The following is a 72,089-nucleotide window of genomic DNA, read 5'->3' on the forward strand; positions in this document are numbered from 1 at the left end:
GTGTACATTTGTAGTTTGATGCCTGGTTCGTTTCTAGTTTAGTTTCCATCGTTTTTTTTTTTTTAACAGGAAGGAAAAGAAAGGTAAAGAATATTATTTTTATATATCTGTAGAGTCAAGTAAATAAATCAAACAACAAATTTGAATAACAAATCGTGGATATTTATTGAAATAAAAATAATAAAAAATGAAAAATAATAAAAACAGTTCATCTTTCACATAGAGATAAGTTACACGATAAAATTTGTCTTAGTATTTTTTTTGATTCGCTATTTTGTCTCCGCTTCCCCGTCGGCTCTTGTACTAAACATTTTGATTTAATTTTACAACTATAAATATTTAGAACATACAATATCATCTCCACAAAACATAAAATCAAAAAACGAGGTAAAATTAATTAAAATAGCATTGCGAGATAAATATAATTCTATGTTTTGGGAAGAAGTTACTTTAAAATTATTAATCAATTAATGAGCAGTGACATATTTTTAATCATTATTTTGTAATATAATTTACAGAATTTTGTTGCAGTATTTTCAAATTTAAATCAACGAGTCATTTTATTTCTCTAAAGTGACTCATTAATCGGTTTTGAAATATTTATTGTTTGCCTTTAAAATTATTAGGGCCCGTCTACATCATGCTTATTACGTGCTTTTCAAACACAATGTGAAGAGGCCCTAATAGCGTGTGGTCGACATCGGAGACAAAATGTATTCTATTTATAATTTACTTATAATTATCTATTATATAAATTTTATTATAATTTACATTAAGTACGTATACTGAAAGATTTCAAACTTGGACTAATTTAGTTACTAATGAAAATACTTTCGCGAATTTAAAATCACAAGGTAATATAAAAAAAACAAACTGGAATATTGTTCAGTCTTAACAAAAACACTATTACCCATTTACGAGAAAGAAAGCGAAGAGATTTGCGAGATATTGAATACTTTTTGGAATTTTTTTTTAATTTAAATTGATTTAAACACTTATCAGATAGAGAAATACCTTGTTATAACACCTACCCTTATAATCGATATCAATTTCGCTCTCTACATCACTAATATTATCGATTAAAGGAAACTCACCGTATTTTTTGCCGAATATTTTGTGATTATTTTTTATATTTTCCAAAATTTAATGTTGCAGTTAATATGAACATCAATAAGTAGCTTCACAATTTACACAAACACTTACATTTATGTCAAATATATACAAGAGTTTTATCTAGGATAGGAAACATTTTGCTTGTAGGTACATAATATTCTAAAAATTACTAAACAACTTACAACGAAAAACACATATCACTACCGATACTATGAAGATCTTAATAAATACTGGAAAAATTGTATTAATTGACACTATACAGCTTAAATAACTAAAATATATCGTAAATTAACATAGCTAACTTTGGCATTGGTTTCCTCGTTTTTTTTTTACAATCAATAAAACGATAGAATGTAACATAAAGATTCCTAATACAGCCTCGAACGTAAATAACCAAAAAAAACTCGAGCTAACATCAACAATACAACTGGAACTGTTTAACACTCAATACATGAGATATGTCACTACATATAGCAGATAAAATAATGCCCTTCGGAGTTTGCATTTTTGGGCTAAAATTGCTTAAACATTTGTTTTATTAACTCCTTAAGACTAGAAATTGAACATCTGTCCACTCGAACTCAATGTTAAGTCATCGTTCGAGACACAGCACATTGCATCTGCTCGAGGTTCGAGCTTTAGAAGATTTGGCTGGGCGGCGCGGGCGGCGGCAGGCGCAGCCCGCCCCACGGGTAGAGTCACGAGGCTTCGTCTCGGCAAGCATTTGAATCGTCAGACAAAGCGAGAGCCCCACCGTTACTTTGATTCACAACACATTTACGCATATGCTTTTCTAACGTCGATGGTACCGAGAACGGCATCTCGCAGAATCTGCAACGGTATACGTCTTTCCCAAGTCTGCCGTGCGTCTTCATATGCCTCGTCAGCTTTGAACTCTGAGCGCATGCGTACGAACATAACTCGCATTTATATGGCTTTTCACCCGTATGCGATCGTCTGTGTACCGTCAGGTTTGAGCAGTTTTTGAAAACTTTGCCACAAAACTCACAGGTGTCGTTTCGCCTTCCATCTTTTGATTTTAGCAATGAATTCTGTAATAATCCATTCCCACTGTTTTTGAGACCATCAAAAATATTATCAGGTGGACGCTGTGCGTGCAGTGTTGGTAACCACCAACCTTCCCCCCTCTCCATATCTAGTTTCATTCGTTTAGATGCTTCAAATGGATTCTCAAAAGGGTTAAACAGAGGGTGAGGTTGAGGTGGCATTTTTGCAAATTCTTCTTTCAAACGTAATGCGGCAGTCGGTGGCATTCCGTTGGGTTTGTCAGAGGGAGGACCATTATTGTTATCGCGATCCTTTGCTAGTTGCCATTTTAGTGAATTTCCCGACTCCTGTAGAGCCTGCTTGAAGGCTTCGCTATATTGTGCAATATTTGAAAGACCAAATTTATCCATCAGTTCTCCGACTACGGATGCCGAAGGTGGATGTGCAGGTATTGCAGAAGTTTGTTTACGGGGTGGCGCAGAAGGTGCGCTACCGTTTGATACCGTCAAATCTTCTGCTTCTTCTATATCATCTCCCTCCTCATTTTCTTCCTCCTCGTCTCCATCTAACTCCTCGTCTTCTAGTTCATCTTCCGAGTCGTCCTCGCCAGTATCGCCACCGGACTCGCCATCCTCGGCGGTCGCGTCTGGCGCTCGGTGGACTTTCATGTGTCTTTTTAATTTTGATGCTTTTTCGAATGCTTCATCACATTCTGTACATTTAAAAGGTTTTTCACCTGTATGTGTACGTCGATGAACCATAAGGCTATTTTCGAATCGGAATTTTTTACCACAAAATTCACAAGAATGTACAGTTTCCTCGTTAATTCGTTTCACTGTCGGCGTTGTGGTGCGTTCAGTGGGAGGGGCGTCAGCAGCTTGTGGTTCGACTCTCCTATCGGGTGAAATGGAGCTATGCGGCCTCGTGGCTTCTCGAGGCGCGTCCATCGTTCCGGCTCCGGCGCCCGCCGGTGGAGTCTGACCGACTCGGGAGGGCGACGGGGAAGCGAACGTTGGCGAATGCTTCCTGGGGCTAGGAGAGCTCGAATTGCCTGTGGCCGCCCCTGGACTGGTCGTACCTGCCAGTTGCCGCAAGCGCTGCGAGTAAAAATCCAGCTGGGGTTCGAGAGAGAGTGGTTGAGACACTGGTGGTGGTCTATCTCGAGCCGAGAGCGATGTCGGTATCGCCGGGGAGCGATCAGCTGGCGACGGGAAAGGTTGGTGAGGAGGTAAAGAATTCGCAGCTACAGCTGCTGCAGCTGCTGCCAGATTAAGGCCATGGTGGCGAAATTGCTCTGATACCAACTGTTCCATCCGAAAGCGATGGTCATGATGATTCGGGCGCGTAAACAGCGGCGCAGGAGGGACCGATGGATGAGCCAGTGGCGGTAGACTACCCGGTAGCGGCATTCTAAGAAGACCTCCAACACCAAACGGAGAATGCATGTCTGGTGGGGGTAACAACGGGTGGTGGCGCAACGATGGAGGTGGAAGTGGCGCGCCTGTAGACGAACACCCTGAGCTAGAGGATGAGGTACTTGACGTGGAGTGGTTCTGCTTGTTCTGCGGTTGCGGCATTGATTCCACGTAAATTTTAACTCCATGAACGTGTTGAACGTGCTGTAGTAGTCTCCACGCAGAGTGCACGCGCGCTTTGCACGTCGAGCAAACATAGTTGCTTGGTTCTGTTGGCAAAGAGAAAAAATAGATTAGATTTTTAATAAAACGAAAAAAGTGAAGATGGGATTGCTCCCCGATCGGAAATTTACAGCAATATTAACACGGGCAAAGTGTCTAGTAATAGCTCTCACATATCGTAGTGTTGGGCCTAGGGAAGGCGCGTGATGCGCATGCTAATAAGGCGAAGGTCCGAGGGCTCCGAACGTCGGCGGCCGTGAGTGATCGCCCTTTCGTGTCCCGCGTGATTCATGCACCTCTAAAATCTTATGAAATATACGCGGGCCGGATCACGTACGGACGCGGGTTAAGACTGTTGATATTGAAATCTATATGTAACACTATCCCAGTAACAGAAAAATGAAGGTACTCGTACAGTTCGTATTCCCGTGATCGACCAAATCTTCAAATTCAAATTATTTATGTTCTGATGAAATTGGCAACATTACAAACCTCTCGAGTTTTTAACGTATGGTTAAGTTTTTCTTTAAATAAGGGCGTTATTGTTATACAATTTTTATAAAGAATATTTACTAAGCAAAGGTGGTTTTAATTTATTGTGTAGATGAAGTAGCATCAAATAAAATAACATAGGTGTAGGATCACATCAATCACTATTTTGACATATAAGTAAATCTTTTTATGCTAATATAGAAGCGTCATAGATAACATAAGTGAACCGTACGACGATCTCCCATATAGATAAGCGAGAAGAATTGAGATCACGTGGTCAAGACGCGTTTATGCCCGCGCCCCGATACTCGTCGGTAATTCTATTGCTCATTGTGAGGCCGAGACAAATTTTATTGTGGACACCATTGTATTGTATCACGACTCAACGAGCTTATAGTGAAGAGCTTAGGGATATAAGTTATTATTTTTTTCATTTAATCTTCAATTAAATTTAATATACCAAACACATAAATGTTACCGTAATATGCTAGTCACTAAAGAATCTTACTTCTCACTACATCGTTTTTTATTGTAATACCATTTTTTTTTAATTTTCTATTATTTTGGTATTATGTATTACAGTTTGTTAGGTCAGTTTAGATCGTATAGAACTCAAATCTCGCATATTTATTTACAAAGCATGTTTGTATATATTTTAGTATTCTTTAAGAGTTTACTAAAACTCGCTAAGTATTTTTAAGTTGTCTAATAAATACAAATTAGTATTTTAAATCTATTAGTTCCGTCTATTTCATGAGACAGTTTGCATCACTAGAGGTGGTAGGCGCGGTCGATAAACGATCTTGACTTTTAAGACGATTATTGAATTGTAACGGTCAGATTGTGACCGACCGGAAAGAATTGTATACAGCGTGTTCTAATTTTCGTCTCAAATAAATGTAAATAAACCAAGTGTGTTTCTATACAACTTAAATTATAATCTTAAAAAACCAATGAAAAACAAAAGATTTTCAAAATATGTTAAACAAAATTTAAATACCTAATTATTACTTAATAAAAAAAAATTTAACGCTCTAGTAACAAATCTTATCTACAGAAATTTTTTAGAAGTAGGAATCAAAAATATTCATGTATTTTTAATTGAAATACAAAAAAATACAGTCTATAGATCATCCTGTATTCTAAGTATTGCATGATGTATTTGTATCGTAAGATAACACTACATTTTGACCTTTTTGTCAAGACCATTGTTCTTTGTAACACTATGGTCAATGAATGGGACCTACTGGCCACAAAATATCACTCAATGAATATCATTAAAAAAAATTAGATGTTTAAAGTCAATGTCGCAAAAAATAATTTCTTTCAGTTATGAAGAATTTTTAACGCCATTAACCCAATAGATAAAAGAATTTTTATCTTACTAATATAAATGCGAAAGTTTGGATGGATAGATGGATGTTTGTTTGAAGGTATCTCCGGAACAACTCAACGGATCTTGATGAAATTTGTCACAGATTTAGTTCATAGTCTGGAAGCATAAGCTACTTTGTACGTTTTTTTTAATTGCACGCTGAAACAGCTAATTTAACTAAGGCTAATAAAAATTCTTTTAGATTCGTAGTAAATAAAAATACATATTATGTTGTAATTATGTGTAGACGTAGAAAAATATGTAATGTATTTATTTATTTTGTATCTTTCTATGATATGTGATCGTACTTAATAAGATCATTGTAAAATATATGTAAACCGTATAAGATCCATCACTGTCACACATTTAAAGAAGCGAACAGAAGCCATTGATTAATACAGTCCATTGAAAGATCAGACGAGAAAAATATCGATTATCAATCGTATTCGATTACAATAAGAATCAATTATTTAATGGTATCTAAAAATCGATTCGTTTTTAAACCGATTACTGTCGAATATTCGATTATTCGTCCGATTAGATCGATGGTCAGATGTGTGATGATAGTGATAATTAAACAATAAACCGCGTGGGCCCCGTGTAGCACGGATCGAGGACACAGTTTAATCCTAACGCGTACAATGCTGTAATCTGTGGGAGGATTGTATTGTTTGCAAGTATATCTACATATGTTGTAGACTATGGAAATCAAATATGACATTCAAAATTAATGCCAATTTTAATTGTATAAAGATTCTTAATGCTTTAAACATAAGTTGAATCATTTTTTTGCATGAAATCACTTTTAATGGACCTAAGCAGTAAGGTCTACTGTCTGCTATATTCTTTTAAAACATAGGATTTTTAAAGTCCAAGTTCAAAAGGTGCCGTGATTCCGTTAGTCGCGTATAGCGTGCGGGTACCAGAGACAAATGTTTAACAACCGTTTCGATTTCAAAAGGCAATCACTGATTATGGGCATTGTGTGGGCTGCGAACCAGTGGCGAGTGAAATTTTTAAACACCACCACCCGTCTGACCCCCACCCTTTATCCGAAAGGGGGTTTAAAATGGGCCAGCAAAAGCGTTATCCGATGGTCGTATTTACTAAGTATACGGACAATAGAAAAGGGATTGTGTCTGGATGTTGTTTGGATCGGTTGTTACAGATTTGTAAAACGTTGTTTATTATGGAAAGGAGAGGTTTGTTCTTATTTTTATGTTCATATTCGAGTTATGTAAAACAGAATTATTGTAATATCCCTAAGGAATAAAAACAACGCGTTATCTCTGCTTTCCCTTCTAGAGAACTAATACATGTTATAAAATTTTAAGTAACAAGTCTAAAGAAATTATTCTGTTACCCCTGAGTCATTTGATTAAATTATTAAAAAATCATTAACACATTTGTCTTTGTCTGCCCACTGCTGTTCATAGTCCTTCCCCAATAGGTACCTTCGACATAAGCAGTGCTACGCCTTCTGCATCCAAGAATTTATGGAAATGGGACCAATAAAAAAATGGGATATTAATGTGAGGAAATATTTTTGTTTTAATTTTCAAACAATTAATTTAATGTTAGTAAATGCTAAATGGGATGGGGCTCAGAAAGTAATACCAAGTATAACTCGGGCAGGTGGTACGGCACGGCCAATTCAATTACTCCGTTTTGACATCGTTTTTATTGCGCACGATTTATATCTAAAGGTAGAAGTCGTGAGGTCTCAGTTTATCTGTACAATGTTCCGTTCTCATGCACTTGAGTATAATGTTATTAAGACAACTTACTTAGCCCGGTTATGTGAGGTCGCTGATAAAGTATATAATAATATGAACTGATTAAATAATATAAATTGTTATAACTTGAGATGACAAGTGTGAAAATTATTGTTTTTATTATAACTTAGTTACGAAATATTTTTGTACCTTTCAAATATTAGACTAGCTTTTCCCGTATGTCTTCTTCAAGTCTATATCCAACCATGCCAAATTTAAGCGAGATATTTCGCCGTTTTAGACATACATTCTAACAAACATACATACATTGTAAGATAAAAAAAAAACTTGAGAGGTGTCAAGGGACACCCGGATGGAACGAGGTTCCTTTCGATTAATTAGTGAAGGAACCAATGTTTATTCTATGAATAAAAAACTTAAGTCTTCACAAGAAGTACATTTTATTTCTATGAATTTTCGCTATATATTGTCACGTCGTTGCCATGGTGAAGTAGCGCTCATTCGTCGTTAACATATTATAACAAAAAGTGTCGTGACAACTTTTCGTAAGAATTTTTTCCGTCTAGCCCCCTTTCACAACGCGCGATAAGGAACTTCGTTCCAAAAATGAATTAGGAAGTAATAAAAGTATGTTTGGATAAATGTTTGTCACCACCTCGTAGCCTCGTAGCTTCAGAAAGTCGTGACGGATTTGGATTTAACATTGGAGTGCGTATACGCGTATCTCAAACAATTTACGGTCTCTGTAGGATCGATATATTCATCTATTTTGATGTCATTATTTTAATATTACGTGACAGGTACTTGTTTGAACGTGGCCTTCAAAACACGGAAGCGTTCTTTTAAAATGTCACAAGCAATCGATCAATGCAATAGATGTCAATTAATATTCACATTTGATTGGAATGTTGAGTTTAGTTTATGTTACGCTTTCAGCAACATTGTTTTTATATTTTTTATTCGATAAAACATAAAAGAGACATTAATTAAAAATAGTGTAATATTGTTTATATCATGGCGTAAGAATATTTCATCAAATTGTAAAGTAGAAAATAAGTAAAGTGTAAGAAAATACGAAGACATGTTATATAGGCGCTTTGCGACCGGAAACCGCCGGAGCGACTTCCGGCGACGCGACGCGCGCACACCAGCGCCTCTGGCGGACATTTCCAGACGTTCCAAGCTTTAAGTTTGAACGAGGTTTAACTTTGAAAAAGTGTTGCAGTCTATTTTGTACTATCGCACAATAAATTGTACCATTTCGTGGTAAAAAAAAAAAATACATATGTCAATACATAAAATAAATAGAACAATCATTAAAATCCTATAAATATTGTTTAATTTTAGTTTGTTTTCATATGTAAATACCTACTCGCTACTAAAAACACTTATGTATCATGATGATCATCTATTTCTTACATGCGGGAAGACATACTTTCTAAAAAATAAATATATATTTAAAACATAGTATGACTATATTTCAAATCGTAACGAGCTAAGTCGGTATCTACTAGTCGGTACTACTGAACGCCTAGCCGGGGTACCTCGCCATCGACTTGTTATGCGGCGGATGTCCGTCGCGCCGCTGCTCTGAATGACCGTCTTCCGCCCCCTACCCCGCCTCATCTCCACTCACCCCTTCACCAACACCCCTAAGGCCCACGTGGGGCAAACCGAGCGCTGCAAATTGCCGTAAGGTGCTACACATGCTCGAAAAATCATTTATAATTTAGTTTTTAGCTACGAGTCAGTACTGCCAATGCTTATATTTTTTTTAGGGAAAAGTTGTCAACAACTCATGATTATCGTATTTTTAATTGTAAGGCTTTAGAGTGAATTTTAAGTGACGAATGGTAAACTTCAGAAAACTGACAGTATGAGTAAATATAAATCATTTTTTAAATAATCGTTTCAAATATACGTTTGTCTAACTATGTGTATATAATAGCTGTCGCCCGCGACTCAGTTCGCGCGGATTGAAAAAAAAAAAAACTTAATTAGTAGATTATGTGTTTTTCCAAGCTATGCTCTATACATTTATGTCATATTCGATCGAGAGCTACTTTTTAACAAACATCGATCCGTCTAAAATAATATTAGTAAGATTTTATAGTAGCATGGCACGCACATGACACATTTTACACATGCCTCAGACATGAGCAAATAACAGTTAAGTGACCGCTTCGACCGAACCATATTTTACACAAGTGTTTTTTGTTTAACCAAACGTGTGAAACAGAAAACTGACCTCGACCTCTTTCAAATATTTTCTATAAGTTTTATGTAAAATGTATTTCACCAGAATAGAAATAAAACATAATTTACTTTAAAACTGCTTTTTAAAATTATGATTAAATTACAGTATTAACTGTCAATTTATTTTAACTAACCTTTTTTTAAGCTTATCTATTCTTCATAGTGCAATTTTCCCTAGCAAATAGTGGTAAATTAAAAATGTTGCTTGTGTCGTACGTTACTTGATTAGCCCACCAACTTTTGTGAATGCAATAAAATCAAGATGGCGTCATGTCCACACCCATTTCCATCGGCACTTCGCTAAAATTCAGATTTGTGTAAACTATCGCGTTACTTCACAAATTGTTTCCTCAGTCACACCCTAGTACACGAATTCGTTACGCCCTTGTCTGGGGCGTACGTCATTAATGGAATAAATTTAATAATTTTAATAGTTACTTTTATTAAGCAATATTAAGAATCAGCTTCGGTTTTAGGCGTTTTTAAGTTTATCGCTATATCGACGCTGGAAAGGGTAAACGCTGTAACTCCGAAAGTATGAACTTTACAGGAGAGCCAAAAAATCATAACTCGTGAGCTGATACGTCTACAAGCATGCGGTATTTAGCAATGTTGTGTAGTTTGTGCTAACCTATAATAAAATCATTATCGTTTGATAATGGTTGAAATTATTAACGTGTGAAAAACATATTCGCGATTTCAAGGGTTACAGCGTTTATGCTTTCCAGCGTCAATATATTTGTTGTTTATACTACTTCAAAATTTAAATAAGTTGTAACTATTAAAAAAAATTAACAAATAGGAATTAAATTAATATTCAATAACCGTCAAAAAAGTTTTTTAGTTGAAAAAAATATCAACAAATGACATAGAAAGATGCCGACACTTTGTCCTCCGAAAAATTCTTATGAGACAACAAAATGCGATCTCCGAAATTGGTCTGTCCTTGTTGGCCAGATGTGAGGGGCTATTTTAAACTCGTAATAACCGTTGTCGACACGTGTGTGACGACCATTACCACATATTACAAAAAATTAAAGAAAAAACAATAAAATGTTCGAAGGGAGAATGTTTGGGGACATCAAAATGGACGCGGTTAAAATTTTATTTCACTTTCCTAGAGTTTATCAATATTTTAACGTTGCTTTGTGTCATCCAAATTAACTTTTTATAGTTATGACAGTAATTATTTTATTAAAATTAACTTATAAAGTTAACCAGTCGGAGTTAGTATATAAACCAAACCAAAGTTTTTAAATTTCTTCGTAACTTTCAAATAAGAACCGACTTATCTTCAAAATATTTGTGGAAAACTCTATCTGAAAATATCTTACGTCTCCAATCATTTTAAGTTGTCTGAATAGTCATCTATCATAGAATAAATCTATGATATATTTACTGCGGCGGGAGCATTATCCATTCCTAAATCAGCTATCAACGGACTCTTTTCACTAAAAGGGTGAGCCACACTATAGAAAAGGTTGACCCTTCATAAAGACTTATCACTTCATATACAAAATAAGGTTCTACTAATCCTATGAAAACCATACGAAATGCAATCCTAAATAGAGATGTCATAAAGCTCAATTTAAAATACTCAACATGCAACGATGGGATCTCGTCAAACTTAACGGTAGTTTTTTCACAACAATCTCCTCTCGGACTTAACTTACGTTATCTCTCCTACGAACGTCACGAGGAATAGAAAACCCGCACATACATAATAAGGACGATATTTCTAAAGAAATTTAAATTCGCCCGCAAAGGTCTTGGAGATAGGATTAAAGATTGGGCGTCGAGATGGCCCTTTGTGGTCGACCCTTAAGAAAACATGTCTTGATATGGAAATATCTCGGACGGAACTTTGTTGTGGAATCATTTACGACGGTGATAAGACGAACAGACAACTAATGTAACTTGAATTTACGTATTTGATTTTATTTTTCGTCTAGTTAAATACATTGCCCTATCATGTCGATGGTTATTTCACATGGCTGAACGTGAAGTGCGTCATTGTTCGGTGGCGGCCTGACCGATCGTTTATCGACGCAGCGTACCGTGCACTCTCAAGTATAAATGATAATTTTTATCTGTGGTCAACGCAAAGGGTTGATTAAATCAATATTTAATGCATCAGTAACCTCAAACAGAGTTCTAATGAAATTGCACCTTTATTATTAAATTATTTCATTAAAAAATGTAATGTCAACTATGATTTTATAGCGCTGCCATGAGAATATCGAATTATAAAACGCATGGCTTGAAATGTATCAACGATTTAACTTATGTAGTCAAAACACAAAACAGTTCCGTCCAAAACTACAGAGTCCGACAGTAAATTCGATATTTTTTTTAAAACAACCAAACCGAACAAAAGATGGACTCGGCCAGCACTTGAATCAATATTTATTTTGATATAAATAAGTGACGACCATCGGTACTGCCTCGTTTTGTCATGTTAATGACTGTAACAAAGACAACTTGTGGACACAATATAAAATATTATACGCAGCAAGTCTTTGTCACGACCATGGTACAGAAATTCACCATAGCATGGAAACACCGCAATCACATAAAAATCATTTAACAGCTGTTAATAGTTAAAATTTTAATCATGGCGTGAGTGCATAGCTTTCTTCTTTCTTCTATTTATAGTCGATTACCGCACAGTCAAAGGCCACGCATCGGGCACGAGACAATCTTCCCCTCACCTTTCCCATAGAAAAGACGTCATGTCTAAAATTAAAACCCACTTATTTAAAACCCGCCACTTAGCCACCTTCCCGGCTGTACAAAAACTAAAAATATCATCAAGCATTGTGTCACGCTCAAAGAAGTTCCATAGGTCACGGCGACGCACGACGCACCACGTGTCAGGAACACGCCAAACATTTTTTATCTTCGAAAAAATTATAAAAGACCTCTCTAACAATGGGACTCCGGTAGCATCTTTGACAATCATAATATCTGAGTCGTTCGCTTCCGCAACGGCGTTAACGTCAACAGATCGTGCTTCGATATTAAACTTTAAATAAATATAATAACTGCTGAATATTCAATGACCATCGCACAAAACACGAACTCTTTTGTTAATAGCATCGTGATGGTTAACATAAGGGTCATCACAAAGGCGAGAGATAACAATGCGCACACGTCAATCGTGTGCTCATGCAAATAATTTTTTTCTTCAAAAACATCCCCTTTATCTGTTACGAAAGCGATGGGGTTAATTAATATGTAAAAAATATTACAATTAAAATTAAGGTCCCCTATAAGTCGGCATGAGGTCAAACTTAACTGTCACCATTACAATATTCTTATTTGACATTGAAGAGGATTGTTTGTAGATTTATAGTGGATACTGTTTTGTTTCTGTTCATTCGTTTAATATATTATGATATTTTATAGTGACTGAACCCTTTTATTGAATAAGCCAGCTTGACAGCTTACTCGAAGGGGTTAATATGAACGTTTAGGATAAACTCAATAAGCCGAGACAACTGGTGCTGAAGCAAAACCTGCAATTGACATTTCGATGATAGCGCAATCGTATACCCGGACGCCGCGCCGGTGCGATCCCAACTTGTATTTCCAACTACCCAAACTTGACAATTGTTATTGAAAACAAAACGAAAAGGACAATAGTAAGAAATATGAAATAATTAATATTTCTGGTTATTTCGCCATTAAGTGCAACTTCAAGCAGGCGAGCTGTTGCACAAAGCGGCTGACAGAATGCGGGTCGAAAATTTTGAACGCTGCACGATTTTCGGGTTTAAGGAGGCTTTTGTTGTGCAACGGTTTAATACAAAAGTGTCAAATGACGGCACATCTGCTCCCACAAAGGGTTACGCTCGGGGATAGATTATTTTTCGAACCACCCCCGCAAGATCGCTCGCTTATACAGATGTCCCAACTTCATTAGGATTTATATTTAGTCTATATTTTGAGTACACACAACATTAGGCTTGTTATTTATTGGTTTTGTTTATCTGATAAAGTATTTTCATACCTACATTTTCTTTCAACAGGTAATTTTTTAATTTTTATTTTAGTTCTGAATTCTTTCAGAAGACAGTCTCTTATAGCAGTTCAGTTTAAAGTAAATGATCTAAAATTTCGTATGAAAAAACTATTGCTAATTAATTTTGTGCTGATGCATAAAAATAGGCGTGACTTTAGTTCCATATTCAATTTCTTTGTATGAAACACGCTGTATAAGGTGTGCCTATTTTTGAAGCGATGCGATTAAGCTCCTATCCTGAATGTATGTTCGAAGCATGACGTAAGCATCCCGTGCGCGTCCAGTATTGTTGTTGTGCAACATCTTGCGCGATGTGGGACAAAGGAAACGGAGCGTGACGATAAAATTGTCTCCACAGCCCAAAATCTTTCTTGTTGTCAAGTCTGATCGTAACAATCATTAATATTGCGCTAAATACCACACCTACATGTTAACGATGACGCGCAGTTTCAAACTGAGTCTCGCCTTTGTCCTATTCTATTTTTGTTAGCTCCTAATGTCCTCATTTTTTAATTCCAATGGATAGACATAATAGTAAATTACGTGTTTTCTATAAATTAACGCTTCTTTGTATTTTGCTCCATACCATTTTGGCCATGCTGACTGTTTAATGAATTGATTTTTTGAGATTGAAACTTACCACTATGCATTGTATTTGACTCCGCATCGGCTACTTCAGTTCTTGATTTCTTTTGGTCCTCTGGTGAGCCAGATGTGTCCATATGTTCCTGCTTGATCTTAGGTTTGATGTCCTCGTCTGGAGAACTTGATGGCATTGGTGAGGTGGACGCTCTTCTTTTGGGAGTTGAAGCTTCCGCGTCTGCTTCTGTATGTAAAAGTATTCTTTGATCAGTATTTTAATTTGAAATGTAACTAATATAATTTAGATGTATAAGCATAAATGAATGGATGTATAAGGCGAAAAGGAGTAATTACGCATTGTAATTTATGTTTAATTATTTCAGCACCTGTAAACAGTTTTGAAACTGCTGTGATATTCTCAGTCTTTTCAAATTGTTGATTACCATGAGTGCAACTGATTATTTTGTGATTGAATATAAACACATACATTCATGAAATTAGATTTTGTTAAACATGATTGTGTTACATACCGTCCAAAAGTCGTTTGGGAGTACTCGACGCTCCACCATCTTCGATGAGGTCAGGTGGTGCTATCGAGGGGCTAACAAGAGGCGGGGTGTGCACCCTGCTGTTTGGAGGTCTCCTGGCTGTCAGTAGCGATGGCCGCCGTCCACTCGAGTTCCCCGTCGCCACCTGCCCTGTTCTCGACCCATCTTCTTGGTCAGAGTTAGGCCCTAGTTAAACAATTTAATTTTAAATGGTGAACCGTTAATAAATTTTTTGCAAATACACGTTAATAATATTACAAATTAATGGATATTTATCCATTTTTACTTTTTTAACACTCGGTATAAGGTAAGATAGAAACTATTTCTGACGTTTAAGACTAGACTAGAAGAGCTAACGCTTTCATCGAGAGATGGTTGAGTGGATATTCTAACTTTAGAGTGGTCTTGTGATATCTTACCTGCACTGTAGCAGTGATAGGTGAGATCCTTGTCACAGGAAGACACTTTGTGCTGTATGAAGCGCACAATGTCAGCGAGGGCAAAGGCGCGACGGCAGGCACCGCAGGTGAGCGTGTCGGCCGGCACGCCCGGGCTTGGGGAGCCGCCGCCCTCCGCCGCGCTGTCCGCATCCGCTGTAGAAGGGAAAAAGATTAAATCATACAACAGTATCTGCTGCTTAAAATAAGAAAAACCTAAACGAAGAATATACAATTCATTGTTGTCCCTCAATGTTTGTCTTAGTACCTCTTTTTAACGGTCTCACTTTGATTTATTGTAGTACCATGAATCGAATCACAAATGGTATGTTACTCAAGTCTCTCGAATAGATGTGTAGGAATAAATACTTAATTGAAATCAGTTGGCTTATGCTATTTTTCATTCTCAATTTTTGTAAGTAATCAGTAAAATATTTTACTTTATTTTCATCTTAGCTTTGACTTTCAGTTGCAATATAAACAAAATTTTGTTCATACAAGAATCGTTTTTAAAATAATTGACCAACTAAGGCGTATGTTTCATACAAAAATTTCGGATAATACAGATAACGTTTAGACATCTGAGCAACAAAAGTTAATGCAACATATGGTCAGTGTCACTTCCTTACAATCCTTTAAAGTGTGAAATTATATTTAATAGTTGGTTGTTACAGTCACGGTGTTATGGTATAAGGTGTCAGTTGTAAGATTTGACCACTTATCTTTCAATGGACAAAAGGGTATAATGAGTATGTTTCGTCTGCGGTTCGTGTTTTTGAATGGGCCAGTGTAATTTTGTTGTGACAGGAAAGTACGGCAGATGCTGCGTTTGCTTTGACTTAAAGTTAATTGTGGGCTGCCATAAAAACCAGTTATTATCTTTGACCGAATTTTAAACGTCTATATCAATGTTGGAGAAAACCGTTGTTATGAAATCGACTACGATTTCATAACAATTTATCTCAAATTTCTTATTAAGTTTTATTTTTCATTATTTGTGTTTTTTCATTATTGTGTTTTTCATGTAAAAATAAAGACAGCTAAGAAAGAACTTACCCGCTAAGTTATTTATCAACCACATTATAATAACAAGACTAACCAATGCTGAATGTAAATTCGCCAACTGTATTCCACTAATACATGACGACCTCGTGCGTTTTTAATTACCTAATAAATAAGGCGGCGCGACACCATCGCCATCGCGAGAGAATTATAAAGGCGCTTTAATACGCGAGTCGGGCACAATTGGTCGGCACATCAAAGCCGTTCGCGAGCTAATTTCACATAAGCATCGTGCAGACGCCCTTACGTTCCGTCCTCTCTTATTATTATTATTCTTTCTTCAGTTTCTTTGTAAAAGAAAGTAGGCCGTACTTAGTGCACGCAGGGGTGACTTGAAACCGGAGTATAAAATTAATATCGCGGTAAAAAAGTTCGTGATTCGACCGCTCTGTGTACAATGTTCCACTCGGTTTGTTTAGGGGGTTTATTATGTAAATGTGACATTGTATTGACGTATTTTTTACAGATTTGTTTAAACGGCCCGGCTCGTGGCAAACGGATATGTTTTTCATCACTTCCTTGTTTAATGGATTGTCTTTTTTGTATATTTTAATTTGTTTAGCTAGCGTTAACGATGTCGCGTGCTGCTCGTATGTATTCAATATCATTATTTTTCATCGCTTAGGAATTCGAAATTATACTACTAATTTAAAGAGATAAATATAGAATGAACTTCTTAAGAAAAAATTAGAGTAAAACAACTTAAGAACAGAAGTCCGTATCTAAGATTTGAATCGTGGACATCAAGAACTATCGACAGACCAATCAAAGAGAGTATAGTATAGTAGGTAATATTTAAGAGTTGTCCCGGTGCGTTTTTTTTGGAGATCCTGGGACTCTCACTATTTGTACTCAAGGATAGCCACCGAGGGGGTTTAAGTGAGTCAAGTCTTAAATAACCCTGTCTTTCCCCCAGAAGACAGGGTATCTTTTGAAGATCCGAAATAAAAAAAAGATTTCGAGATTGGTTGTGGTAGAGTACTAGTCAGTAGATAAATTTAAAGAGAACAGACTAAACAGGGTAAGAAAAACATCTTTTTTACATAAAGAAGTATATTATATCTGTTTTGTCACAAATAATGACAAGAATGACGACATGTTTTGTACAGAGATTTTGGTATGAGAAACCAAAGGTTAGACACATACTACACTATGTATAAATTCGACACTTTCATGTATGTACACGTAGTACAGTAATATAATTCCGGGTTATCGTATCCAATGTTCAGGTAGCCACACCCACTGCGCGTCGAGTGGACAGCGGTCAGCTAGCGCCCTTTCGCCGACACCCACGCACACGCCTGATTTATTACCGCTATTCCAATGATTTCAATAAGGGATGACATATTTATAGGACTTCGGTATTCTATACTCTGTATTCATGTACCATATTTGGTAGTGTATTTATACTTATATAGTAAATGTGTAGACAATTTCAGATCTATAATTGTTTGTGGTGATAGGTAATTAGTTTTTAATAATTTTTTTTATGGCATGAATAAAATAATTTAGGATTATGATTTATAATTAGTAAATAAAGCACAACAGGCAACACTGTGGTTTTTGAAAAGTAAATTAAAAAAAAAATGATTAACATTTGAATAATGTATACATAAACATTTGCGTACATTTTTAGATAAAATAAGAAAGTATCAATAAATAATACAGATTCAGGTTAATCGATAAGATAGAATATGACTCAAATAAATATCGGTGATTTATTGAAAAGCCGTCTGGCCGTTGACAGTGGACTGAGGTAGGGGGCGCCACCCTCGTGGGTGTTGTACCGAAAAGTTTAAATTAGCTCGTTACACATCGCACACGTCGTCGGTAACTGAGCATTGTTTTTTCGCATAGAAAAGGTCACTGGAAGCCAACTTGTGTGTTAGCGAAGTTCCGACCGTCGTCACCGTATAAATTATTAATTACATTTTGTCCCGGCACGCTGCTGATCCTAACACCATGTTAATTTGTAAAACGTCTCTTAAATTTACAAGGGTTTCCGTATTTAATACTTGGCTCTTTTAAATTAAAAAAATATCAAGAAATTTGTATAAAAACGTGAAAAAATAACTCAAAATATTCTTAACCTTGAAGTTTAGGTAATTCGTCATTCTGGAATCTTTGACCTTTGTTAAAAATGTAGCTTTAAACTGTAAATTCCTGTAGATTCGAATTATCTAAAGATTGTCTTGTATTTCGAAGCAATAGCGTTTTTTTAGTAAGCTATGTAAGAAAAGGACTTGACTCGAAAATATCTATACAGCTGTTGAAAAACACGGATAATTTCAATCCCTCTTACGAGTAATTTTTACTCATGCTAAATTCACTCTCTCGAGAAAATAACGTATTTAATGGATCAAATTTTCTTTCTTTGTAATTATTTTAATTAAGAAAATGTTTTTAAAAATTCCATCGTTGAATTAGCTGCATCTATACAGATTGAAACAAAAGAAGAATACAAACAAAACAGCGGCGCGGTATCGAATTCTGTGTATAAATGTACAAAACAAAAATGACAGGCATTGTACACTGAATCTAAAAGATTGATCACTGACCTATCCGTAATACGATGAGGTTCGAACAAAAATTCATTCAACTCTGACACAACTATGACCAGCGTGTCCGATATTAATTGGCAGGGGTATAACGCATTGTGGTTACGTTGCAACGAACTGTAGGTATTGGTACAGTCGCATACAGTCGAGGACTTTTATTTCCTACCCATTTCGATTAATAATCGATAATAATCATTAGGTCAAAAATTGGTTCTAGTAACTCATATAATTATGTGTATTAGGTCTTATGGTAATAGTTTGTTGTGCGGTTATCGGATCCTAATTGAAAGAAAATTTAAATGTTTGACTATACATCAATTTATATCATATAATACACTAGTGAATTTAATTAGTAATAACGAAAGTCTTGCAAAACTATGCGTCTACACGACTGTACTTGGTATGAAATAGAAATATGTATTGAATAAGGGTGCTTTTTTCCATATTTGGATTTTGTGGGGGCGTATTAATTGTTACATTTTATTTTGCTCTGTATTGCACACCGTTTTATTATTATTAATGTTTTAGCACACAAGAACTTACAATGATGAATTCTTATTATATACTTATACAATTCGAGTACATATTAATATTGCCAATGTATAAATTTAATTTAGGAATTTTCGTTTAAAAAAACACACATTAGTTGCCTCGATCATTTTATTTCGCCAACAAGTCCAGTTTGTATTTGTTTTGTTTTGATTCCGCTTTACGTTACCGAAGCATGAATTTTGACATCACAGTTTCTTTGATAACATCTCTTTTCAATGGATCAGGTTGTCGGAAATGGACATTGCGTTCAAAGGCCCATTCGATATAAAGCCCTGTGTCGGCAAATTCCGATTCAACATTAACCGCCTTATTTTTTATCTACGCCTGTATAGAACTTCATCTTTAAGATATACGATATTAAAGTACAATCATGAATTAATTGCGAGAGATTTTAACGACGCGAATTCCAATCGCCAGGGCTGAATATTAAAAAAAAAATCCAGACAAGGCGTAGACAGATACAGTGTCTAAAGGGTAAACCATTTAGGTACTTTTTCTGTTTCCAATAGAAATAATTTTAATATATGTTCAAAAATCACAATTTTTATTTAGGAATTAAAACTTTAGAATTTTATGTAAATGTATAACTGTAAATATGAAAAATCAATGTTCTTTTTAAGTTCAACTTCTATATTGCAGTATAAATCTTCAGGCATTAAAAATGCCAAGTCTTTATTCTTTGATTTAAATTAAAAATAAAAGTGCATGTATTGTCGAGGTATAAAGAAATTATATGAAACAATGGGGGCGCTAAACACAAAAGTGCAGAGGGAAAAGCAGTCCTAGGACCATATTGCGCTGCGAACCGCCCAGGTCTCACCGCTATTCGCGTCAGTAGGCGGGTTGTGTCAACATTGCCTAATGACGTCACACTTCTTCCAACATGGCCACTCCGCAACCCTTGCTGCCTATAATTACCCTTAGCAAATGAAGCAGGAGATTTTATTGTATAAAACTCAAGTACTCCGAGTTTGTACCTAAGTTTGTATATAACAGTTTTATATACCAGTACAAAGAGGTAAGAAGTGAATAAAAAAACATGGCGGAACAAAAATAATAGAAATATCTCATAAGCTTTGTAATGTACCATACAAACAAACATAATTATAACTTTTAATATTGTTCATACGTCAGAATCAAAGGTAAAATTCTAGATATTTATCACTGTGAAATTACGTACATATTTATTAATTTACAAAAGACTAGCAGTTGCCCGCGACTTCGCCTATGCGAATTTATTAAAAAATCTAGTAGTAAATATAGCCGTATATGTAATATGTCACCCGGAGATAGTGTAGCTTCCCTACAGTGAAAGAATTTACAAACAAACAAACATCAAATCTATCCTCTTTATAATATTGTGTTATAGAAAACTGTTTATTTAATACATAATAGTGTCTAAAAATTTAAGATTTAAGATATGATTTTTCGATTTCTAATTACGTTACTTATCTCTCCAAATGATGCTTACATCACGTAAAATGATTAATTAGTTGAAACTATTTTTGTTTTCAACAAAAATGTTACTTATAATAGACCTCGGGTGATAGCGCTCTAAAAGTTAACAATCACTGTCGTATATAAATACTGAATAAATAATTAAACATTTTCTAAACAAGTAAATATAAAGCATCTAAAGACTATCAAATTATGATAGGCTGACTATAAAACACGATTAGCTCTTAAGGGGACGCTTCTCGTCCACCGATAGATAATCAAATTATCCGAAGTAATTCCGAGCGGCGAAAACGTCTGATTATCATCGCCTTGTTTTTTTTTCTCGACCTCAGGGAACTAAAGAAACATTATTCGATGGCGGAATATTTGCTATATTTACAAAAATCGATTTAAAACATACTGTTATATATTTTCCATCCAATTTTTCAACTCAATTGAAAGAGGAAATGTTTAAAATTCTTGAATTATATTTAGACCACTTTATTCGATATTAAAAGCTACTATCGTATTATTTATAATGTAGTTAATAGTAGCTAATATGCAGAATTTCTTATATAGCAAACTAATTTCTCTAAGAAATGTCTTATCTTATTTATAGAAAAAAACGGAACTGAACTCTGTTATGTTTTTATGTAACACAGGTAGATGCGGTCTCAGGGGACAAAATTTGCGCAAAAAAAGAAAAGACCACAAAGTCGTTTGATCAAATTAGGCTGGGTCAGTAATCGTGTTACTGATACCCAATACCGACAACGTTCCAAATAACCAGAGGAAAACAGAGCCCTCGAGTATTGCCTGTTCTGTTCGTTAGAGAGATTTGAATTTTTTCGCCATGGGTCGAATTTTTTTTTCATCTCTCCAAGCACGAAACGTGATACGCACTTGGGGTAGATGGACAACCCTTAATAGAAAAATATTGAGTGAAATTTTTTGAAATATACGATATTTCACTCGATGTGAAAATGGAATTTTTTAATCGAAATTCGACACTGGTCGGTTACTTATCGTTTATTTATAGAACTTATTAAGAATACAAATATGATATGGATTAACTTACTACTGCATTCATTTTATGATTTTGTAATAAATAAATGAGATAACTTAATCAATTTAAAATTATTTTTTATTAATCAATGTAATATTTTTTCCTAATTTAATAGGTGCAAGTAAACGAGGCACATTTCGTGGTAGAGTTGTATTTTCTATGCATCTAAAAGGACTAAAGTTTAAAAGAATTAGAGATCAAAATTTAAACCATCTCATAAAGTCCTACAAAGTGTGTCTTAAAATTTATAGCGGCTTATTAATAAGGAAGTATATAATATTATAATATTAGATGGATATATCAAAGTATGTACATATACAGCGTGTGTAAAAAGGTTATGGAGAAAGCCTTCTGCGGCTTTCATTCGAAGGATATTTGTCACGGTACGAGTGTCAATAAAAACGCCACACCGGACTGTCTGCCACTATACCACAATACAATAGGGATGTAATCACCGGTTTTTCCTTATCGATGTATTGTATCTTTAGAGAAAATTCATTCTATCGCTTGTAATAGGTAATAATGAGTTATACGAAAACAAAAGATTGTCTTCTTCCTATGAGTACAGATTAAAAAATTGGTACAGTGTGGATGTATAAATTTTAACAATTTTTATTACCATCATCATATAACTTAAATAATGAAATTTGTAGAAAAGCATTAGTCCTGTATCTTTAGTTTCGTGGTCGTTATTTATATACATATGACACTTTTACAAAGATTACATAAAAAGTAAAAGTAAAAGGTCGAAAATATGTTGCGTTTCCATTTTGACGTATTACACATGATATATTTAACAGTTTTAATTCACCCTCAATATTTCTATCGATGATCGATCATAAGTATCGATAGAATGGGCCGGGTCTATAACAATGTACCCGTTAAAGCGGACACTTAACCCCTAATCCTCGGCAGTTCTTCCCCGCTGGCGGCTGGCGAGCGTTTATGGCAAAAATCTTAATTCTACGGCTGCTCTGACGTTAACTGCTCGCCGGTAATTACTACCAGGAGCTGTATCTATTACATCGAGTGTGCTCTATCTATTTATGTCTAATCAGTAATCAGACTGTTTAAGTTGTATACACATAAGGTTCAATTTCCTGCAAATTATTTTGAAAAGATAGAGCATTTCGAATTTGTACGTATGAAAAATTCTTATGATTTTCCCACTTTCTCATACTTACATACTAATTGGTTTCGAAAAGGAGGTTTGAGTCTGCAATAGAATTGGAACAGGATGACTATCTGATTTTCAATCATATTTTTTTTTTAGTTAGGTAATCACATTGGTAATAAAAAGCCAGGGTTTTTTCTAAAACCAAATTAAATCAAATTTCACTTATAATAAAACATAATACAGCTCAAGATAAAAGATATCCAACCTTTCATAATACAAATTAACGTATATGGCAGACAATAAAAATATATCAAATAACTTTTTAACAACCAAAGATACGTACACATTTGAAATCGTAAATAAAGTATAAAACTCCTGTACTATTGAATTTAAAGACTAAATTTTAATCCATTTCCTACAAAACAACAGAAAACAATGTTCCGTTGAAACCCAGCAATCTCGGCGCGGTATTGTTTTTGCGTAAAGCCGAAACGCATTCAAAAAGTATTTTTCGAGAGTATGAAACAAACGACGTAGTTTTTCCTGAAGCAATAAAAGTGAGGTCATAAAGAGACGTCCGGTCGGGAGCTATGCCAGCGACCACGGTACCCTCAGCGCTTGCGAATGCAGCGAACATTAATAAATACTGGACGGCGTCGGCTCGTTCCAAAAACTTTGTACCATACATTGCAAAAATTGCACGATACAAATATTTTTACGAGTATGAAATCCAAACGTGATTAAGTAGAACTTTGACACTGTAATACAAAAGTGATAGGCTACGCGTAACTAAACCTATGTAGGCTAAAATGATCTGTAAAAAATTAGCCATTTGGTGATTTAACAATGTTTACTTTTTCGAATTGTGTTATACGTCTATGGTAAGCTTTTTCATGTTATGGTAAGTTAAATTGGCAATAGAATTTAAATAGCGATCCTCAATTATTTATCGCAAATTTATGAAGATGGAAATTACATTTGCATTTTTATTAAAAAACAACAATCCCGAATTAAAGTAACGACCGTATTCTGAGCGTGGACTTCACTCGGCCTATTACTCTCTGGTCATTATTTTGACTTACGACTTTTGTGGCAAGAAATTTGCGGTCAATGCATTCGAGGAATGCAGTTCTATCTGAAATATAATTTTAAATATTACCCCTATGTTGATATAGTGTTGAGGTTTCATAGCTAAGTAGTTTGCTTTGAACGTTCGAAGCTTGTAGTTGACAGAAAGTTTCTCACACAAACATCTACGTTCGTATTGACTTTTAAGTTCAATTTCGTAAAAATGTTTTATACTTTTGCAATAGGAAAACTAAGTTTTAAAAGATAAAGTGTTTTATTATCTAAGAAAACAGAAAAAGAAGAATTTCTTCCAGATGATTCATAGATTAAAAAATGATTTGTTTAGATATGAAGTAGTAGGAGTGTTAGAGTGTATCGGGCTTGGCTTATTCCAGCTAAATTAATATTAATTAGTTATAATTATGAAAATATTAAATGACACGTCTTCCGTTTTTTTTTTCTGCAATATTCAATAACTAATTTCTATGAATATTAGGTACATTGAGTACAGAAATTAATGATGTCAATTTATGGCCCCGAGCGAATTTGATTCGCACAAACTTATGATACACGGCATTCGTCCACTTACGCACTCATTTATATGTTAATATAAATAACATTGGTTTCGTTGTGATTCGTATATAGATAGGAATCGAGAAAAGATATCATTTTCACTGCCTTATTACTTTCCAATTTGTCCTGAACATTGGTTATTGCCCCGTTTATGGCTACCCTCTATTCTGAATTAACTTGATCACTGACATTTTCATTCAGTGTATATAGTATATAGAATTCTAAAATACATGAATACATGGCTGTAGATATATGTAACATTATATGTAAAGTCATAAAGTATATGTTTTTTCTAAACAAATATGTTCACTTGCAATACCTTTTCGCCTTAAGTCGATTCCAGAGTCGAAAAATCTTGACTTACTCCTTGATGATAAATCCATTTTCTTTATTGTTTCAAGATGTTAAAACTAAAGTGTCTATGTGTCCAATCCAAAAAATAATGTTCATAAAATTACACTAATTAACACTGGAACTCGAACATCGAAGTACCAAAGACCACTGGGCACTTCGCGCGAGACTCCTTGAGGTCAAAAAGCATGTGATCATCTTCGCAGATGAACACAGACTGACTGGCTAGCTCGATAAAGTTTGAGTCCCGAAAATTTAATGAAAGAAAAAACCAGCCCCAGAGTCCCAGGTAAAAAAATCCCGTATCAAAACCGCCGTTTCCTAGTGACCCCGATCGCTCTCCCATCCCTTTGTTGGGCTCCTTTTATTTATAATAGTACATTTTTTTCACACACGCCACCCCAAATAACGTGCGAGCAAAAATATGCGTAATCGTACAGCACCTACCCGGGCGCAGCGGCCGCGGCGAAAGCGTCATACAGAAAAAAATCCACTGTCCCCCATTTGAATAGCAAAAAGTGCATGTCACTGCGAAAATGGTATTAGTGAATGAATATGATTTTGTACAGATATAAATGGATGGATGACTTATAATTGTGTCGCTTTATATTTAGCGTAAATTATTGGTGTCAAAAGTTATTATACTCGTATGAATCTGTTACGGAAACCCGGTGGACTAAAATAATTTAAATAAACATGTTTGATAATTTAGAAATAATTAAGACGTAACTTAGAAAACCCACATAATTATAGCAACATTTTTTAATCGACAAGACACAAGAGAATGCTTTCTGCGAATAATTTTTTGCCCTATAAAAAGTGCAATATGTCCTAATCAATGTATCTATTCCTTTGTTAAGCATAAGGCATAAAAAAAGGTTGTCAAATATAGTACATATAATCGTTTCCTTTCCAACTTCGTGACTAATATATCCTCTCTCAACTATTCTATTGAAAGACATGAGACCTCATATGTGCGTTATTCGGACAGAAATCGATAAAGAAATTTCATGTTAGTTAATAACCGTAATAATGTTAGGGCAATCAGATTTAGCAGCCAAAATGTGAGCGAAGTGACCCCAAAGAGACGCAATGTTTGCTATTTCTGCGTAAACAAACACAGAAGATTGACATCGAGTGTACATCTGGTAGGCACAAGCAAACAATAGGGGAAGCGATAAACAATATATAATTCGATTTTACTACGGTTGGCTACGACAAATTGCGTGTGATGTTGGATTCCGAAATAGCATTAATACTATTTTTTGCCGCTAGCTGTATTAGGTTCCAGTTATTTGCAATCAAATGCAAGTAAATCAAATTTATAAATATGAATAGTAATTGGACCCTTCAACTGGACTACGATAAATTTTGTCAAACTAAGTCTGAATAGATTTTTTTTATCATTTAAAATGCTTCAAGTAACTAATTTTTTAGGTAGACATTTCAATAGATCTTGACCACTGTTCACTACGTATCCAATTTATAGTAATACGTTGTCATACCGCAAATTAGGGAGACAGTCAAATTGATGTTTGACCACTGATCCACGATCTGTTCTATGTGGTAAACAAAATGAATAACATAACAGAAGAACAACGATAACAAAAAAACCTCTGATATAATTTGATACAAGAGAACAGAAGGTGATAATATAAAAAAAGGATACAGTTACGCGAGCCGTTGTCCGAGATTATGATCCGAAATTTCTGATGAATGTTGAGGTTACCTGGCCGATGGGGCGTGTGAAAACGGAACAGGTGGCCGCGGCGTCTTCCGCTCGACCCGGTAATTATAGAACGGACGGACAATGGCGACGCGTGATGCGCGGGAGTAGCTTAACACGATGGTTGCGGTTTTTCTGCACTCGAGTGCAAATGCGTCCCTGTGGCGGACTTTTAAACATTGCCATCAAATTCTTTAGGAATGTTTAACTTCTGTTTTTAAATATAGGTATAAAAATAGTAAAGCAGAACAAAAAAAATCACATTTTTTGTTCTGCATTAATGAAAGCTGAGTTGCTGTCGCAACCGAGCAAAGCTGGGATTTTTATTATCGACTTGTCTATAGTCCTAGAAAGTGATTATTAATCATCATTTCTCATTTGTTTATGATCTATAAACTAAACTGTTGATTCAAATGTACAGAAGAAAATAAATTTGATATGTAATTTTGCAAAAAAAAACACACACAAATGTGTTCCGATTCTGGTCAAGGAATCCTTTGTCGAGTGTATTGACGGATGAAGGTCTCAAAGGGTTGGATGCCACCTTTGAAAGAAAAAATAACTGACAGCGTGAGAGTCAAACTAAAAGACATATGCATGCGAATTGTTTACTAGAATATTATTCTGCAAGTGTATATTTTTTACAATATTAAGTATTAATACGTATTGTCATTGTAAAAAATTATTAATTGAAACAGGGTTAAACAAAACGTTATCTAAAATAAATTGACCGTTAAAAGCAGAGCCACCATAAATGTAGCTGTGAAGTGGTTTTTCCAAATGCGATTCAATGTTTCTAGAATTTTAAGAGAAAACCGTGACAAGCGAATCATGGGACTTAAAGGAATCAATTGACTAAGCAATTTACAGGAATTGCCAATCGAAAAGGCTATAAATGGATAAGACGCGAGTTTCGTTTTCAATACCTCAAGTGTAGTTGGTAGTTGGACGTTTGAATCGGTCGGCGCAGACAATGGACGATGGTAGAGTCGCACGCGGGTCACTCGGCGGTTATCTCGCGATCGGAAGAAAGCCGATCTTTGCGGCCGCACCGTCAAATTTATTGTACTGTTCGCCTCTGCTGTACAGTTATTCGCTACTCTGTGGTCACGTTTAATCATACGTGTTGTCATAAAATTTTCTATATTTAATTAAATGTGCCATGATACTGGGACCTAGTCATGACTGCATATGTAATGTGCTGGTAAGAAGTAAAGTCATTGAAGCTTTAGAAATCAACTCTTGTCTGTAGATTACTTTGAATAACATAAGTTTGTCATCATATTGGTGTTTTGATCAGGATCCTAAGAAGAAGAAATATACGATTTTTTATTTGTTTGTTTTAACATTTTTAATCGAGAACCTCCGTTAGTTGACAGATTAGTTTCGGAAAGATCTATATTAGTTCAAATATGAACATTAGTATAATTGTCTCACGGTATAACGGGCAATATCTTGCAAAAAAGTGCCATGTTTGGTTTGCAGTAGCATTTCACATGGCCTCAATTAAACAGTCATCACTCAGACGGATGTGGGTGCACAATCTTACGGCGGCGGCGGGTCATCGCGTTAACAAGGCGAGCGGTCACGAGCTGCCCGCTATGGGAAAGCTCCCAGCATACAATTGCATTCTAATACCTCACTGCGTCCGTTTCTTAGCTATTTTTTAATCTGTCTGTCTTCTTTGTTTTTTAAGTACCACTGATGCTTGACTTATTTTAATAAGAAGTGTCACACTAATGATTGTAGATAGTAACAAAGACTAACCTATGACCTATTTTACGATATCAATTATGAAAAATTTCATTTCAATAAAGAAAAAACTAATTACATGCTATGATTTTGTTTTTAAAAGGGAAATCCTGTAGTTTAACCCGACAATATTTCTGAATAATCTGTGGTGAAAGTGAAATCAATTACCTATATAATATTCCACCGAAGTCTTAAATGCCGTAAACCTTTTCCCGATCTGTATTAATTATAAAGTATGTAATTATATTTAAAATTAAGCAAATAAAATTAAGTCGAAGTACCGAATTGTATTAAACGGTACAGACCTCGGCCCATGGCGCTATAAATCTCAAAGAACTCCCACGCGGAAACACCGATGCAACGAACAATACGCTAACATACAACAAACACAATATAAATCATAACTGAACATCAGACTATCTTTCACTCCTTTGACTCTGTACCTTATGATTTTTAACACCCACTTAATCTCTTCAAGCGAAACAATAAGCCTTTTAAAACATTGCAACATCGGTTTAAGCTCGCTTAGCAAAACGTGGGATGAAAGTTACGATATCAACCAGTGTTTATTTTTTGGTGTCGGCGCTGTCTAATTACAATTAACTCTATGATTTATTTTATTTTGAGTTCGCTTTATTTCGATCACGTAATACGAATGGTTACGTTTCACGCGTCATAATATTGAATTAGTCATAATTGAACCAAATCTAGCCTAGCATAAATAAGAAAAATAATACCCAAAATTAGTTTTTTTTTATTTCGTTACACACAATCGCGTTACTGTCCGTTTCGCTCTTCTTTTCTTTGTCGAATGGATGTAGAAAAAAATTAAATAAATCGAGGAATCTCGATGAATCAAAAGCATTGGACAATGGTCACGGGGGATCATTCAGGCGGCGGACGTTTCGGGATGAAGGATGACAGAAATAAAAGCACAGGTAAAAACCACGCGGCTTTGCTCGTGTCAATCAAAAGTATAGACTATCAAGTAACATGCGAGATGCAAAAAATTATAAACTTTTTTTTTATTTTGGCTATTTGGCGGTGAGATAACTTCTTTCGTTTTATAAATTTCATGTTTATAAGCAGTTTTTTGTTCTGCTTTTAGAAAAAAGTGCTTTCTTTCTCCCAATCTACTAAGATTTGAAAATTTCAATTCTATTTAAATCCTACTCCATGAAAACAAGCTTATAGATAAGTTCTAAGAGAGTGAAAGATTAATACTTTTACTTGTTTCAAACCAAGTACGGAAGCTACGACTAAAATAATTGCATTGTCATAATTGAAGACTAGAAAAAAAAAATGAAAAATTGAAAGTGACACTCGTAAACCCTTTTCTAATAAACGATGAAAGGATGACGAATAATGATACACAATACTTATTTAGCCTACAGGCGACTTCGACCCTATTCGCCATTGTTACAGTATTATCGATGTTCATAGACGGACTTCTGAGCCTGTTTTGCCCAAAAAAAACCTTTGACCAAAATTGTTTGTCAAACGCGGGTCGGATTATTTTTTGTTCAGGTGTTTATCGAAGTTTGACCATGGGAAAATATCACAGATTCAGGTGCCTCTATCGAATTCGGGTCTATTGTCAACCTGTTGTATGTTATTAGAGATAAGAATCTTTGCAGCGTTTGTTTGACTACGTTACCATTCCAATTTTTAAAATTTACTGTTTACTACAACGGTACCACCTTAGTGGTTAAGTATTTATATTACGTTCTACTAAATGTATGTTCTAATTTCTGTAATTTTTAGAGTATTTTTCTAAAACTACTACTACTACTAGTAGTTGTTAAAATGTCTTTCTTTTAGCTCGAAAAAGTTCCGGCATTATTGCATTAGCTATTGAAGATGTTAAAAAAATTCCTATTTCCACACAGAATCTTTCTTATCATTACCTTGGATAAAGGAAACCTTTACAACTATGTCTATTGAGTTAAAGGCTTGATCGTACACCTACCAAAGTTTAAATCGTCGCTAGCGTTTCTTCGACATTAACAAATCGGTATCAAAGCCTGACAAAGATGGACTCTTGAGAATCTGTCCACCCACTCCCTGTCTATTGATCGTAGTACCTTCACAATAAATTAATTCCTGTTATGAACGCCTTTTTAATCCATTGTATTTTTCTTTTATCTATTTAACTAGACCTCTAAATGGAGTTTAATGTTCGGTCATCGGTCAGTGTAAAGGTCTTTTATAATTACGGAACAAGACAGGAACAAATGTTTTTAACATTTAACATTGGAGCGTTATTTCAAAGTGGTAAGAAGGATAAGTAAATACATTAATTAGTTATTGTTGATATGCACAAGTTATATTTTAATTCGTTGGAAGATTGGCTCTATGTGTGTGAATAACCAGAAATGTTTCTTCATAAAATATTGATTGTAAATTTGTAAAGGACAACTAAGGTGAGAACAAAGATCTTTGCTACAGATTAGCTTAACAGAATTGGTCAATTATCATTCAGTTTTATCTTAAACCATTGGATTAGTGTAATTCCTTGAAAGGGTTCCATGTTTGGTCTCAACTTTTATTGTTTGTTGCATGATTTTTGTTGTTGATAGAAATAATCCTATTTCCAGACAATAAATTGTCTAAGTTTTAATGATTTTAAAGTTTGCAATTTTTCTCTTCAACAACAATCTGTAATCCTGTATCTATATTAAGTAATCTAATAATATCTACAGCAAATATTTTAATTGTCTATTTTTTTAAATTTCTATTGATTTGTTATGTTACTAATATTATAAATGCGAATGTTTAGATGGATGGATGGATGGGTAATTGTTTGAAGGTACGGAACTTCGGAACGGCTCAATGGATCTTGATGAAATTTGGCAAATATGTAGAGCATAGTCTGGAAGAACACATAAGTTACTTATAATTTTTTTTTAATTCCACACGGACGGGGTCATTGCCATGTGCTTTATGCACATATCTTATATAGGTAACTATATTATATATGAGCTTATGTACAGAAAATAATTTTAAATTATCATCTTATAATATAACTTGTATTAAAAAACTATATTTCTGATCAAGTTAGTCATAAATAAACATTTACCTCCAACGTTGTTTTGCATCACTTAACAGCGCGGGACTAATAAATCCAAATTAAACTTTGTCTGGACCTCCGTTTGACATAACATATGTAAATCCATACACATCTTTATCTTTGGGATCACAAAAACAATGCCGGTGGATGTGGACATTAAGAAAAATAAATCCACCGTCGGTCCAGTTGCAAAGAGAGCGGGTGGCCGACGCCGACGACCGCTCACATCATTATTCGTAATACCGAAATTAACTTTATTCCCATCATTTAAATATCGGCTACCTCTTATTAAAGACATTGTTCCTTCTTTCTTTGTATTCTTTTTCTCTAATTTCTTCATCACAATTTATAATAATATAGCTAAAGGATCTTGGGTTTAGTATAAAAATATATTTATTTCTCACTACATACATGGCGTACCTTTCTACCCATTTATCCATTATCTACACCTACTCAAACTTCGTATCCGTTAGCAATTTTTATAGCAGCTGTTAAGATAAACCAAACGTTGCCTTACCAAAGTTAAAAATTAACGAGTAAATTAAAATTAATAAAAACATTTATTAATTATCCCGTGTATTAATTTTCTGTGGGTACTTCGACGATCGACAACGATCTTTCCTAGACGGAATCGATTCAAAGTATCAAGACCTAAGTAGCAGCTGTAACTTTGTACCAAGGATCAAGATTGAAAGTTCCGCTTGTAAATGCGATGCTTCGATATTCGCTTAATGAAGACATATTGAATCGCAAAGCGGCGAACGACATAGTCAACGTTTTAAATTGACATGCGGCCTTTTATGTGATATCCGCCCTTTATAAAAAATTACATTAGGTATTAATCAAAATACAAGCAATTATAACATCAATTTACTCTTGATAACTTCTTCTAAAAAAAAAAATCAGAATAATTCCGGGTTCGTTATCAGTTAATGTATACGAAATATGAAGTGGTCAAAAAAATAAGGAAGCTTTTATAGAATTGACTGAGTACAATCAGGTCTACGACAAGCATCCGAATTGCATTGGCCTTTAAAAAACAAAAACACTCTACGTCCTTAAAGTGAAAATTAGAGCTACAGTAGTCAGGAATCGTTGTTTAATAAATTATTTAGTGAGCGGCATCGGACTGAAGGGAAGTTAACTTGGATTTTTAAAAGTTTGCAAAAGTTAGGAATACGTGGCAGAACTCGTGTCTGATAATGTAATTCTATGATTCCCTAATTCACACCTTTGAGGAGGGTTAAAAAAGCCGAGCCCCTCTGTCCTCTGCAAATTGTAATTGGGGGTTACTTTTTAAAATTTACGGGTAGCCAATTTTAAATTAGATACACCTTGTCTTAATGCTTTCTTGTTGTCCCCAATAAAAATGTTTTTTAACTTTATGTTGAGATACATTTTTACCTTTCATTGTTAAGAATTTCCTTTCATATCTTTTACTTTGATTATTTCATAGTCATTCGTAATCATTTGTTGACCACCAAATACTGAGAGAAATTGGTGAAATTGTTCGATATGACTTCTATATTGATTTACAAAACAAAATAAAAAAAAATAAAACCGTTCCTTCAAACCTACGCGCACCAGCAATGTAGACGCAAAAGAGGGGGTTGCTTTGTTCGGGGCGTACAAAAAGCAAGTGCCTTACTCGAGGCTCCTGCGCCGGTAATAAGAACAAACGTGTCACCGATGAGATGACGCGTGTCGGCCAATCGGGCGGGAGGCCGCAGCCGTCGGTGACGTCACCTGGCCACCGACCAATAGCGGTGCCCCCTCGCCGACGGTCAACTTGGACTAATTGGCGTTGTGTGCGATAACTCTCTAGCCAAGAGGAATCTGTGCACTCGATTCGGCGCACACGCATGACTTACCTCTACACACACACATGCAAATACTATGCAAATAAAAATCTCTTGAGAGATAAGCAAATATCTTGTAAAATAAAGGAATCAAATATTTTTGGATAATAAACAAATTAAAATAAAGTAGATACCAAAAGACACTTACTTATTCACCGTCTTTTAACTTAAGCGGTATTGCCAGTCTGTAAATACTGACCTTTTTAGGAAAATATCCCTTAGTTTAAAAAAAAATATATATATCAAGTCATCTGTGGCTAATTCTCTAGCGAGTTGTCTTTATCTCGCTACGATTATGCCAGCTTAAAATTAGCCAATGAAGGAAATATAGTTTTTAAAAACAAAAGTAAAGCATGGGAACGTATACAAGAAACGGTTTATGAATTATGTGCAATTATATTAGCCGTCGGACAGTGAGAACTTTACACAATGGGATAAGAATTTTAATGTAAATTAATTAATATGAACAATTTCTAACATCTACAGCATGCTCCGTGCAGACTTTTATAGCCATAAAATTAGCATACGACTTATGTCTTCTTTTAGACAATTAGATATTTTAGTAACTTTTTTTATTGCTAGAAATATAAACTAGAATTCAATCTAGACCGTAACACAGTTTTTCTAATCATTAAAAATCTTCTGGGGAACAAATAAGTATGTAATAAATAAAATAATTTTTACTAACACTTCTTTATTTTTAAGGGTTAAGATAATATGAAGACCTTTGGATTTTGACTAAAGTTTTGCTTTAAAAAAATATATATTTTAACGAATAAATAAAAGTAAGAGGATTGGTAAAATACACATTTGAAATCATTTTATTTTAATATTTACTGCAATATATCACGACAAACAAGACAGTTTGTTCGTGTTGTGTTTTGCTACAAAACGGACACTTAGTGCAAATATAATTAATACTGCTAAGTTATTTTCCATGTTAGATGATTCATTTAAACATTGTCTATATTACATTTGACCTCTGTACATTTGAGTCATTAGGTTTTATGTAATTACGGTCACAGGTGGACCCATTACAGTCAGCGTTAGCAAATGTGTAATTATCTTAGAAAATAACATATTATATTCTCGGTTGAGAATTAATGAATATTTCCAAGTAAATAATATCGTACTATTTTTAAGGGGTAACTTGTGGGATATAATAAGTAATATATTTAATTTTCTGTCCGTACCTACTTAATGATACCTTTACAATAGTGATTTGTTTTGTAACATTCATTATTTATTTGACAAAATTTCTATACGTATGTTTTAGCCAACTTTTAAGTTACATTGCTAACTTAGAATAGGCTTAGGGAGGTTCTTAGAATCTAAGTAGGTATATGTAAATCGTACATTGTTTGTAAAACGTGACAAAACATTATTTTTTATTAATTTTTTAAGTGGTTATAAAAACAATTGACGTCAAAAGATCTTATCGGAAAGTCATAATAGAAAAATCTGAATTTTTAAAAATTGCAGTTTTATTTTAGAAATACCGCGGTATAAATAAGTTGGCACATCATACAGTGTGTTATTAAAAAAAACAAGAATTCTTTTTAAATACTGGCCAGAAAGAATGTTTTGTTGTTTTCGAGTGCTGCATGTTTTGTTGTTGAATAATTTAGAGCAGCAAGTGAGGTAGTCGGTGTAACTCTTTAAAACTATCCCTGTCCCTCTTGGACAGATGACCAAGGTCCCGAGTAAATATTGACTCAAGAGCTACAACATTAAGTAGCTCGTTGCTGACTTGAATAGAGTCTCGTCAGAGCTACTGACTGCAATTGTGTATAACTGTGTGCCCGTTTAAATTTCATTTTTACTTTTTTTTTAGCTAAAAAAGCAACTTGTCATCTTATGTGGAAATTAATCTACTACGAAGAAGCAAGGTACTAAAATTATGCTAGTTTTATCGTAAGTAACAAAATCTGATGCACACTTATTTTGTAAACATCAATGAAGACAATAAACAAACCTTGCGCGATGCGTACAGCTGGCATCTTAATTCTCATCTTGATTTGGTCACCTATTTTTGGATCTTCAACAACTTCTTTATCCTCGGAAACCTTAGTAGCGACAGCTCCTTGTCCGCGGCAGTAGTTCACACGCGCCGCCGGCGCTGCTGCTTATCGGCCCGTTTTAAAACGATTTTGATAACAAAGGTCGAGATGTCACAGAATTGTCCTCGAAAGTCCGACGGCGAGCTACGTATAACAAAATTTTAGTCATCTTTTTAAATCGTTCATTTTTACAGTTTTAATTTTTTAACAACACCGTCTGCTACTTTTTCCTCTTCATGTTGCTTAGAATGTCCCATTCGTCGGCCAAATATTTACTTGCCAAAATGTATTGGTCATAAAACGGCCTTATCAACACTCGAATGAACGTCTCGCACTCTATCTAATCTGAGCGCACTCAGTGGCGATCTTGCATTCCAGCTAATAAGTCGGTTTTTTCACTAATAAATTTTCATATATTAACTTCTTCACTTCAGTCAAAGTCACAGATCTTGCATAGATAATTTAAAAAACAATACGAAATAAAATAATTAACCATTAGCAGAAGGTAACTTTAACAACTTAACAAAAGAAAAGCGAAAATAGTGATAGTCTATTTTGTTTATGAATTTCGCGAAGTAGCGTATACCGCGATCGAGATCGAGTAGGTCGCGCGTGCGGAGCGGTGTAGCAGGTGCGCGGCCGGCCGCCCGCTCTCGCCCGCTGTCCGAGAGCGTCTGTGGCCGTCCTGTGTCCCTTCGCGCGAGGGCGCCCGGCCTCGGGCCTCGTGTCCACGACTCGCGCCGTCTCGCTCCGCTGGCCGAGGGCGACGCGGCGCGCGCGAGTCCGCACGAAGTGGCCAGGGGTTACTCGCGGTCGCCGACGCCTCGGCAACTGAACAGAGACGTCGCGACACTCCCACAAACGCAGCCTCCCAACGCGCGAAAAGGATAGACATTGATCACGAGTGCCGTGCGTCGGTGTGCGTGCGCGGGTGGGGCGAAGATGCAACGCGTACAAAAGAAAAGGGATAATATTTGCCTGCATATTTCATGACTCGATTAGGAGATGGAATTTTTAATTGAATGGACCTGCGACGCGCGGTCAGTACGAGCTTTTTAGAGTTGTATTAATGAAGACAAACGGCTTTAAAACTGTGTTTTTATTTCAAACTTAGTATTACAATTTATAAACTGTACGTAAGTATAAAAATAGAATAAAACCTTGAGTAAGAAACAAAAGCGTTAAATAAAGATAATAAATATTTGAAGAAAAAAAAACGGTGTAAATGTCAAATTAAGTAACAATAATTTTAATCTATGGACGGAAAATTTGTCGTGGCGAAGTCATGTTAGTACGCGTAGCTGGTAGCTACGCACGTAGCATATTCGTAGCAACGTCAGTTAAAATTGTCTCTAAACACATACTTCTAATACTTTTTTCTAATTTTGTTTGGAATTTAAAATTATAATAGACTCAATATAAACAAGCCTTTGTAAAAAGTAAGAAAACGCAACACGTTGAACTCTACAGATGCTAGATCTTTCACTTTCACTCTTCCAAGTTTCCGAGCGCATTTTTTCCCCTCACGTTATTTTACTTAAGACGCTACGAGGAACTTATCTCGGTCGGTCCTTGACTTTAATAAGTTTTATGAGTGTCAGTCGAGACTTAACTGGCGCGAGAACGGGCGGCGAAAAAGAACTTTTTCATAATTGTTTCTCAACTCGCTTCGTGAACTTGGAACTTTTGCCTTCGATTATTGAATTATTTTTTTAATGTTTGTCTACCAGCATTATGTTAAATAGTTTATTATAATTATAGTTTATTAGTCCATGTTTAATATAACATTCTTCTTCGTTATATTTGTATACGATTAGTCAACGTTTATCATTATAACAGTCATTAATATTTATCATATTTCTGCAAAATATTTTTTAATAAAGTTTTTTTTTTTTTAATTAAAAAAAATCTTGAAGAAAATGTGTTTTTTTATCTGTATTGTTTCTGGAAACAAAGAGATAATGCAAGACAATTAGACTGGTCAAACAAATAGGCCGGACATTAATATATTATAGGTCTGGGTCACTTCAGGTGCGTTTCAGTTGCAACTTCAAAATCATTTCATCTCTGTCTAAAGGAGACTTACGTAGGGTAGAAATAGAGACAGGTGAATTGTTGTACGTTTTCCCACAGTGGAAACTGGGTATACAATGACTCGTGTATGTCGATCTCATTCACATGTTGGGATATGTTAGTAACATGAAAGGGATGGTGATACGTTCCGAAAGTTTTCATATGTGGAGGCTCACGCGGTTCGCTACTCGACGCTAGGCGGCGTGGAAATGGGGGAAACGTTCGTCTTTTTTTCAGAAAAAAAAACATCCCTTTAACATCCAACGCCCATTAAATCTCTATGTATTTCTTAGATAATTCATTGTAATTCTACATGGATGAATAAAAAAAAATCTTAAATGTATTTTAGGAAAATACTTGTTTCATAGCTTAAAAATTATTTCTGATATTATGTCGCGATATAGCGTACCTTTTAACTGTAAAAAATAAGAATCAAGTTAAGCAAACATAAGTAAAAATAGCACTGTTGAGAAACCTTTCAAAACGAAGCGATTTAAAAAACTTTTACCAGCAGATCTATAATTACACGAAGCGACGGTTGCTTTTTCTGACGTTTTTTTCGACCTCGGTGACAGATGCAGGATACAAGAAATTGCTCAATTTGAGACTTGTAACGTTATATTTGTCAAAGTATCGAGTTTAGAAATGGGTATTCGCAAATTAATTATTAGTTTAAAGTTTGGTATTCAAAAGTCATTCCATAATCACTAAAAATACTGTAAAGTAGGTAGTGTTTTACGGCTGTAGTAAGTAAGTTTCATAAGTAAGTTCACACTTTTATACACTTTAGAAATATCATAAATAGAAATAACAGAAACAATGAATTTAAACTACTAGAAGGTAAGTGGTAATTTATTACCCTACGTTTGTATTTAAAAAAATATTTAATACAAATTTGGAAGTCACTTGCATTACTTAGAACTACCACTGAACTACTTAGAATAAAAACTCATCGGTAACCCAAGGTTGGTCTCTTGTTTAAAAATTTATTTATTAATTTATTTGAGCTTTGTCTAGTTGGATTTTTTAATCATTCCCTAAAGCTGTAGCTAATCATAGCTATATTTAAGCTTAGTGTTATAAAGAGCCTCTCCTGACTATAAATCGAACTACCAGCAATCACCCCATCCCCTGCGCGGTGGTGATTTTAAAATAGCAACAGACAAGCGTCAGCTTTATTCAAGGGCATACGGCGCACGTGTTTCAAACAAGGATTGATGTCCCCACAATCCGAAATTACGAAATCGTATACTGTTATGACCAGTTTAATAGACGCGGTATATTTTAGCGAAAGAAAGAAAGAAAGAAAGAAAAGTTTTTATTAACACAAAAAATATTAAACCAATAACAATAACCTTTTACTAACATAAAATTACACATAACTGAATAATTAAACTTGATGTTAGGTTACCATTTATGGTAACGAATTCTTAACTTTTTTCTGTAATTTAACTAAAAGACACATACACTAAGACACATTATCAAAATAATTGTATATTACGTCCACGTCCACGTCAAAATGTGAAAATTATAAAAGTATAAAAGAATTTTGTCTATCTCGATTATCCAAGTTAGAAGATATTTACGTGACTGGCTAAAATCTTGGATGCAGATGCCGTTTTGTTATCAAGTACTTTTAGATATGAAAACCATTTTGCTCTTATTATGAATATAATGTTATCTTGCCAATACAGTATCAGGATGTTGAGCTCGTTACTTTACTCCCTAAGTCTACAAGCCGTATTATTACCTTGACTATTTGAAAATAGAAACGCAAGGGCGACTTACCACTAAGTTAAATATAGAATGGTCAGGAGCGCATACTTTACAAGATCTATGTCTCCGCACCTAAATAAACAACATTGATTAATGTTACATTTAAAATTAGTTTATTGTATTAAAACTGTACTGTTTACTGATTAATTAATTGAGTATCGTACTGGAGTTACAATAAAAACAAAATTGGTATCGCTAATTTAGTAGAGATTCGCTAAAATCGCTAAAGAATTACTAAAACTTAGAAGAGTATAATACTTCTTAGTTACGTCAGATGAATAAGGCGCAACTGGAACACTACAATATTCACGCCCATGATCCAAATAAGTAAGCAGAGATTACAGATTTCCTTTTGGCGCGATCTCGGTAAAACTCTATCGCCTATTGAACCTTCATCCATTTACGCATGTATGCTTGTCTATTACGGGTTCTCATCTTTTCAGAAGTACGAAAAGGTAAGGTTTACTTTTGAATATTTCTCGGTTATTTAAGTGCCAAACAATCAGAATAAGTATTAATCAAACATGTTTGTAATATGATAATGAATGAATGATTTGTTTTGAATGATACATAAACGTTTTAAGAATAATAAAGGTGTGATTACATTTTTGTGTTAAAATTCATTTATTTAATGAAATTATTTTTAGAAAAGTTAAAAATATATGATTACAATAACTTTCGATACGTCACGTGCATGTTTAGTATTTGTTCCTCTTATTTTGACACATTATGTCGATTCTACTGGCGATATCGCTAATCGAATGTCATTTTGGCTACACGCTTAGATTATTGATAAGGCTGTTATTTATGTTACATTAGATAAAAAGCATTTATTATCAAAAAGTACAAACAACTAATTATTCTTTTTTTATTTATGTTAACAGTAACGACAATCTTTCAATACAATTTGAAGACGAATTGGAAACAGAAAATATTTTTAGGACTTCTTAATTGACCATCAATTTAATAAAAATTTAGACGTAGCATAACACCACTCAGCAATAACGAATGTACAATTCAAATCATTATGAACAGGAGAAAGAGTTAAATTACAAAGTACTTCCAAAATTAATCGTTGTTTTTTGAGGCTAAAATCCCCTTATAAAACATATAGTCATCCCTTGACTTATCTTTGACAAAACAAAGTTTTATACAGGGATTTTGTTCTCAAAAACTAACGATAAGTGACCACAGCTACCCATGATCACCGTTAGAGTTTAGAAGGCTAATATAAATTCCCACGTCTAACTCTGAACTTTACAAGGATTTGAAATGGTATATAGATAATTCATTTCGCCTCCCACATGTAGTAAGGTTGCGCGGCGCGGTTGACGCCACATTAAATGTGTAAGTGCGACTAATTAGGATGGATGTTAGCCTCGGCCAGGTGAATCAATGTACGCCTACGTCACTCGTTAATCAGGTGCGTACGAAATGAGACAGCCGTTTACCTAGCACTAGTGATGTACTATTATTTCTAAGGATTTACATCAGAAAAGACAAATATTGTGGGAAGTACTTAATTAAATGTTGACAAATGGGTTTCAAAAGGCAAAAATTTCTTAACAAATCTATGCTTACTGAAAATTAAAATCAATTTTAATCGATTCAATTAAAGAAATATATATTATTAATTTTTTTTTACCTACAAAGATTTTTAATTATATTATAAAATGTCAAAGTTTTTAGCGATTTTTAGACGAGTTTAATTGAATTTAATAAAGAACAGATAGGACTTCGACTTAAATCAAATCTTATGCATGCTGTACTTTAATGATCACTTTTAAATTACAAATGAACCCATCTCTATTGCAATATTATTGGTATAGTACAGCAGTCGCTACCAACGCGCACAATAAATTTCTATGAAGTTCCTTTAATAATTTATTTGTGAGTTGTCGGGCGGGCGTAACTAAATGCAAGAAGAGGTCAAAGGTCAATTGCAATAAATGACTATAATCTATCTAATAAATAAAATGGCCAAAAATTTATTACTCAGTATATTCACCTAAGTCCTTTGAGTAAAGGAATTTTTATCACTAAGACTTAAATACAATTAGAAGCACCAATACGAGATGTCTACTATAAATAATATTTAGAAATCGGTTCGGTTTAAATATTAAAATCAAATATAAACTAAAAATATTTCGCGAGATCTTCTAGAGGGCCTGTAATTGTAATGACTTAGTGCCACACTTAGAGCCTTTAATTGGAAAATCTACACTTTGAATCTAGCAAATAATATATCTATCATTATGTAATAATATTATCTATGACTACATAATACAAAATTAACATATTAAATAATTTAAACGAGTATCCTCGGGCAGCGACGCAACCGCAGCGTTTGCCGCCCACTCGAACGTTGTTCACACTGTGACTCATCTCTTGCAAAACCCCTTGTACTTTGTTATTAAACATTAATATGAACAGGGGAATTGATTTTTAAGATCTATTATCAAATCGCTATTGTTGACATTATATCGCTTCTTGTGGATTTTGCTAATAGTGGTAGATGCCAACAACAAAAATATCCGTTACACGAATTGGCTGGCTCGCTCGGTGCAATAAACACCACGAAAACACAAAAGACAGACGTGAAGGGGCAGTAATTCCGCGTTTCGTTTGATGAGTGTGCATTCCGGAGGCCTAATTCTAGGGAAGTGGATTTGATAGAGTAGGGAACGCATAGGAAAAGGAAAAATTTTCTCTCTGTTTGTCTTCTCCTTCGTCGATTAAAGGTAGGCAATGCATCTGCAATTGCGGATGTCCATGGGTAGCAATCGCATCGCCATTTCGGTGATTTCTGGTGTCTACTTAGGTACTCAATTGCCACCTTATAATGTAAATACATATATATTTATTAAAATTATTTTTTATTTTTTCCTTGTATAGGTATAAGATGAACAGGATTATGATCAAACTATCTTTGCTAGAAATTAGGTGAAAAGTAAAAGTGGAAAAATTATAAGTCACGCATGATAGTTTTGACATACATGCTAATCAGTTCTATTTGGTACACATTATTTATTGTAAAAGAAAAAAACTAATTCAACATTAATTATTAGATATTTCATGGATTATAGTAGCAAACAGATTAAAAAAACGGAAGTAATTATTATCTGTAAACAATTCATTTTGGTGTAGACATGAATGATAAGATCTGCAGATAATATATTAAGTCACAATAAATGAAATGAAATTGTTAATGAAAATTGCTAATTTAACTTCAGCAAACATTTCAAAATGCAAGAACATTGTTTTTCAGATTTACGTAAGGCACGTGGCAGACTGTGGAAAACTTTTCACGTGCCTAAGATTGAGCGATAATTTATAAAGAAGCCAAACATTGAAGGAAAATTACAAAAGAGTATAGGAGACGTTGGGTTACAGTTTTTTTTACCGTACCTAAAGTTTCAAGAATATATATATTTACAAGAAATATGTTACTAAATACTTTTCTCGTAGCCCAACTATGCATGGTTTGAGAAAAAGTACTGAACCAACCAAATAAATATTTTACGTGAATACTAGAGTTAGGTAGTATTGAATAAACATAATAAGACCGTACGTATGACGCTTAACATGAGTTTTCACAAAACTATTATTATACTAAAAGCTATTTCAAAGAATGATTGTTAATATTTTTTGGTAGTAGAAACCAGCGATAAAATCTTAATGATACCGTCTAGTGGTCATCATGTCCATTCATACCGTCTATTTTCATATCGCCACAGGATGTTTGATATTTGCGACAAATTGATAAGATTGCATTATGTTTCTTTTGAGTGCTATTTTATGTGCTAAATAGATGCTTATTTGTATTGGTCAATCTTTCGATTTGATTTATTGCTTACGAAGAAATGGACAAGGTTAATTTACTTACTTATAGTCCGGTCAATTTAGACCAAAAAATGAGAGTATAACTAAAAAGTTATAATTCAAAAGAATCGTTATATCTCAGAAACGGTGGCTCGTGAGACAAAAGGTATTGCCACATTTTTTATAGATAATTTTATGATCTACAATTTTTGTCTGAGGTACTTTTATGATAAAACTTACCGTTTTGCTGAAAATCGCGAAAAACTCATTTTTTTGACCTTTGACCGTGAATAATTTTTTTTCCATACACGGGAATTTCACTGAATTTCAGCTTGTTGGGACTTTATGTAACTTCGAATGTCTAAATTAACCGGACTATTAATTCAAGCAAAATTACGAAGATTTTAAAATTAATATTGCTCATCTGAAGATATCGGCAGTTGAATAAATCATGTTTAGCTCAGTTTCGGTTCTTATGCTCGTATGTTTCATTAAAATACCTGTTTTTATGCAAAATATTGCATGTACCTACTGATAATTAACTACGAATATTTTATGTTATTAGTTGCACATAAATGCATTGGTAATTCCTGAGAATCATCTAGGAAATGACCTTGCTTGATAGAAAAGGTAAATTTCAAGTGTAATGACAAACGTTAATGTATGGATAAGATGTTAAAAATAAATGAACTCGGCTTACTTTTTTTATAAAAGACTAATTAATTAATTTTTCTTTACTTCTTCCTTGTTGATCTTTGAGCACTTTGTCGATACTTCGTTTCAATGATTATTATTAAATATGTAGATGTATTTATATTTTATCAGCTTATCAGTGTGTCTTCCTTTCAAATATTAGATCAAAAAGTATCTGCTGATGCGCACGTATTGATAAGAAATAGCTCGACATGATAAATCCCTGTTTTATAAAAACGCAAAATCAACGTATCTTTTTTTTTTCATCTACCTTTTTATAAAAATTAAATATGCAACAATCTTAGTGGCCAGTACTTACAAACTCTTTGATAGCATATGCCAAAGAGGTCGGATAAGTAAAACTTAAACAGGATTTGTGTGGGTTGATAATTTTTTTTTAATCTCTCGATAATGGTAGATCTGAACCAATACACGGTACACTCAGTGTATACATCGAAGTGTCTAACACTAGTGTTTCTTGATTCATATTTATAATTGTAAAATTTACAGACATAAATGTCACAAATTCACTTGTAATCTATTCCTACATTAAGAACTCAAGTAATTAATATTTATTACACACACAGTTTTGAAAATATTCCATATTTTAGTTTTTAACTATATCATGCAAATGAATCACCTAGAAAACAATATTGGATCTTTATATTTTATATTTGGTTCTTTTGTAATCTAATCACGAAATCAGTCAGAACTACCCTCGGTGCCGGCTGGTACTGGCTGGTACCAGATATTGACCGTGGCCATTCTGTCTGGCCTCGGTGTAAGTCACGGGTCACTTCTTGTATTTTCATTCCATATTGTGTTGGGTATTTATTCGACTTTACTTCGGTTATTTTACTCGACTGACATAAAATAAGGATTTAATGCAAATTTACCTATATTTGTTTGTGAAAACCAATATAAAATTGATTTAATTAGTTTTGATATTAATAAAACGGTATGATTGTAGGAGGCGTAAAATCAATGTATTGCATCGTACTTAGTAAAATCTTTAAGAACCTAAGAATTTTGTTTAAAAAGGGAATGATTGACAGCTGCTAGTACGTGACAAAGGACATCTTCTCTCGTTATTAATTATCAATTTCATATAAGAGTAACAAGAATGATTCGATTGAGACGAACTTAAAAAAAACTATTAGTGTAACAAATAAATATTAGAGTCGGTCGTTAAATAGTACAAAGAAATAAATGAAGACGATTCCCCTACCCTTTCTAAAAAATAAAATAGGAAAGCGCACGACCCTATGTAAAAAGCCGTGCTTGGTACCGTTTATTGACGGCTAGCAATGCCCGTCCAGTGCGGAAGGTCAATTATATCGCAACCAAATAAATCTATACTCTTGTAAGTGGTTTTTATAATTTATAAACCAACGCATAATCTCACAGATTACGAGATGTTACACTTAGGCCCTTCGTACACAAGGCAAAATAATTCTTTGAAACTAATATTACATAATTGCGTCGCGGGTAGGTATCGTGAAGTGCGTACAACGTATCGTCGACGTGGGTTGTCCATTCGGTTCGTATAGGCTTAGCGACAACACGGCTAACAAGTGTTAACAAAATGTGATCTGCATAGATTGGCTCCACCGTCTTGAATCGCGTCACCCACAAAATTGCAGCGACTTTGATAGCGACGATTTTTTCAAACAGCTAGCGTTTAACTGGCTTGAACGATGACGTAAATGTCGACGACACATGCCTGTGTACGAACAGCTATGACATTATATTGTGTAATTTAATTAGCGACTAAAATCGCAAAGTTTTGAAAATTTACATCGCCTTGTGTACGAAAGGTTTTATAGTTTCAAACAGGATTTTACTATATATATATATTAAAATATACATTTTCATTATATTAATGAGGTTGTGGAGATTGTTAAGAAGAATAATTTTATTGTTAGCAATTATATTATAGGTGTCTGCCACATTCGTGAACATATGTCTTTTATATAAACAACAGTCCATATTGCAGGTCAGTTATCAATAACATCCTTGTCATGAGTGAAGTACTCTTATGAATTATAATTGCCATAATTACCGCGGCCCGTATGACATTCCGCATTTGAACCTCGAGTTATTGCGAGCACCACAAAAACTACGGACTTTAGTATGAAATAAATCATTGCCTTTAATTAAATCTAATTAAAAGAATTATAGTACTGTAAATTGTTTATTAGTTTTTATTGCACCCCCCAAGACAGTCGGGCAAAGAATCGAAACATATATATATATATATACTTATGACACCGTCCTTCATTGTCAAATTATAAAATTTTAATAAGAAGTCAAGTCCTTCAGTCATGTCCTTCAAATATTATCTCTTAACTATTAAAACATTTTATGAATAGTTTCTGAGATTTTTTTACTGTGAAAAAAAGACGATTCTCAAATACAATGTGGTAATGATTGTAACAGATTTGAATGTCAAAGTTATTGTAGACAAAGGTATAGCAAAAACAACAAAGCAGTCGTCAACGTGATGTCATGAGACCTTAGTGACCTGTCCTGGTCAAGTTCGATTCCTAATTCATTCCTGATGACTGCCGTCAAGGTCAGTCACAACCTAGAATTTACATACAAATGGAACCTTGTGTAATGACCATATGTTCGGGTCAAAGTTTTTGCTCCGTACAAATTATAATATTCCCCGTCCATCGTTTGCTGTTGACGTAATAATAATTATCTATATCCCTCAGGTAATAAGGCTTAGTTTTGCTCGACATTTATTTGAATGACTTGTATAAGACATAGTTTTTCATTTTCCTTTTTTATTGTTATGAGACTTTGAAAGAACAATAGTGGTTTAAACAACAAACAAATTTTGATAAATAAATAATTTTAAATAAAATCTTGTCATGTTTTTATTTTAAACAGTCGTCAAATTGTAAAATTAGTTGACTTATTATATTTCTTGATGATAACTAGGATCATATTCTCTTAGTCCTAACAATATCATAGTCATCTATATCTACATAAATAAAAATATTTTATGTAATCTCCAAAACTTATTCTTCTGCCATTAGAAAGGTACATTATCACTGATTACCATAGGCTATGTAAATTTCTACATTTTTTCAATTCCACACGGACAGTCGCTTGCAAAAGCCATATCAATAGATTCAAAAGAAGTTCGCCGCCTGATTCTTTCGTCGCCCTTATACATCGTAATTTGACTTTGATTGTCCTACTTTCCTAAGGTCTACTTACTCTGCCTTTTTTTTTAATATAACCACATTTAAAAATCATATCGTAAGCTGTCTCTTAGAGCAAACTATGTACGGTCGCTAACAATACAGATATTTAAATAAGGAAAATATTAAAATTAAATATTTCAAATCATTTTTCTCACGAAAGTGTGTTAAATTCTTGACAAATACCTTTTAAACAGCAGCTGTGAACACAGATACGAATTAACTATCAAACACTCAGCCGAATTGCAATACGATAGGTGTTATCTTAAGATCTCTATCTGTATCGTATTCGTCAATCGCTTCTCCGATGACTTCAATTGTCAAACAAAATGCACCTTTATTATATAAAGAACAGTTTAAATTATAATGACAGTATAGTGTATCCATTCTCAATAGATCGAATAGTATTATTAGCGTTAAAAGGTCCATTGTAAGAATCCGTGAGGCAAAGTAAATATTTTGACAAAAGTCCGTTGCATGTATTGAGTCGTTTAAAGGACAATTGGGATGAATAGTGACACTAAATAGGCGGCTACTGAAAAAACATTGGCGTTATAAAGCATCTACGTTTTCGCCGAAGGCGTTGGGTACAATGACAATATTGTAAAACGTTCCGTATTATAGTTCCTTAGTATGAAAATTTAGACACTTGAAATGAGTAGCATTTTCTTTTCCGTGGTAGACATAACATCTTATCCTAGGGTTTGGCAACACTTTTTTTAAATGTCACTATTCTAAAATGTATCATCGTATTGCTATTCATTTTTAAATAATTATAAATAAATAATTGTACTTTAATAATTCTTAGACTAAATTAGATTACTTAACTTAAATTATGAATGAAATCGACATTTTTAAACAATCATTCAAATATTACCTTAGCGTGTATCTTTTGTTATCAGAATACAATAAGATATAAACACTTATATATCTTCCTCATGAACCCATCAATCTGTTAACGAAAACATACCTACTGCGGAAATCTGTTCACTAATTTTTGAGTTTACGGTACAAATTTCAAGTCAAAAGCAAATGCTTTTACCCGATGAAACTATGATTATAAGACGTTCATAATAAAAATAACAATGAATTATATTTAAGGCAGTTCAAAGTTAGATGTCATGAGTTGTATGACGAGCCCTGTCTGTCGAAACAAGGATTCACAATTGGAATAAAAGTAAAAACAATGGATACGCGCAGCGAATGGCAAATGAGTGGCTGGCGTGGGCCGAGAGTCATGTGGGTTGGAGGTCAGCCGTCACACGTTCTAAATTTAAAATTGATTTTTAAACTGGGAAGTGAGTAGAAGCATTAGACAACACCAGACACTATAGGACAACGCTTCAGTAATCTATTGTACTTGTAAATAGCATCAACACATAATAGATAGAAATAAAGGGAGATAACTCTTACATGCCCATATATTTAGTGACAATAATGACATTTGTCAGGCCTTTCATTAAATATATTATCATAAAATATATCAATAAACGTAATTAAGTCATTTTCTTTACAACAGCACAAGAGGCCGGCGCTGGACCGCAATACAAGTATCGCAAATTAACCAGTCCGCTAATGACACGTCTCAACAGGCCGCGTGCGTCCACAATAATGCTAAATTTCCACTTTCGCGGTCGATACAAATGTTGCCATATTGAAAATATGGAATAAAGAAATCCTTGGAATCGCCAATATTTGATACTACTGTTGTACATATTTTTATCAGAATTGACAACATTTCTAACCGCGAAAATAGATATACATATGGGCAGATAATGGTTTTGTCTGTCATTGGATAAATTCATTTTCCTAATCTAAGTATAGATATAATGAAAGCCGATGCTTCCGTTTATTTTATTTATACAAGTATCCATCGTTGTTCTGTCTTTAGCATCTCTATATTATACAGCTACCAAAAGAAAATAAACATCTATAAAACAGGAGTAATCCTTAAAAGTAGGTTACAATTTATTTTTTTTGTTTAATTAATATTATTCTAAAGATTTTTATTCGACTATTGATTTCACTTATACAATGTGTTACTCAAAGCTCATGACGTCATTAGACGTTATGCACTTCATCATGCGGCCAGGTTGCAATGATGCGTTTTGTACACAAAGTCCTCGCTGCGGTTACCGTGTCCGTAGATTAAGTATTTAGGTCCGGTCACTGCGCTTTCACCTGTTGCGTCGAAATACGAGTACGTTTGTTTAGTTTTATTCTCTTTTGTTTATTTTTTATCCTTTTTGGCAGAGTGACAACAGTTGGCGGGCAGAACGGGCCACACACAGAAATCGACCGCATTCGGACGACACAATTGCTGTTTCGACATATGATTATGTTATTTGTTTTCATATTTAGTGATGGCGATTTTACGACTTGATGCGTGTATTGTGTAACAATGGCTTTAGGGAGTTCGCAGTAACTGGCACTCTGGGACTTGATTCTTTAAGACACATCCTTTTTAATATGCCATATTAAATTATAAAATTATTTTATTTATTATTCTAGCTGTTGCCCGCAACTCCGTCCGCGTGGAATTAAAAAAAACCTAATAAGTAGCCTATGTGTTCTTCCAGACTATGTTCTACATCTGTGCCAAATTTCATCAAGATACGTTGAGCCATTCCGGGTATACCTTCAAACAAACATCCATCCATCGATCCATCTAAATATTCGTATTAATAATTTAGGGCCACTGTTCGTCATTATACGCTTGGTGTACGCTTGCTTGCAGCTTACATACAAAACAATGTAAGAGTAGTAGGATTGGCTATACTAATATTTTTATTACATGTTTGCGCATACACCATTTAAGTTTCTAGGCTTTACTAAGTATCTCTGAAGAATAATTAATTAATCATTGATAAATATTTCTAAAAGTTAATTAAAATTGACCGCTGACCAATATATCAAGATCTAAAATAGCTTATAAACAATTGATCGATTTCACGGTCTATTAGAAACAGTCGACTGAAACAAAAAGCAATATAAATCACGACACCTATAACAAAGCATTGAATGTTGTTACGAAAGATTATAATTGGCTTGGTCTATTCATAATGAGAGGTAAATGGCACATAATTAATGACAATCGTGATGGAAGATAGTTGCTAAACGGACGTCTGCCCACTAGGCGTAGGATACCGTGATCCCAAACCGTTACTAATAAATTGAGAAACTTTTCATTAAAAAAAAATATATATATTAACAAGTTAAATTAGGATGAGAACTGCTATCGTTTTAATAATGTTTAGGTTAAAATTGTCTAAGATTATGAGAAATATTACTAATTTTAGAAACTATCTCCAGTCCTAATGTTTAGCCTTAGATTTGAACCAATGTATGAAACAAATTGGTTTATAACTAAATGTTATATCAAATTATAATTTAATATATCAAGTTATTTATAATTATTCATTATACTGACAGCGGCCATTACAGCAATTAACGCGACATCAAATTTATTGAATTATCTTAATGAAATTCATCTAATTATAGCGTTCAATTTCCTGTTCGCGTGAAAAAAAACGATTCCTGTTATGTTATGAATGGATCGTCTCTATGAATGATGACCCATTGAATTTATTTTTTAGCCCGCGTCAAATAAAATGGGTGTGGTAACAGAAATGTACAGTCATCAACATAACAAAGTTGAGGAGTTTGACATTTCATATTTGTACTTATTAGCATACTGGCCAGTGGTTTTGGACGCACCTTTGTTGGTGATTTAAATTTTTAAACAGCCTTTCACTGTTCCTTTTTGTTGAAGCTTGTCACGTATATGTTATGATTTGTAACATCATTCTATATTCAGACTTAATCGACTTATAATGCTCTTTGATTTAGTTTTTCCTATTTATCATGTAAGATTACTGCTAATCGTTGTGGCTGAAATTATGCCTCAAGCTTAAAATTATAATTTAAGGAGCCTAAGAACATTTTATCAGCACTTATTCTTTTAACATAAGGAAATTGATTTTAAACCTTTTTTACTGCAACCATTCATGCAAATGATTTTAAAATTTAAACAAAAGAAGGATAGGTAATAAAAGAAGAGTAGAGGAAAATATCTTTAAAACTAAAGGATTGCCGTTACTATTGCATATTGAAACCAAAGCATGTCTTCGCGATCTAAAGACAATTAAGCCTCGAAACAATGAAGGTAAACTCTACCCACGTGTTTTAATGAATTATAAAAAGCGATACCGCAGCTTATGAATGAAGGAGCGGTGGGATAGGTGTGATTAGAACGAGCCTGCGCGTGGGCAGCCCGCCTGTCATCGAGTCTCGGTCATTGTGTACTGAAGACAACAGTATTTCATAGATAGGTCGAGTTATGTTTGATATTGGAATTACAAATATTAATTTATTTCTGTAGTCTCTAAGTTAATGTACGCCAAATATTATTGTTACTAAAAAAAGTTCTGTTACTGCAGTTTCAATTTAATTTTTAGACTAGGGTTAGGATGCGATATTGCATGAAATGACCGTGTTTTATCAAATTTGTGAGGAAATATCGTTAAATCGCTACACTATACATTTATTAATTTATATATTAGCTATTATAAAGCAAAGGAATTTTTTTCTGTTTCGTATCTCATAAACACTGAATAATATTTTTAGTTAGTGACAAAGGTTTCTCGGTTGTTTCGTATCGTGTTATGTCGTGTCTAACATTTCTTGAGCCTGGCAAGATTTGCATTGAATGGATGCGGGCTGGACACACGAGTATCGGCGGCCTGTCATTAACGGACGCGCGCAATCTGTCGCAGCTCCACCCCGCACGGACTCCAAATTATTGAGTTGGTTACAAGCGCGTTTGCGACACGCGCCGCGCCTCGCGAATGTCATGTTACACAGTTTCGACATTGACTGTACTTTGTAATGTGCCAGCAAACGCAAATTTGTATTTTATGAAAAAACAATGAAAATATAGAATAAAATAGAAGTATAATATAATTTTTGCAATATTTCAAATCGTGTTTCCTTGACAAATTATTATGCTTATGTCCAAGTAACGTTCTAATACATAGCACTTGTCCATATCTATTGCAAAATGGTCAGGTAATATTCGTTATGCCCTTAGCTCGATCCGGTCATCAGAAGACCATATTAAAAAGCTCTTTGTACTCTGTCCTTTGTCCGCGTATTTTTTCACCATCTACCCTCATTTCTGTTTTTTGCAATAAAATACCCCCGGTTTTATAAAATCTCAAAGGAAACGATGCGAATAATTCCTCGTTTCATGTTTCTCAGTTTTTTATAGTCTCTATTTCTAAACGCCCACACGTATTGTTCATCTTTATCGATGTGATCTTCTTTTGATAGACCTTTGCGATGATAGACCGAGGGTCGCCATTGTGTCCACTATGGACCTTTTTATAATTTTTTTAAATCAAACTATTCGTAAGATTATAATTAAGAAAGAGTTGATGGATTACCAGATGTTGAATACGATATACTTTTTGTCGCAAAGTTGAAATGCTTTTATAAAGACTCAAACTTGTCAAGATTCTGTGAAAATATTTCGGGATTATTCATTTTAATTTAGTTTATCTCAAACAAACAAGATTCACATATAATTTGGGTAGACATTATGGTGTATTAAATACGCGCGGGAGAGGAGCGAAAGAAAAAAAGTCCTGCGTGTCGCCGTTTTCTCTAAAATAATAATTTCTAAAGTTGACAAAAACTTCTCTGAAATATTTTTAACTACGATCCTTTAGCATCATTAATATTTATGTTACGTCGTCCCTGACTTACGAGGCGGTCATCGGCGCTTGATTTTTTTGTTGTCCTAAGATGGCGATCAAATATAAACACGGCTTTTAATGATCTCTGCTTATTTCACGATGCTATCGGAGACACATGTTGCTTACACTAATGGAAGACATCTTCGAATGTTCGTCCTGTTTCAAAAATGAAAATTGCATTAGAATCAGTTAATATACAATAGTTCCTCGTAAAACGCGATTTTTTCAGAGGTAATACTTACTAATATAAATGCGAGAGTTTAGATGGATGTATGGATGGATGTTTGTTAGAAGATATCTCCGGAACGACTCAACGTATCTTCATGAAATGTGGCACAGATGTAGAACATAGTCTGGAAGAACACATATGCCACTTATTAAGTTCTTTTTTTTTTAATTCCGCGCGGACAGAGTCGCGGGCGACAGGTAGTTATAGTACAAAGCTTTAAGAATCGGCAAAATGAACTTTACTGACAGTGGTATACAATATATTCTCAAGTTTAGTTAACATTTGTTTATAAAAGAACATTATTGAACAATTTAAAAAATAATGAAAGTGTTTATACTCATAAACTATTAAAATAGCCCAGCCGATTAGCTCTACATTCTATCGAAGTTTGCTACCGACAATAAAATTTAATTTATATTTAACATCGTTCTACTACGGTTTTGTAACTCCAAACATAGTTAATTTTTATTAGTCGTCGAACTAACCTCAAGATTGTGATCTCTCAAGCGTTTTTGTTCCATTTTTTGTGCACTAATTTTGTTAAAACTTCGTTCACTTTCGTTCGCAGTGTTCGGTTCGTTTCGGTTCTTTTGAAATATAGAGATTTTATGATTTAAAATCTTCCCTACAAACGATAGTATAGTCTATACATACTAAGTAGATAATATTACAGCTAGATAAATGATTTAATAGGTGTTTAACAAAGAAAGTGTTAAAAAATATCACGCCCTACATTAGATTTCAACGAAAGCAAAGTTCCTTGTTATAGTTGACTACGCAACAACTTCATTCCTCACAACAGGAGGTTTGTAGAACATGAAAGGGCCAGAGATTTACATCGAAACCGGATTAGTTATAGTAATTGCGATACAACAATACGCGAAATGGCCGGCGAAGAACGTGGGCGCGGGAACGTGCTCCATTGTATACAATACTAACCTGATACCTTGGCTCTATACTCACGATATCATAAGTTATAAAGCTGGGTATCCACTATGTTCGCGAACCTCTTGCGCTCCGCGCTCTTGCAACAGCTCCGCATAATGGATACGTTTGCGAACTTGGAGCGCGTACGGTGCGTGCTCCGTGCTCAGCGCTCCAACGGGTAGCGGTAAATTGGGCGAACACAAAGGGACAATGTTCCCAAGAGGACTGTGGAGCATGCATGTTCCTAAGGAGATACGCGTACCCGTCTCCATCAGAGCGGTTACGGGAGCGCGGAGCGCAAGAGGTTCGTGAACGTAATGGATACCCACCTTTAGAAGCATCGGTTTTCAATGCTCGATGTCAACGGGTCAATTTGAAACAAATGTTTGATCAAACATTTGCACAGCTCAATCATCTTTCGGTCATCTTGATATTTCAAAATGTTGAAATATTAAGTAACTGACAAGGACACTGGATTGTTATTCCTCTATTTTCACACATTTCCAAATTTAATAGCCAATGGATACGTTGGAACGTAATGCAAAAACTATTGAGACTTTTAAAGACCTTCAAAATGCTTCAAAAAGGCTTGAAAATGTGAGTGTTTTATCTACATATAGTATAAAATAATTATTTTTCATCATTTCGCTCTAATTAAGCTATTTATCGTAAAAACTAAATAATCATATTGTTATTTAAATATGCATACATTATTAAGATCAGATATCAAACGACGTAAGCACACGTGGTGACCAATGCCCACATGTGGGCACCGGTCGGCCGCTAGCCTCATGTCCACAGCAAGCGTCTTCTACGATGTTTGCTTTTATTTGACCGTACCATTTGTACAGTCATCGATAAAATCCTAAATCTAAATATTATTTATGTAAGCTTAATAAAGCTAAACAGTTTGGTATGTTAATATAGACCAGGAAACTATCAGAATTTAACAAAAAATGTTATTTCGAAAATTATTAAGAAAAGTTTTAAGTCGAGGCTTAGCGCGATATTTGAATAATGAATAATATTGTACGGAAACATGTAATTTTCTTATCTGAAGCTAGGCTTGGTTTATCAATTGCAAATCTTTGCAGAAATTTCGCGGCTTAGAATCTTCAGAAAAAAGACTTTAAATGGAACAATGTAATAATAATAATTATTAATATCAATCTCCAAATAAACTGAGACTAGTAACTAATTAAATAATAATTCGTGTTCGATGTGACTGTTTCAATCTGTTATTTAAAACGTTTTACGGTCTTTGGCCAGATGTGTCATGCTAAAAGTAATTTAAGATTTATGCTCCTTACATACAATACTCATTATTAAAAACTTTATGACTGTTTTATTTATTTTTCCTTTTTAAACATGATCTGACATTCTTGTTACAATGTAAAGTAATTATTTTATAATGGCAGAAAACATTCAGATAAAACTAGCTTTGAGTATATTAAAATTTATAGCATAGCTGTGTTAGTTTTAACTAGCTGTCGCCGGCGACACCGTCCGCGCGGTTAAAAAAAAACTTAATTAGTGGCCTATGCCAAATTTCATCGAGATCTGTTCAACCGATCTTGAGATACTATCAAACAAACATGCATCCATCCATCTTAACATTCGCGTTTATAATGATAGTAAGATAGTATGTAATAGTAATATGTGAGTAAATAATATGTGATATGATTCCTATATATTTTGAAAGTAACTAAAAGAAACTCATTTAAATACTTTCTACATTTCGATAACTGTCTTTGACTTGTCCAAATACAATCGTGAAATAATAAAAACTTTTGACATTCGAGCTTTTTCCCGCCTTAACCTCACGTCGATTCCATGCATTGGCACAGACAAAAAATCACGGTGAAATACCGCTAGGCGACGGTCGCATCTGGATGTCGTTGCGCTCTCACCGTTACGTCGACAGAAAAAAAAACGTGTGGCGTAGGAGTGATCCAGCTTTGTTCTGTGGAAATTACACGGTCGCGTGACTGCGCCCGAGAAATAGTGCGGAATCGTCATTCAATGGTAGTAGAAAACTTATCGGGGAAAATAAAGTAGGTGCGGTACATCTTACTAATATTATAAACGCGAATCTTTAGATGGATGGATCGATATTTGTTTGAAGGTATCTCCGAAACGACTCAACAGATCTTGATGAAATTTGGCACAGATATAGAACATAGGAAGAACACATAGGCCACTTATTACCTTTTTTAATTCCGCGCGGACGGAGTCAACTATGATTAAATAAATAATAACGACTAATAATCAATGAAAAAAATTAATAGAAAATGTATATATTCGAAATTTATCAATGTCATGATATTTCCAAATAACATTATTGACGTTATTCGTATATATCCATTTTTAAAGCAACCTGTTACGCGCTACACAAATTATTATTTTATTTACAAATCCACCTTTACCTATAAATTCAAATAAATATTAATATAAAGTAACACCCTGTAAAATCCCACAGGATAAGCGAGCGATAAAACAAATATCCGCCGGTTATAAGGGTCAAAAACCATATTGCGCAAAGTTGGGCCAGCCCAGATGAGACGTGGTTTTTTGCCCACCTCCTTGGCTATTTTTAACCGATGTTATGGTCGACGGCACCGCAACACCGCCTCCAAGGGACCGGGGTCAGAGCGTGAAAGTTTCAATTTTACGATATTTGTCCTTTCATTTTAAACATGCATTTTAAATATTTAATCTAAAATTAAAATTCCGGTATTAATATGGTTAATATAAGAAATATAACTTTTTCAAAGAATAATACAAATATTTATATTAAAAAAGAAAGTTGTACCTATTGACTTTTTTGAAAATACATTCTATCACTTCAAATCATTAAAGTAGGGTAAAACAGTACCGTGGGTTTTTGAGACCAAAATCCCCGTTTAAAACATAATATTGTTATCTTTGTTTTGTCAAATATAATGACTGAAATGTTTAATTCAATGACTTTGGTTTCCGAAACCAACGGTTAATGTGAATTCTCGTTTAACCTCTGATTTAACAATAGCTGATTTATTTAAAAGTAAGTACTTATAGATCATATGGTAGTCGTGTTACAATGACAAAAAATCTGATACCGTTAAAATTGAAACATTTAAAATAAATCGTTAAAACGAAGCATCATATACTATTAATAGTGATTTATGGCATTTTATGTAAAATCAAGTTAAGCGGGAATTTGCTTGAAGTGAGCGAAACATGACGTGATCATGAAACGTGAGGAATGAAATCTGTTACTTTCGCTTTAGACATAAAATAGTTGCACTTTGATTCGGATTGTTATTGGATAAATAAAGATAAATAAAGGTAAAGGATAAATAAAGGTATCTTTAACACTTCATAGCTTTTCTTGAAATTTATAACTGGCGTATAAACTTAATAGATGTTGTTTTTTTATGTTTGTGATTTAATGCTGAATAAGTAAGTCTGAGCATAGAACAACCTCGATTTCTAAACTTGCGCTACTATTTTAAATACAATACAATAAGTATTTACTATCTAGAAATAATTGTTCAAAAATATTCTTTAACTAATTTGAAAACGCATTCAAATTAAGCAGATAATTCGAATAGAAAAATAAATTGTACCAAAGTGTGTACCAAATACTAACGCAGACACTGAACAGCCGGTATTATTATGGTCCTATTAACAATAATTTTTACATCAATAATTAAAAGTATTGTATACTTAATTCATAAAATATTAAATGTATAGTAAACACATCTCAGGGGTATACACAACAGTTTCCTTTATCATTTCGAGAGGTCGACGCGACAAAAATTGTTCCGTTTATTTTGGCACCAAATGTTCCGTTAGGGTACGTTTGCACCTTGCGACTGCAAATAACCTGCGACCTATTTATCCGGCCACGAAAAAACCTTCCCTAACTAATTTACTATTTACAATGAACTACAATAAGTCAAACGATTATAGTCTTTTTCACAACGAAATAAGATTATTTGTTTATTTGTTGTATGGCAAATATAAGCTTGTAAGGATAACCACATGTGGGAACGGTCTTAGTGCTTTTTTGTGACCGTTGGTCCTGAGGTTTGGTTTTCGGCGGATGTTTGGTCGCTTTACGATATTAATTAATTCGTGTTGTTTGTCTATTAGCGTGTTATTAAGAACTTGTTAGGTGTTAAATCTAAAATGCAAAGATTATGATGTTGATTTTCGCTTGTAGACTTTTATATTAGTGCTAAATTTGATAATATTACGTTATAAGATTTTCTTCCTAGTCGTTTTATTGATATTAATATATATTTTAATTAACACTCATAAAGGTTCTTCGGTCTCTTTATATTTTCAACATCTAAGTCAAACAGCTGAAAAAGGTGCTTCCTTGCGTTTCTATTGTCGACCTGTAAGCTATAAATTCTGCTATTAGCATATACTACACGTAGCCTATCCTTAGTAATTCCACCCTTCACTGTCATAGGCATATTTATCGAAGGTTGCAAAGAACCACGTTCGGAGTTCGGACGGTATCGGTGGTAAATCTCGTGAGCTAACAGTACCGGTCGGGTCACGTCGTACCCGCGCCGGTCACGTCGCGGCCCCGTACCGCAGTGCCACGACATATTTATTACCGACGCCTTTTATACCGAATTTCGTGATGTCACCTCACTAAGGATGTATTGTTGAACTCTGCCGTAAGCTTACGAGGTGTTAAAACAGCTTTATAATTATTATTTCTTCTCTTGTCAATCCATCAATTAACTATAATAGACATGGATTTATATGTAACTATGTCTATTTCGTTGTCACCTTCTGTAGCGTAAACAGCTGAACGGATTTTGACAAGTATCATTTTTCAAGTAGAGTCAGTTAAACTTTGTTGATATGTAATAAAAGATAACCTCATAATCACATAACTCGCGTCGGTGGCTCTGGGGTTAAGCGCTTAACTTGCAATCTGCAGGTCCTGGGTTCGAATCCCGCCAAGTACCAATGTGGTTTTCGATTTTCATATGTACATTTATCCGACGTTCCTACGGTGAAGGAAAACATCGTGATGCAACCTGCACATATTTTAGAAGATTGTTCATCAGAAATAAAAATGTACACCATGACTTAAACATAACAAAGATATTCAAAGATATGTGTGAAGTCAATCAAACCGCACTGGGCCAGCGTGGTTGACTATGGCCTACTCACCCCTAACTTAGGGTTGGCTCCGAGCCCCTCAGTGGGGACTTCTAGTGAGTTGATGATGAACCTCATACATAACTAATTAACAAATTCAAGAATCTGTAGCGGCGATGTCCTAGATGAGATCTTCCCTGTGTAAAGTTTTAAAATTTCTTCCACAAATCAAATGTGTCACAACGTTACATTCTACCTGTGTCCCACGTAACCGAGTCCATCTCTCGTCTTATCCCCACGCGTAAAGGTGTGTTTACACTGCACGCAATCAATCTCCATCAGCAAGCGGCTCTTTATCAGTATCCGCCTCCGCTGGGAACTCGCTTCTAGCCGTGTTCTGCTTTTTTATTTCATTTTTAATTTGAGCCATATTATGTTATTTAATTTTATATGGTTATTCTCTTTGATATGTGATTTACTCGTATTTGCAAAGAAGAGCGTAAAGGAATAAAATATCTTGGGAGATTTTTAGACTTATGTGCAAAAGAGAAAAACCAAAGTACACCTGTAGTAAACCATAATAATAAATTTAGACAGTATAATAAAAAACATATTAATTTTCTTAATAAAAAAAACAATAAATAATATTTGAAATTTTGGTTTGAAATAACTACTTCAAATTATTCACAACAACACTTCGTAAGTTAATCACTCTTCATTTATACTTTACTTACGTTTATTTATAACTCTAGCCGTCTTTGATATTTTTATATGGTGGTAAAAATAACATAAGAGTTGAACGTAATCGTCCATCAAGCGTTTATCACAGTTACACGCACGTAACCTTATCTGAGGAGATGAAAGTGACGCGACTGTCCCTCGAGTCCGAAATATTGTTTTCGGTAGCGAGACGTGATACACATGTTGTTACAACTAAAGATTACATCTTAAGATATCAATTTTATACCAATAACTCACCGTATACATAATGAAAATAACATCTTAACTAATATTATAAAAGTGAATATTTGTATGTATGGATGAATGTATGTTAGAAGGTATTTCCAGAACGGCTCCATGGTTCTCGATGAAATTTCAGTTTCGGTTCGATAAAAAACTGTGCATGCGGTAACAAAATACTACATCAATTATCCAAAAGTAAGCAATTTTCTAGTTTAGACGTATGTTTGGGCAACCCCGTAATAATAATTAGGCTCGTAGGACTATTTAGTTATTACGCCATTATGTATTTATATTGAAAATGTACATAATAATATGTTTGGTTTAATTAAATATACAAGAAAATAAATAGCAAAACAAAAATAGAAACTAAAATAATAGTGTTAGAAAAACAAATGATGACTTCTTTTCTTCTTGAAAAATGATATAATAGTATGTTTAAGTACAAGTGTGTAGGCAATGAAAACTCACAGCAAAGCTACATTGAAAAATGATCTCAAGGTTGTATTACATCAGATCTCACAAACTACAAGCTTTACAAACTTTTAAAATGTTATGATTTGTCATTCTTCTTACAACTATATAGAGCAATTATTCTTCGTAATGTCGTCATTTGATTAGCAGCATTCAGTCAAAACTATACAAAAGACTTAACTGTACCACAGAGGCTTTTCACAAGGTTGGTCTATGATTTATACTAAGCTTAATTTGAAATACGTGGCTTAAAACTTATCTAAAGTAATTACTAGTATTACAACTTGCGTTTAAGTAACGCAATTGCTTAAGACAAAATTTGATTAAACTATTTTAATTATTTTATTCACAGATATTTTCGATAGTAAATCCACATTCCTATGTAGAAACTATTTAATAAGCAACCTGCGTCAAATAAGAATTTACTGTTAAAACTTCTTAGAATGACCGTTGAGATGTAAGATTAAAAGGGACGTTTTCTAAACGGCAATAATTTGCTTCGCGTTTTAAAAGACTATAAAATATACTGACAAATGGCGAAGACGTGGTCATATGCCCATAAATTTGTTGGCATGATGCGCCGAAATGCATCAGGCTTGACCACCTGTTACCTAGTTATAAATCGTGTTCTATCAAAATATCATCCACAGGGTCCATTAATTATTTTAGAATTTATATATAGGGACAAATCGCCGTCGTTCTGAGTAACCATGGCGGTACGGTCTGAAAAACAATTTACCAATTTTATTAGGTTAAGAAGATATGTAACCTAAGCAATGCAATAACTTTCAATATATTATGCACAGTTTTAGTACAAAATAAAGATTTTGAGATTCCTTTATTTTTCATTCTTATTGTAATTTAAAAATTCTTAGCTTAGACGTTAACTTATAGATTCAAAAAAATAAATTCTAATATTATATCAACCTGACAGTGCAAGTTGAAAATTACCAAACTTAAAAACGTACATGAATTTTGCTAAAAATATTAGATTTTTTTTGCTACCATTACTTGCACAAAATTTGGGCACGCACAGTTTTTTGTCGCTAAACGCTACAGCCATCTGGTTAGGATTTTTTATATATAAAAAACATACTCCTGACCCTTTCTTACCTTTTATGCTGGCCCTAGTTTTTTCATCCTAAGAAGCAGACCCCTCACAATATGTCGAATTAGCGTATTAGTAGAATTCAAAGGGCCTGATGAAATTTTTGATTGAAACAGCTAACGGATTGTGTCCTAACGGTTTTGTGCTTTCGGTCGAAATTTTTCAAATTTAGTTGTGAATTGAACAACTGTTGTTAAAGTAATCGTGTACCAGAAAAATAAATAAACATGTTTATACTTAATGTTTTGTTGTTTTATAAATGTTTTCAGATCTTGACGGCTTTTAACTTGGCGCGTGTCGCTACGCAGAACACGATTTTAGATGTAGCGTGATGCGGAGTAAGGACACTGCAGCGAGCCGTTGACCTTGAGCCACCAAGTTAATTGAAAAGACTAATACTACTACAGTAAAAAGCGCAAGATAAAATTTCGCAACCTTCTACAAATAGTTTTGATTTAAAAAATGTTTGCAGTCCCTAAACCTTGCATGGTTCTTACAAGATAATATATAGTTAGTCAAATATTTTTACAGATTATACAAATCAATAATTATATTATAGTTGATAATACAAGCACAAAATATTTATTGCTAAGCCATCGTCAAACCCCCATGCAATTGTACAGAATTGAAACGACAACGACAGCCTGCAGAATTCCGCAACTCTCAAGTTCAAAGGCGGCCCGACTCGAGTGCCAATCGAAGTGCTTAAAAATTAAAAAAGTCCCGGTCGACTGAACGAGTGAATGATCGAATGAATGAATGAAATCGCGACGCGGATCTCTGTGTTTATTGTATTAAATAGTTTTCACAATGGTAAAGTTGTGCTTTGTCCGTTTTAGCGGGGGCAGAATAATGCCGGAATGCAGTCTGTAAAAAAAAACAAATTGCCGCACAGCCAGCGAGGGGAGTTACATTTTGAGTGGGCTGTTAATTGGAAATTGGGAAAATTCACATCGGTTTCCTATTGAATTTTATAGAATCGACTGTCAGATAGCATTGCGAAGGCTTTGTCCTATTTTCGTTGATATTCGATATTTGAAATTAATAAAAACTGCTTTATTCAAATTAATCTTCAGTTAACAAAAATCCTTTTTTTAACTATATTTCTTAAAGCCTTAATATTTTTTTAACACCAGTTCTTATTTTAACAATGATCATTATTGAATACTGAACGCCAATTTTAATAGCGGTAATTGATATAAATAGGATAAGTACATACGAGTATATCGAATGGCCTTCGAGTTCGGGGGTTGGTGTCAGGTGTACAGGTTGCATGACAATCATCCCCGTGGCCTCCGTGACTCACTGAGCCATTTCGCGGTCGTATACAACAGAACGTTCCGTGCGACACGCCGCTATAGACTTTATAGCTCATACGCTAAAATAATGTGCATATATCGAGATACTAATTCGTTTTTTTTTTTGGTGAATATATAATATATAATTCAATATCGTGTCGTTTTTTTCACTCAATTTTTAAATGAAATTTATTATGAAAATTGTATATTTTCGACTGTTTCACTAATTCAATTTATTCTGTTATGAATTAAGATAATCGTCGTCTTAACAAATAAATTATTAGAATAATTTGACATACACTTTATATTGAATTTCCCCTCTGTCGTTTCTTTACCCTATAATAGTTATGAAGTGTATTTAGTCATTTTTCTCTCTAGCTATTTATTTTCACCATTAAATATAGCGTTCACTATTATCGATGGAATGTATTGCAAGGTGGGCAGAGGCCACAGGTCACACGTCATGGTACGGGCCGCGCCGCCCCGCCCTCGGACGCAATCGCCCGTCGCCGTCGCCGATATCCACACGGACGGTAGCGTCCGCAGGCTAATCTACTGATTTAGTAAGAAATTATAATAAATTTAAATAAATAGACTTCTGTTATTGATGAAATCGTATTACTAATTTACTGTTATCACAATTGGCTTAGTATCGTTTTTGGACTTAGGATACGCGTCCTGAAAATATTTGTTTGATTATGTTATATATATTTCCAATTCCACACATGTTGCTTAGTATCCAGACTACCCAGTTTTTATTTTATGAAAATAAATAAACTTATGATTAGGGGATGAAAGAGAGCACTAATTCTAACATAAGTAATATGTAAGAATATTTGTTATGAAAATTAAAAAAAAAGTTAATTTCCTGTCCGTACATGTTAGAGTATTTATCCTATTTTTCCATTGGGCGCGGTGGGCAAGGCGGGCGGGCGGAGAGGCGGCGAGCCAGGGGGTGACCGCAGGGACCGCGCGGGGCGGCGACGGTACCGGCCCGTGACCATCGAACACCTATCAACTGAAACCCTTACAAGCAATAAGCCATCGTATAGTCCAAACACCGAAGCAGTCACAGCTACGTAGGGTAGAAAAGAATTATAATCGCATGTACTCGAACTGCCAAAGACTTTATTTGTTCACTAAAAAGACCCTTATCATAGACTTCTCATACTAAAGCTACACTAAGGGAGGACACTTAACGATGATGTAGAACATAGTCTGAAAGAACACATACGCTTATTACGTTTTTTCTATTTCGGAGTCGCGGGCGAAAGGTAGTTCAACTATAAAAAAAAGCTTTGCTTAAAAAAGCTTCCTGCTTAAGGGCACGTTCCTAGCGGTAACTTTCTTTTGACGGGAAGTTAACTTTTTATTTCTCGGTCATTGGGTTAAAGGGTTGGAATGATTATAAACGAAGCTCCATATGGCTGGCTTAGACTTTTTTATTTATATTATTTGACCCACATTATAGTCGCTTAACTCGATGTGGTAATATGATTGCTGTATTTTGTATAGATAACAATTTAAAAAGGCCAAAACCACTGTTGATGCACTATTCATGAATTCTGAAGGCCCATTTAGACGATATCACTTTGTTGTACGTACCAGAGCAATAATTGAATGCAATAAAATGCGCGGATAATTTAACTTTATTTCTTTGTTTGCAACAAGCAAGATGCATCGTGCATGGTCCTAGGAGAAATAATATTTCAGCGGGTTAGTGATGGAATTTAATGCTGCTGTTTTTCTTGTCCCAATTTCTGTTTTACTGCCCAAAAAAAAAAAAAAAAACAAACACAATAGATTAGAAGATTGTAAATTAGACATTTGACAAAAGAAAATCTTTACAACAACGTAACTGCCTGTCCACAACCGAATGGTTGCGATTTTGTTGTACATTTTTCACTACAGAGGGCGTGGTAGCGTCACAAACAACTTTAGGTATCTTTTTGTTTTGAAACAGGGGTTTGTGTGCTACAATCTTTGTTTACTCGAAAAAAATTAAATAATTCAGATTAAAAATTGAAGTCACAATATAAAAATGGTTCTGGTTCGTGAATCTTACGGTCACAAAGTGTATTGACCAAACTGCGTAAGCCCACCGTCACGGCTGCTATCGCTGTCCACGGTCGGAAGTCATTTGTCGCGCCACGCATGCTCTCCTACAGCTATTGTCTCCGAGGACCGTTTCTTTGATTTGTCTTACGCTCGTCGGCACGACCGTGACTTATGCTAGTTTAGAGCTGTTATACTATGCTTCACAGACTATGTCAAATACAATATAGACCAACTTGTATAGAAAGATGAAATTGTTATGCAGTATTAACTAGCTTTTGTTCGCGACTACGTCAGCGCGGATTATGATACCAACTAGTTAGTATCCTACGTGGTTTTTAAAAGAGAGAATACTTAATTTTAGCCTCCAACACAATACTTAATAGATGAAAAGCGTCAACAGAAAGTTTAGTGCTTCATCATTCATCAATCCTTTTCAATCTTTGAAAAGTCACTAGATCGAGCTGATATGGAAGTTTTAAAATTTCTATAAAAGTACAGTTAAAAGCGTTCCATATTCGGTGAATGTGCATTAAAGACCGAACAAACCTCATGTGCTACTTTAACGATCTTAACGCTTTGGTGGACAGCAAATTGCCCTGAGACCAATGCCCCTGTGCTCCCTGCCATGACAGCCTGCGTCCGAGCCTTCCGCGTCTAGATAACGTCTTGTCTCCGCATCTCTAACGCGAACCTAATAATCACTTAGAAGCCTTAATGTCACTCTAGATGCTATCTAAAAAGTTTAAAAAGAACAGCTTTAAAACCGTCATATACGCATTAAAAACTGCGATAAATTTACAACTGTTTTTTATTACAACGTAGCAGATTTTTCTTATTACTTTCTTCTTACGTTATAATAATACACATTACAAGCACATTTGTTTATTTGTTATGTCATAAAATTATAAAAGAGTAAAATTTTCACTTATTGAGAATTGAAGCTTAAGTATCGAAGTATATTGAGTAATATTTTAATCATCCAATTTAAAATGTATCCCGATTAAGCGGAGTGAAAACATACAAGTTCTTTGTTACCTTTAAAAAAGTTATTAAAAATTAATTTTTAACTTTGGCAAAAAATGAACGTGCGTAAGATTATTAAAAAAAATGGTTAATGAATTTAAAAAATGTTTCGACAGGAAACGGGATAAATCAAACACGGCGACGCAAACACCGGCTTCCTTTGACCATATTAATAGAGCCTTTATCATCCCTTTATCTGTGACGAGTGGAACAAGCGACTATTGTATCTATCAACATCCCGCTATCAGTCTCGCGGCTCGGTAAATATTCGACAGCTGTTTGCATTAGAATTAGTTGTTTCACATTGCTCGGCCTTGCCTGCAAAATGTCATAAGTACGCGAACGACAAATATGAACGTAATAATGGTTCATGTTGACTGATATAATGACAACGATCAAAAAGTTACTTTTAAAATTTGTTTTTTCTTTTCTATTCGGAATAAATAATCTTATATATAAAATTCTCGTGTCACAGTTTTCGTCACCGTACTCCTCCGAAACGGCTTGACCGATTCTCATGAAATTTTGTGAGCATATTCAGTAGGTCTGAGAATCGGCCAACATCTATTTTTCATAACCCCCCCCCCCATTTTTTAACTGCGCGCGGACGGAGTCGCGGGCGACAGCTAGTAATATATATGTTTTGAATTTAATAATTTGGAATATACTTTTAATTCTAAAAGGAAGCCTTATTAGCGAGCAAGTTTTTTTTCTATATCAGCAATATTTGAATTAAGAATGCGATGTACTAAGTTGAATGTTTAGCAGCTAATATTAAACATCACCATTTATTATTAGCAGACATCCAAAACATCTAGATGTGTTTATTAAAAAAAATATTTTTCAGCGCTGATCTAAAATAATTTAGATTTTACTACTGCCAAATAAAATAATTGGACTTCAAGTACAGTATGGAGGTGGTATAGTAGATATCTTCGTATTTTTCTGCGTTTGAATATGACAAGAACAGGCGAAGCTGTGAGTCTAAGACTTGTACATGAGAGCAGCTTACCGCGTCCTGTGTCCGTTTTGATTACGTCTGCGCTGATAACAGATCTTGTTATTTAATTTAGAACCATTCTCGTGTTTGTCAGTTGATAACGGCATGTAATTTATAACGGCTAGCAAAGCCTTTCGTTTTATTATTATTTAAGAGTAGATTGTGAAGACGTTCGTCCTATTTACGTAGTGTAATGACGGTAATACACTGTTTGCGGTCTCGAGATTGTGCAATATTATATTTGTTCAGCTCCGAAGCGTTGATGTGTCCTTTATGTATCATTTGTGTAATAAATGTTGGTATTGTTCTAGAAATTACAATTTAACATTAGCATTCATTATATCAATTATCGTCCTTTTATTTGAATATTGCTCTGATCGGTTAAACTGATAATCTTAAAGCACAGAATAGGACGGAAACAAAAGAAAAAGACAAGCAAAATGATTTTGCCAAATTGAATTATTTTGACAATTTTACGCATTTATCGGTTGGTTTTTGATTGGTGTTAAGATTTGTATAGAGAATGCGAACTATCAAAATTGATAATTATGACAGTAGTCTTTAGAAAATGCCACAAAATATTATCTCATTATCTTCCGAATACGTACACGAAGTTTTGTGTATAAAAATACACAAAATCGATAGATGAATATCAAACAGTACAATTGTCTAATAAAATTTATGCGCGTTATTGTCCTACGGAAATTGTAGGCCCGTTTCGTTAATCGTTTATCGAAAAAATCGTAATAAAACGGACCCTAACGGTCAGCACCATTAGCAGCGGACCGTGATTTCTGCAATGGTCCTTTGCGATTATTATTCATGGTATCTTCTTTTTTTCCGCGAGCTCTGCAATTGACTGCTGCCTAGGGCCATTTATCAATCGTATAATCTGCGACAGTTATTCATATTGAGCTCGATTTATTAACTATAGTGACGTCCGTGGAGATCATTCATGTTTAAAAAATAACACATTAAATTCATAAAAATTGGCACTTTTATGTAATTTATTTTTAGTAACACGTTTCGTGGCAATTTTTTTTTTTTCTAATTAAATATTGTATTAAGAAAGTACATAATATTAAAGCCAAAAATAATTTTACCCAAAGTTAGGTTAATACTTGAAAATATAATTTTACACGACTGTTGTGGTTTCGTTACTGAGAAAATACAGAAAGGTATGAAAAAAAAAGAATTCATACAAAAGAAAAATAATATAAAATAAATAATTGCATCAATGAAAAATAATTGTGGACGAGTCGACTCTATGCCATTTTAGTCGTGTCCCCTAAGGTGAAAGGTCGCGTGGGGCACACGGCGGTCAGCGGCGATTGGTACCGAATAGGACCCGGCAACATACAAAAAACACTACCATTGACTATATTCAACAACCAACGCTTCTCTACAACACAGTCCAATACGTTTATACTTCAATAAGCCAGCAATGTTAATTCATATTTGTGGAGTATCGATAGGAAACCTTTTTTACACGCTATGCTACCCTAAAATATTTTTATTTCGTACCAAATTTTTCTTAAACGTAAATAGACTTTCTGCCTTTGTTTTACAACTCACTTTTGTTTGTAAATATATTACACAAATCATTGTAATTAATATTCTTTGTTATTTACGACTATATCAAAAGAAATCCTACTGTTTTTGTGGTATTTACTGCACTTCCTTTTCGTATAATACGTGTAGTCGATAAATTGAATTTATAGCAGTTTAAATTATTATAATACAACTATCACAAACAATTTTTATCACTAACCAAATAACATAAAAAAACATGTTACTAACAACTTTATCTTAAAAAAATCATAGTTTGTATTCTAATTTAATTAAATCTTTGCATATTATTTTTATAGGGACGGATTAAAAAAGAGGTTTGTCAGAATATGGCCAAATGTTTATAACGCCCGAAACTTGAATGTAAACAATATTTTTTTATAAATCTGTTCTATGAGTTTTGAATTTAAAATGATTGAATTAACGTTGTTAACATATTCTATTAGGTATCTGCTCATGAAAATATGTTCTAAATTTTTTCAATTTACATACTACAATTAAGGTGGTTAATAGTTCTATTTACAGGAGCCGTCGATTACAAGTTCATACACCTTTGAGGTTCTTATCAAGCCTTCACGATAAACAAACTGGTCGGTGACCAGCCATCCATCTACTTATTTACATACCTATCACCAAACAAGTGGCCCATTGTCGTGCAAACGACTCGGATAGTGTAACTACCGGAAAAACCACTTTTACTCAAGCTAAATACTACCTTAATCCATTCACCATAAACTTTAATTTGACATAATAAAGATTTCGAGCAAATTGGTGAAAAAATAACTTACAAAACATTCTAAAATAAACCTTAAAACATTGTAATTAAACTGTATTTTTCTTTAAGCGTGGTTGAAACTGCTTGTAACAATGAAGCAGCCTATATACCACCCGCACGTCCTCTTTAGATAAGATAAAGGCCACCTGAAATGAAAAGAGCGACACCAATACACAGGTAATGTTGCCGATACCGCGACACTGGTACGCATCGACCGGTAATTAATTTGCCCACCGATAAACAGGTCGACCGATAGACGTACTGGTTACTTCGCATAACACCCAATTACTTTTATTATCTACAACATTATTTTTGCAAGTCGATACAGTCGAATTTCATTTTAAACTTCGTTAGCGACAATTTCATTAAAATATATATGTTACTAATGTTGCGAAAGTTTAGATGGATGGATCGATGGATGTTTGGTACAAGGTATCTCCGAAACGGCTCAACAGATTTTGATGTAATTTGGCACATATGTAGAAGACATTCTGGAATAACGCATAGGCTACTTATTATGTTCTTTATATTAATTCCGCGCGGACGGAGTCGCGGGCGACACCTGGTAATTAATAAAATTGTAGTGTATGTTATGATAAAATATATATTTCGTACACATGATGTATTAGGCTTTACTCACAACAAAAAAAAATCTGTCAGTCTGTCTATCCGCAAATCTGACTTTCTTTTGAGTAATCTCCGAAGCGTCTATGCACTGATACCTAGTTGAAAATATATTTAATAAGATATGTAAATGTTATTAGTCAAATGTTTCTATCTGCACACAGAATCTTTTAATGCTTACTAATCCTTACTTTAGTGTCGATTTAGCGAGAGTAATGTATTACCTTCATACTTGCCTATTTTAGAGTATCCATCTCTTAATGGATACTAACAACATTTATGCCTACTTTTGTTATCAAAGGCGTATAAAAATAATATCCTATACCAGAAACTATAAGAAGTTCCGTTAATGATACATAATTATATAAAGTTCATCTAGTTCGCGAATGTAACACTGTATTAAGGAAAACCGTAACGTTCAATTTTATCGATAACTTTAGTCTTTATGTTTATTGCCTGTATACCTAGTTTTTCGCTATAAAAGGCAAACGTAACATTTTTAGCTATTTTAAATATTTTAATTTCTTAGACATGAATTCGATATTTAATTTTATTTCGAACTTTATAACCGTAACTTACTTTATAAGCAATATTTCCTATGTTGCCTATAAAGTAGGTATGTGATTTCTAAACTCAGAAGACACACAATTGCAACACTAAGAATACTCTACTCACAATACTCACAATACTCTACAATCCAGTAAAATTATTAGATTAATAAATTATTTTTATCGATAACATAATGTAAAAACATCACTATCGCCCTGTTTTCCATAGCTAATTGCAAATTGTTCCACGCTGTCAACGAACGCGCGCTAATGTGTCATAACATGACGCTGGCCGGTTGTAATTCAAACGAAGGCTATCATTATCATAAAAACCCTCGGTGACCCCATGCGGTAAGTGCCGCAACAAGGGATACGTTGATGGAAGTCTGAACTATTGCACTACGGTCTTAATGAGATTAAACCTTGTTTTATACTGAATATTTAAGAATTAGAAATAGAGAATTACTTAAATTACGAGTATCTTAGTCTTTAATATCTGAGACCAAAATCCCTATTTAAAACATATCATCCCTCTCAGTATCTTTAAAATCAAATCAACGATAAATGATATTTTATGCGATAACGAACATTTTGATGGTTGTGTAATTGGCGTAGCATGAATATTGGAGAGAATATTTTCGTAACGTCATCGTCATCATGTTAAAATATGTATAGCGCCCCTACCGATCTCATACAACTTTTTGGTATATTTTGTCCATAACGATACGAAAGCGCGTGTCGCAAATTTTCATGCTAGGCCTCTGACATTACCATTTACCGATAATGTACACGGCGAATGTGTATTGTTTTGTTTGTTTAGGTGTATTTCTAAGAATATTACTAATTTGATACATCATCTCAACATCACAAAAATGAAAGATTGGCGGTATCGTTACAATTCCTTTGACGGTTTTAAAAAAATAAATCCGCAAAAGCAGCCGCCAACAGATTCATCATATTCGGATGTGGATTCGGGAAATTTAACACTATTATTCGGGGTCGATCTGGCCAAAATTTAATGCTATTATTCGGCCACGAATTTCTTTCGAAGCTAATGTCCGCTAAGCAAACATGGGCGCTGGCTCGAGCGAAATTCTTCGCGGTTCGTTTGCTACCGTCAAAGGAATCTTCACGTTCTGCCAAGATCTGTTTTGATGTACAATAATGTTAAGGATTTAAAATCTTATTCCCTTAGAAATAAGATTCCTTTAAATTGACATCTGTTAACAAATTATATAGGATAAGTTAAAAAATAATCACGTTAAGGTTTCACGGTAGCTAAAATTGTTTGTTAGCGGCTTGGGATTGCAATTGCAAAAAATGAGACTCATATAAGTTTAGCCGGCCCCGGCTCTTCCCGGGTGACAAAGAATATATGTCTGTACTTTTTTATGTCATACTAGCTTTCCTTGTGATATCCCTTCTATCTGTAGACAACTTATAAAATCTGTCACTGTCGTTAAATTTAGTTCGTGATACGTTCCAAACTATTATTTATTATACTTAACAAAATAAAGATAGCTTGGTCGTATCTCCACGTCGATTAGGATAAAAGAGATATTACAGTGTGAATTATTTACAAGTAACTTAAGT

General features: G+C 34.3%; 1 protein-coding gene across 1 annotated transcript; it reads right to left on the bottom strand.

Annotated features, from left to right (window-relative positions):
* Positions 1-1,422: 1,422 nt before the first annotated feature.
* Positions 1,423-36,117, bottom strand: LOC106720056 (B-cell lymphoma/leukemia 11A). The gene is made up of 5 exons (XM_014514622.2): positions 35,375-36,117; positions 15,191-15,364; positions 14,754-14,957; positions 14,282-14,467; positions 1,423-3,805 (listed from the first exon to the last, which is right to left on the bottom strand). The coding sequence occupies exons 1-5, from the start codon at positions 35,409-35,411 to the stop codon at positions 1,812-1,814; spliced, it is 2,595 nt and encodes an 864-aa protein (XP_014370108.2). The 5' UTR covers positions 35,412-36,117; the 3' UTR covers positions 1,423-1,811.
* Positions 36,118-72,089: the final 35,972 nt, after the last annotated feature.

This window comes from Papilio machaon, chromosome 14 (genome assembly GCF_912999745.1).
Source record: "Papilio machaon chromosome 14, ilPapMach1.1, whole genome shotgun sequence".
NCBI lineage: Eukaryota > Metazoa > Arthropoda > Insecta > Lepidoptera > Papilionidae > Papilio > Papilio machaon.

Excerpts from the sequence above, each read along its gene's own strand:
- LOC106720056 (XM_014514622.2), bottom strand. The coding sequence starts at position 35,411 with ATGAGAATTAAGATGCCAGCTGTACGCATCGCGCAAG. Across the intron at positions 15,365-35,374 it reads AGCTGTACGCATCGCGCAAG|CGGATGCGGACAGCGCGGCG; the intron begins GTTTGTTTATTG and ends TCCCTTCTACAG. Across the intron at positions 3,806-14,281 it reads GTCAAATACAATGCATAGTG|AACCAAGCAACTATGTTTGC; the intron begins GTAAGTTTCAAT and ends CTTTGCCAACAG.